The sequence below is a fragment of the Anopheles bellator genome, chromosome 1, assembly GCF_943735745.2.
Source record: "Anopheles bellator chromosome 1, idAnoBellAS_SP24_06.2, whole genome shotgun sequence".
Classification (NCBI taxonomy): Eukaryota; Metazoa; Arthropoda; class Insecta; order Diptera; family Culicidae; genus Anopheles; species Anopheles bellator.
The window spans coordinates 3,262,823-3,314,618 of NC_071285.1; the positions used below are offsets into that span (position 1 = coordinate 3,262,823).

The 51,796-nt window shown below is 48.6% G+C and overlaps 4 protein-coding genes and 3 non-coding genes across 7 annotated transcripts; 4 read left to right on the top strand and 3 right to left on the bottom strand.

Moving 5' to 3' along the window:
• Positions 1 to 7,599: 7,599 nt before the first annotated feature.
• LOC131206753 (U4 spliceosomal RNA) lies at positions 7,600 to 7,740 on the top strand. Its single transcript, XR_009156809.1, has one exon. It is a non-coding gene; the product is annotated as a U4 spliceosomal RNA (small nuclear RNA).
• A 574-nt stretch (positions 7,741 to 8,314) lies between these two features.
• Positions 8,315 to 8,478, bottom strand: LOC131206759 (U1 spliceosomal RNA). Its single transcript, XR_009156815.1, has one exon. It is a non-coding gene; the product is annotated as a U1 spliceosomal RNA (small nuclear RNA).
• An 853-nt stretch (positions 8,479 to 9,331) lies between these two features.
• Positions 9,332 to 9,495, top strand: LOC131206760 (U1 spliceosomal RNA). Its single transcript, XR_009156816.1, has one exon. It is a non-coding gene; the product is annotated as a U1 spliceosomal RNA (small nuclear RNA).
• A 245-nt stretch (positions 9,496 to 9,740) lies between these two features.
• LOC131206652 (uncharacterized) lies at positions 9,741 to 23,731 on the bottom strand. Its single transcript, XM_058199309.1, has 10 exons — positions 23,611 to 23,731; positions 20,977 to 22,702; positions 20,721 to 20,902; positions 18,035 to 20,657; positions 17,827 to 17,961; positions 16,251 to 16,313; positions 12,889 to 15,095; positions 12,697 to 12,814; positions 12,030 to 12,630; positions 9,741 to 11,964 (listed from the first exon to the last, which is right to left on the bottom strand). The coding sequence occupies exons 1-10, from the start codon at positions 23,643 to 23,645 to the stop codon at positions 11,237 to 11,239; spliced, it is 8,418 nt and encodes a 2,805-aa protein (XP_058055292.1). The 5' UTR covers positions 23,646 to 23,731; the 3' UTR covers positions 9,741 to 11,236.
• Positions 23,732 to 31,172: 7,441 nt separating this feature from the next.
• On the bottom strand, positions 31,173 to 31,821 carry LOC131215004 (uncharacterized). Its single transcript, XM_058209372.1, has 2 exons — positions 31,498 to 31,821; positions 31,173 to 31,427 (listed from the first exon to the last, which is right to left on the bottom strand). Exons 1-2 carry the CDS (start codon positions 31,810 to 31,812, stop codon positions 31,230 to 31,232), a joined length of 513 nt encoding a protein of 170 aa, XP_058065355.1. The 5' UTR covers positions 31,813 to 31,821; the 3' UTR covers positions 31,173 to 31,229.
• An 11-nt stretch (positions 31,822 to 31,832) lies between these two features.
• Positions 31,833 to 32,877, top strand: LOC131215005 (small nuclear ribonucleoprotein Sm D3). The gene has a single exon (XM_058209373.1). The coding sequence runs from the start codon at positions 32,083 to 32,085 to the stop codon at positions 32,512 to 32,514; it is 432 nt and encodes a 143-aa protein (XP_058065356.1). The 5' UTR covers positions 31,833 to 32,082; the 3' UTR covers positions 32,515 to 32,877.
• Positions 32,878 to 33,212: 335 nt separating this feature from the next.
• On the top strand, positions 33,213 to 35,023 carry LOC131216287 (nitrilase and fragile histidine triad fusion protein NitFhit). The gene is made up of 4 exons (XM_058210737.1): positions 33,213 to 33,531; positions 33,595 to 33,969; positions 34,043 to 34,553; positions 34,611 to 35,023. The coding sequence occupies exons 1-4, from the start codon at positions 33,328 to 33,330 to the stop codon at positions 34,958 to 34,960; spliced, it is 1,440 nt and encodes a 479-aa protein (XP_058066720.1). The 5' UTR covers positions 33,213 to 33,327; the 3' UTR covers positions 34,961 to 35,023.
• The last annotated feature ends 16,773 nt before the right edge of the window (positions 35,024 to 51,796 follow it).

Here is a 51,796-nt window from a genome sequence, read left to right on the forward strand (position 1 = left end):
TGTGTGTGTGGTCGAAAGATTGCCGTCGTCGGTTTGCGAAAAATCCTCTACCTGGGACCGAAAGGACACGAGAGAGAGAGAGAGAGAGACGGAAAGCCGGCGGCACCGGGAGCAAGAGTCAAAACACACGCCACACGATGAAGCGAGACAGACCGGACGGCACGCGAGTGGATGTGTGCGTGACCGGATGTTGAGGAAAACGTATCAGAACGTGTGCACCCGGCTGCAGCAGCAACGCCGGGTGTGGTGTGCTGCGCGTGCAAGAAGGGCCCGCTCCGCGCGCTCTCGTTCGAAGCCGGCGTCATTCGGCGCCCGAAAAGGCCGAGCGGCGCAGCGGCGATGTCAACGACCTCGAGGCAGTAGCACAACACCCCGACGCGCGCGCAACCTGTGCTCTCTCCGCTCGCTCCGCGTCGTCATCGCGATGCTCACAGCCAGCCAGCCAGCCAGCGCACGAGGAACCCGAACCTGGGGCTATCAATGAGCGCGTACGGCGACCGCCGCCGACGATGATTGGCGCATCCGAAGCGCAGGAGAGAGCGAGAGAGAGAGAGAGCACACGACCGGTGCGAGAGGAGAGAGCGACGAAGCATCGCCGCGAGTGAGTGAGAGCGATCGATAAAAGTGAGCGACTGCGGCATCGATTCTCGCGCTGAGTGCCTGCTAGTGTGAGTGGCTTCGGCGGGCTTGCTTCGATGTGTTCGGTGCGTAGAGAGCGTAACGACGACGATCCGATCTTTGTCGGGCGTTGAAATGGAATCCCATTTTCCATAAAAACAAATTATTTGTCAACGATTAGATAATGGCGGGGGACACAGAAGAAAAAGTATCGACCGTTAGGCAGTGGTAGAAGCATAATTAAGAGCGAATTTCGATTTTCGAACTCGGCACACTACACTTTCTGAGGTGTCTCATCGCCCCCCTCATCGGTGGTCAGCAGTGGTCAGCACACTTCACACGTCGGTGTTTCCGTTACGTTCGCAGGTTCGAATAATTGATTGCCCGCTCCAAAGGTCAGGGCAATTGAACGGCGGTGGCGGTGGACACGATCGCGCGGCCAAACGGAAGGTTCACAAACAACGTACAGCGCCGATTTACACTCCACCACTTCTTACTTGCCCGCCCCGCCCGTCTCGCGCGGTAAATTCCTCCGCCCAGGAGCGCGGCCCGTTCTATTGCGCAATGAGTCCGATCTTTATCTGCCGCCGCCAGGCGCCAGGCGCTAGGCGCTCAAGAAGTTGTTGTTTTCCTACTACACGCGCGACGACTGTGCTGATTGCTGGCCATGACACGCTAGGCATTCACAGACACACGCACGCACGCACACTCGGGACTCGGGGCGCCCGGTGGTTGTTGCCCAACCTGTTGTCGCAACGCCTCCCGGCCCGTTATTCGGCCACAGAATCTCGGTCTAGGAATCGGCCAAAGAACATGCGGATATCTTTCCCGGGCGATCGACGCCCTTCCGATTTGCTTCCGAGAATCACTACACGACGCGCTGCTCAGGAGTGTTGTTTTTCACTAGCGGCGCCGCGCACAGAGCCATTCCGCTCTTATCATTGTGGGAACGGCGATGGCGTCAACGGCGAAGGGCGCGGATTGATAACAAACCGAACCCAAATTCCTGTCTGCGGTCACAGGTGCCGGCGGAATGGGCGTTAAACAACACGAAGTTGGGGAGTTGCACACAGTCCCCACGCGGAACTTGATATGCGGAAGAAAAACAAATTCGTTTATCAGGAAAGGAAACACGGACACGGCGCCCGGCTACTAGAGAAGCACACAGTCATCGCGCGCCCGCGGAACGCGCGTCAACAATGATAGCCGGGATTCATGGTCCCCCCGCCGCCGCCCGACAGGAAGCTTACATCATACACAGAGAGAGAGAGGCCCCCCAAATAAGTGACGAAAGTCGGGCGTTTCGATCGAATCCCGATAGTTCCCCCCCGTCAGAGATCCCGATCTATTTTCGGGTCGCGTTCACGACGATGCCCCGGGCGGGAAGGGACATTGTGTCTGCCCGCCCGCCAGTCGGTGGTGAAAAACAATGAAAATCGCCCCAGACGCAAGTCCTATTTCTTGGAGCAGCCACAGACGGGAGCAAGAACCGAACGGTCTGTGCCGGCAGATCGGGAGCGTACGATACGAGAGGAGAGGTAAGCGATTCTAGCTTTTGACACCGACCGGCGGAAGAAGTTTACGGTGCCGTTTGGGGCGGGTCCGCCGGGGGGGGTTCCACTTTCACCAGACCGTGAGACCATTAGACTGGCTGGGCGTAGAACACGCTTTCTCGGCTTACTACGACCGCCACCGCCGGCTGGGTTCTTACTCTCACGAGACCGCTGCCAGACGGGTTCGTCCTCTCGTTCTCGCTCTCTAGGAACAACCATTTTAGGATAGGTCTTTGGGCGACCAACCAACAGATTATTAGAATCCTTCTTCGTGACGCGTTTGACAGCGCACAACTTATTTGGACCCGCCGCCTGCGTATACGCGTTTTGCGTATTACGTAAATAGTTCGCTACGCACGTCGTCCCTGATCGATCATTCCGGAATAGTTGGTTCCAGGGAAAGGAGAAACCAAATCGATCGCTCCGCCGCCGACGACGACGACCACGTTTTCCGTTGTTTTGATATTCTTAAAATAACAATATAAAAACACACACACATGCACGCACGCACGCAGTGGTCACTCATGTGATGAGTGTGTGTGCGCCGTTCCTCGGCTCTGCCAGGAGGAATTCAGTGGAAAATGTACTTCGCTGTGTGCGCCGTCACAAACACTACTACCACCACCCAACCCAACCCAACCCGGGCCCGGCCAGCGCTGCGGTGCGATGATGATGATGGCCAAACATAGGCTTCCCGACGGACGTGCGGCGCCGTGTCCCACGCACACATCCCGCCGGCGCGGCCCGGTACACGTTCACAGGCGCGCGCTAACGCGACACGTTTTCACGGGTACGCCGCGGCCGATAGCGATCTCGTTTAAAGGCACAGGACTAGGAGGAGAGAGGAGAGAGAGAGTGCGAGCGCCGCTCGGGGGTTTGTTTTGCTTTTCCCGCCCAAACATCATCTCCGCACAATAAAAACCCGTACGGCCCGCGGCACGAGCGATGTCTCTTTCGCACACGCAGCTTTTCTTCTTCGCTCTCATCGCCGGACGCTCGATCTCTCTCTCTCTCGCGTTTGCCCCGGGTTTGGTGGTTGTATTATTTTTACAGTCCGGTATTATCGGATTCGTACTACAAAATTCTACGCTCAAAACGGTGTCGTAGTGGTTCTTGCTTTGCGGATTTACTCATTCATGAGACTCAAGCGCAGAGAGAGAGAGAGAGAGCGAGAGAGACAAGTACGGAGCGATGAGAGCAAGTCAGATTACTAGACAGAGAGAGAGAGAGAGAGAGAACGAGGGCATTAGATAGACGAGCAGAGAACGGTGCTAGAGCAAAATAAAGAACACTGCTCAGACACCACTACCAACACCACCAAAGGCAGGGCACGGTACTTTGAGGGGGGGAGCCGTAGTGCGCCGTCTCGCGGGAGAGCACTATAAAAAAACAAACACAAGCTTCCGCTTCCCCAACACAGCAGTCATCAGAGTGTCCATTGATAAAAATACTCATCGTCGCGCGGCGCGCAATATTCACAACACGGTGCGGCGGCGACGACCAAGACACCACACCAAACCAATATCAAAGTGCCCCGCTCTGCTTGGCGCAATTCCAATCAACACACACCTCATCATCACGGTCTCTGCGCCCGATTGTGCATTAAAAATCGTGTGCCACAAGTTGCACCACTATTGGGAGAGACCTGAAAAGTAATAAAACGTTAGCTTCTCGATCAAAGGAGCCACTGAGCAGCACTTTTCAGGGTTTTTGTCGACAAAAGGTAATGTGGACCGTGGTGACAACAACCCTTTCACAGTCGTCAGCAATGGAATAATAGGAAATGAGTAACACCAGCACAAACATCGACTGCGATTAATAGCGAAAACTAGACACGTTCGAGTTACAGAGATATTTACACGACACATCCGCGAATATGCTCGACTTGTTTGCTACTTTGGTGTATGACGCATTTTCTTAGCCGGCCCCGGAGCCGGAGCGGGAGCGGGAGCGAGCGACAAGAGAGATGGGGCTACACAAAAACATAGGCAGGGCAGAGAGAGGGAGAGAGCGTAGGAAAAAAACCTTCCTTTGAATCACTTCCTTTCGCGTTTCACCAGCGCTTCTCTCTCTCTCTCTCTACACGCCCTTCGGACGGGCGACGTGTTTTCAAGAATCATTTTTTATCACTTCCCTCCGCCATCAAAACATGCTCGCTCACACGCACACACACGCATGTGGCACACTTGATGAACAAACAACACACTTCGCCTCGCATCTTTCTCTGGGCCCCGTTTTTGTGCCGTTTCATCTTTTCGCCGCCAACTACGAAAACAACATCGAAACACACGCTCTCGGCCGCTTTTTGAGTGCCATCAACACACACCACCAGAGGGCAGCAGTATGAAAGCGGCGGCGACGGCGGCGGCCTTCCGGGACACAACGAAATTCTCGCACGGCGATCACGCATTCCAGCGGAGTGTGTGCTGATCGATCGGAATCACCTTCAGCGGCAACAATGAGGGCTCTCGGCCGCCGCGATCGAGGATCCTTCAGCCGGTGTGACATTGCTTTGGTTCTGTTTTACATTCGACAAATGACGGCACCAGTGTTTCGTACACATACACTCACGCACGCACGCACGCGATCCTCTCTCTCTCTCTCTCTCTCTCTGGGGCAGGCATGCGACTTTTTGTCTACCCTTCCCTCTGTACGACAAACAAACATTCCACATCGCCCTCCAGAAGGACTCTCTCTTTCGTTGCGGCGCTCCCTCTCGCTCACTCGCTCGCTCTCGTTTACTCTCCACTTCAACAGATCACCGTTAGGGGATGATGAGGACGAGACTCGGCCGCTGCCACCACCACCACCACTGCCCTCTTGTTGGCCACAAAGCGCACGTTCACTCATTTCGCTCTAAATTCCATACACACCGTACGTGCGCTCGATCCCTCTCTCTGCGCACCCTTCTCGCTCGCTCCGCTTCCAATTATCTACCTAGCGGTCGCCGATGGCGACGGGTACGACGGCGACTAGGATGACGGGATGGTGCTCCGCCACCGGCCGACGGTTGACCAGCCAAGCGCCATAGCGGACCGCGGCATCCGGATCACGGAGCACGTTTTCTCGCGAGACGGTGGCGACACGCCCGCATAAACTATCTCCACTTTCCCCCAGACGCCTCTAGCATCACTCCACTTTCCTCCCCAGACCACGGGTCTCACCTTTGGATCGCTTTTCACAAGACCGGCGTACCGGATGGACCGCGCATTCACATCAGCGGTGAAACGAAAGAGTGACGAAGAAAGTAATGCACACGCGACGCGCACTCGGACATTCTTTCGAACGGAACACCGTGAACCGGAGTCGCCAGCACGGAATCTGCACGAATAACTAATACCGGAATACTTGAACGTTCGACGGGGAATTTATCAGTCTTTCACGCGCGCTCCGATGCGATGATTCGCCTGCTTGTTGTTGTTATTATCTTGATTACAGAGATTTTGAGCCGGAAGCCTCCTTCGTCTCTTTTGTTGGCTGGTTGGTTTGAAAAAGAGACGGGAGATTGCTTTTCACGTTCCTACCAGGTTCGCCAACAGAGACTAGGAACGCAGAGAGAGAGAAAAGTTTCTCTCACTCTCTTGCTTCGTGTTCGGGATTTTTGAGATGACGGCAAAAGTTGAAATATTATCCCTGAATAATAACTGAACGGAGTTAACTCAACTTTGAAACGAAATGAGTAAAACAAAAACGAGCGTTCGCTCGCATTTTGGTTCGAAGTTTGAGTCTCAGCCCTTTCGGACCGCCGGAAGATGTGGAAACTAATTTCGCGAAGGATTTGAACCTAAGGAGTGTGGCAATCGCACCGAAATAACACAAAACACAACGAACCTGCACTTCCGGTCACGACGACTTAACCGCAAAAGGGTTCTTCGATTTGTTCGACGGAAACAGTGAAAAGCGACCGAAATAATACGAATGACTTCGACGGGAAATTACCTACGAGCGCGCGTCCGTTCCCGGCAAAAGTTGGAATTTTTTTAACTCTTTTCTGGCTCTCTCTGTTTCTCTGAGAATCTCACCAAGGTTCAACGTAACTTTGAGCCTTCGAACCTGAACCTGATGACGAACAGATGACGAACCTAACCAAGTGCTCAAACGTCAAATTCAAATTGAATGAAATATAAATTTCGCAGTTATTTTTATATTTTGCGCCACGAAATATTTTGATCACCAGCAACACGAATTAGGATTACAGTTTTCCCGGTTTGGTTCGGAAATGGAGCCTTCCAATTCTACCAACGGATAATCTCCGGACTATCCGACAAACTAGGCCGAATAACTATCGTATATTAGGCCGAAAGCTTACAGCAGAAGCTGGTTTATATTAAGTGCATCAAAATGCCCCGAAAACGAACCCCATCATTTGAGCGGAAAGTGGACACTTGGCTCTGAGGAGCCACAAGATGTTTTAATCTCAACTCATTTGTTGCTCAAGTTGCGACGAAATTGATTGTTTTTGGATATTTATGTTACAACATAATTTGGCCATCACTTGGTACATCCATTTAATGAAAAACACCCAAGGTTCTTTTCGTAAATGGATTGCAAGTTACAAGTAATTAAAATATGTTCTTAGCAGAGTTGCCCGTTCTTACATTTTTAGTCAAAATCTTGCATTTCCAAAACGAAGAAAAAACAAAGAACTAGAAGAAAATTCTCTAGCGTTCCCGGTCTCTGGTTTTCTGTTTGTTACTCACGAGACGGCAGTGATGCCAGGCGAATCGAAAAGCACCGATCGTTGAACCAAATCAAATCAATCAAATGCAGCGGCAGCGGTCAAAAGTTTCACCAATCGGAGACCCCAAAGTTTGCTTAATTCAATTGAGAGCGTTCATTAGCCCAATTAGAGGCGATGGCATTGCTGGCAATTACCTATTGATTGAATGAACTGCGGTGCGGAGCATCGGCGCGGTGATTTGTGTTTCCATTGCAACGACTCATCGAAACAAACAATTCGTCGGGCGCGAAGGTTCGGGACTGATGTGAATATGTTTAAGTATATTATATTTATTCTGTTTTTTATGCTCATCCCGCCGATTTAAGATGCCGATTAAATTTGGTCACAGAATTATTTCATCTTCACGAAACTTTCTGCGAACCCGACTTTGTAGTGTTCTGTTCGGAAAACGAAACGCGTTTGGCGTCTCTTCATTGACACTGCGTGAGGACGCTTGACGCGTAGAATGTTTTGCCGAGGGAAAAACGAAAACACGTTCCGAAAATGGGTAAAAACTCGCGACCGGATGGAAAAAGGGGCTTCGCAGGACCAATAGGAGAGTCCTCGCACTGTGCTGGAGTTACGCCGGGTGCCATACGATTGCCGAGGCAAGCTACATAATGAGCAGAAACGGCGAGATTGTGTTATGAATCACCAACCGAACGTGACCCGAATCGGTCTGGTGCTGCCGGGCGGCGGCGAAATGGCAGCTTTGCGCAGTGGCGATATCGTAACCAATGAGGTACAACCGAGGTGCGATTATTGCTAGTTGAAAACTAATACCAATACCCCGCCTTGGGGACGTGAAATACCGTCCGCTATGGCAATTTTTGCAAGCTTCGAAAGAGGCGCCTAATCTCACGACAAGACGGCAGGCGAAGAAGGGATGCGGGAACGAGGACATTCTGCTCTTCGAGCCGGCGACACGGAATCGCACTTTTGCTCGTCGGGGCGGGGGTTAATAAACCAGTTAACTTCTCCGGTCTCTGGGCACGCAACACGAATTTATTGATTGAATTACCGTATCGACGGGCGGCACTTCCCGACGCTGTTTGTCACGACGACAACAAGCCTTGACCCGTGCATGCCGGCGCCTTCACCGGTAGATGAACCGATCCGGCCCGGCATTCAATTAAATCAATAACCGTGAGATAATTGCCTTCAATTGACTGCTTATAGAGCGACAGACAGAGGGCACGCACCCCGGGACTCTGCATCTCGCGAGTTTGCCGCTGTTGCCATCGCAGTCGCTCTGCCCTTCAAGACAGGACGCGAGAGAGCGAGTGGTTCGACGTTGCTGTCCCTTTCGTGCCTTCGTTCGCTTTGGGCACACGGGGCATACCGGCACAGAGTTATTCTGCACCCGCAGAACATTCCGACCGCTTGTGGCCATAGTTCCAACGCTTCTTTTGCTGAGTTAAGTTCGGGATGTGCGCGGACGCACTTCCCGGCTACCAAAAATTGCGCATACGAGTTATCCACATGAGGGATAATCGCAGGGGTCAACCCAACCGAAGTGCAATGGAAGAGCCTCGCCCTGGGGGAACCGCCTTTGTGATCACGGTAACCCCTATGCCAGGTAAGTATGCTTTTTCGCCGGCTCGCTCTGCCGGCCCATCGGCCCGCAGCATGTTGGTGTAGCGATTTTTAGCGAAGCATGAATACAGTTTTCTCATTTTCCGAAAAGCAACGCTTTGGAAAACATTATTCTGGCCAGTATCCCGGTTCGTACGTTGATTGGCCTTCCTAGCGAGCTGATAACCATTCCCAATACGCCTCCGTATTTCGCCAATTCGTTTCTAAAACAATCACGTAAAGCCGAGTAAAGTTGTGTTTTGGTCGATTCCCATCCTGGCTTTGGCTGTCATTTGGCATCATCACAATCGTTTGGTGAAAAGTTGCAACTCCAATGATGGGATGAAAAGTTTCATTCCTAAATTTAATCACCGAATCATAATTCATTTTTACTGTCCGTCCTCCCATCGCAACATTTACAGAACATTATTATAAAAATTGAAACAATTGATAATTGTTAAAAAGGAAACAGTTTCGGTAATACAATTAATTGTAATTTTTCTACAACTCTCCGGATCCCTACAACAGTCACTGGCTCGTCCAGTTTTCGATCACGCGAACTGAACGCAAAGTGACGTGCAGCAAACGCACACTCGGTCCGTGCAAATGAGGCCGGCAAACCAAGCGTCGTCTGAAACCATATGTGAAAAATGAGCTAAATTCGATACCGCGCGAAAGGAAAGGCTCGAACAAATACACCTTTTGGAACATGTTCTCGTGCGCCACAAAGTGAGTGGGAAAAATCGACACGTTTTGCATTGGAAAGGTGCATAAAATCCAAAAAACTGTATTCATGCTTCGCTAAAAATCGCTACACCAACATGCTGCGGGCCGATGGGCCGGCAGAGCGAGCCGGCGAAAAAGCATACTTACCTGGCATAGGGGTTACCGTGATCACAAAGGCGGTTCCCCCAGGGCGAGGCTCTTCCATTGCACTTCGGTTGGGTTGACCCCTGCGATTATCCCTCATGTGGATAACTCGTATGCGCAATTTTTGGTAGCCGGGAAGTGCGTCCGCGCACATCCCGAACTTAACGCAGCAAAATAATCGTCGACCTGTAGAGGTGGCATGCCACCACATACGGAGGAAGATATCCATGTGATGGTTGGTGTTCTGCATAGCATGCCCAACGCGTGCCTTTCGAATTCGATCCGGGTCGTCCTTTCTGACTGGAATGCCCAGCTGCAAGTTGACCGTCATTGCGGGGAGTTTAACAAACAAATGAAAGCAAACGCTCTGATGATAAAACTAAACTGGCTCGTTAAGTTGCAGTTTTTCGAATAGATATTTAATATCTTAATAGTATCGAATAGAATATAATACACAATAAATTTGAATGCCACCTTATCAGTTTTGGACTTTTGGCCGCCCAGCCACAGCGCATTTCGCGGTCTATTCGATCCTATTGTTCAATTGCCAGCATCACACGACGCCGTACTCTTGCCGCGTCGCTGTCCGCAACAGCTCTCATCGGTTACTATCTTTATTTTCCGTCTCGTCACAATACAACGCTGTCAAATCACGTTTAGTTTGCTCCGTTAACAAGGATCGTCATAACAAGCGGCTTACCATCATTCGGGGCGATTCATCGTCAATCTGTCTTTCTGTCGCGGCCAGGACGCCCTTTCTGCTCATGTTGTTTTGCGATTGATTCGTTTCTACGAAAATCGAGGTGATTAATTCACAGCTACTTCTCAAATAGAACGCACGTGTGACGGGGACCGACTGGAGAGCTCGCTCTAACCAATATTTCGTGTTCCTGAATTCCTTACCAGGCTGAGGGAGCAGATTTAAAAAGAACCAGAACATGCGACGAAGCGATCCAAAAGCCTCCGTCCGCGCACATTACTAGAATGTGCAACACAGCGACGAGTATCTCTGGGGGGGGTATTGTGTTTTGTGATAAACGGCCATTGGTGCGCGTTCTTGAATTTTGGTAATAGCACACTCACGCACGCACGCATACATACAAACTCGCACGCACATACACACCAGTCTTTTCTACGCGACAGCTAGCCTTTCCCTATGCGCATACTTTACTGTGTACTGCGAGCGACGGGGCCGTGGCGGGCGCCTGTCGTAAGAATGGAACGTTAGCCGTGAGTTGTAAAGGCCAATCCGCAGCAAAGCTACTCTAGCGTTATAGTATACGTTAAAACATATGCTCATATATGTGAAATTTATATACGTGTTCGACTATTCCCTTTGCTAAGGGGTCAACATTTAGTTTCCGTTTGCTCTTTTCCTCTGTTTTCGTTTTATTTGGCTCCTTCCGTCCCTTTTAGCCGTTCAAGAGTATCGATACTCGACCCGGTATAGTATTGGTGCCGTTTGGGCGCGCATTTCGGTTTTTAAACATCACACCCTTCACTGCCGACGGCTTCAAACTATGGTTTCTGTGCAGGATACGCTCCCGGAAGGATGGTGTGGTCAAGGTGGTTCACAAGGATGCTGTGGATCATAAGGTGCTCTTGGCATAAGGTTGTCGCTCAACCTCTGAAGACTACCGGCCGATTGTGGAACATGTGGAATGAGATCGTTGCTCGATGGAGAGTCCGCAGATTGCATCAACCCACAAAACTACAAAAGCTGACATCATCCTTAGGTGTCATCAGGTTACTGTGGATATTACATCATTAGTTGAAACGGCCAAATGGAAACATCCTACATCGCTGGCACGACAAAGGCGCGTGCGGCGGACTGCTTCCTCTGGTTGTTAACAAAATATATACACGCGAAGAAGATAGAGTCCATCAACACACCTTGTAATTACTGCTGTTGGTGATACTGTTGGTGCTGCTGAAGCTGCTGCTGCTGCTGCTGCTGCTGCTGCTGCTGTTGCTGCTGTATTATCACCATCGCTTCCATACTAGCGGCCGCGGTCAGATTCGCAACTTCCTGATCGGTTTCCGTTGCGCTACTGGTGTAGCTGCCGTACGACGAAACCCCGCCAGCTACTGGTGGTCCAACGGAGCTCATGTCGAAGCCCATTCCTCGATTTGGAGGTATCGTAGGAGAGGACAATTCTGTGATCATGCTGCCATTCGCCAGAATGGAGCAGGAAAGAGACGATGCGTGCTGACTGGCTGTGGGAGCAATTTGCGGTGGTGTGGAGATCATTTGCTGTGGCGCAGGCACCGTGGCAGCGGCTGCGGCGGCGGCAGCAGGAGCAGGAACAGCTGCTGGCGGTTTCATTTCTTCTTTCTGCTGCTTGAGAAACTTCTCCAGTTCGAGAAAATGGCGTAGTTTTAGTTCCTCGTGCTCAATGTGCTGCCGCTGCAGCAGCAGCTGCAGTTGCTGCCGAGCACTGGACATCAGCTGGAGCGCGCATAGATGATTCTGAATAGCAACCAAGTTCTGCCCAATGTCCGCGTTGTTGAACGATGGTTCCGGTAGGGGTTGCTGAGGCGCTTGTGTGTTGGGCTGTGGCGGCTGCTGCTGTGTGGGTAGCGTACCATACACGGCCGATCCCCCATCCATCGGAAGCTGCGATCCATCTGTGAATGGGATTAACGATTCATTCGACATCCGCAATCGCTTCAGCTGCACATGCTTTACTTACTGTTAGCATTGACTGGCATAGGAATTGGATTCGGCAGCTGAGTCTGCGGCATGTGCTGCACCGGAACCGACGGCAAACCGTACGCCGGCTGTGTTTGGGGCGGTAGTTGCTGCTGAATTGTTTGGGTTTGCTGAATAGGGGTGGTGATGTTAAAGCTTGGCGCTGCCAGTTCTAGGTTCGGTGTCTTTGGGATGACCTGGTTTAGCTTGGCTTCCAGGTCGTTGGTGGTGGGTACTTCACAAACCAACCCCCCACCACCACCAGCCGTTATGCCAGTTGCTAACTGCGGCCCCGGAAACGTTTGGCAAGACTTTTCATCCGTCGGTGAAGAGTAAGCCGCACGATGCTGAGTGTCAACGATTGGTTGTGCCAATGCAGCTAGTTGAGGTTCACCGCTGTTGTTGCTGACCGCAGCAACACTTCCTTGCTGTGGTTGCGAAGAAGCTTCCGGGAGTGGTTCTGTTGCACGAGGAGATTCTTGAACGGTTTGCACCTGAAACCGGGACACTTTGCGTATCAACGGTTTAGCATCGTTCGGAAACTTGGGTTCCGTTTGCTGTTCGACCGAGGGACTAGTGGCGACCGCGAGCTGATGCCTGGGCTGTTAATGGAAAGGAAATGAACATAAAGTACATGCTAAGCATTCCCGCGTCAGCCCACCACTTACCTGTACGTGCAGCGACTGTGGATCTACGATTGCAGTGAGCGGTTTGGACGAATCTGCGCTAACCGACAGTTGCGATAGTTTAAGCTGCAAACCAGTAAGCGACGCGTGTGCTCCGGAGCTATTGGCCAAACAATAGAGAGATCAGTTAGCGATCAGTGAAAGTTACGTGAAGAACACAATGCGAAAACATACCTATCGATGCGATCAACACTGCCTTGGTTTGAAAGCCGCTTGTCCTGCTCCCGGGGCTGCGTTATTGCATTTGGCGTACCAGCGTCGCTGCCGTTGCCACTACCAGTGTTCGTATTCGGTTGCAGTGGCGGTGCATCGGCCCCCGGTAGATCAACAACAGGTTCGATGCCATCGGTCATTACCGTAGCAGAAAGTTCTGCCGAAGTGCGCCTCGATGCGTACGTCGGTTGTACTCCACCAACGGTAGACTGTTGCTGTTGCTGTTGCTGAATTGCCTGCGTTTGGAAGTCCCCTGCCACCACCGCTGCATAGGTTGCCCCTTCGACCACGTATTCTTGTGGTCGGTTTTGTTCCATTAGCTGCTCCGCCGGAACTCCGCCACCGCTCGTCGGATCCGATATGATGTATTCTTGAGATTGATAAAACACAACCTGCTGCGGTGGCTGCTGCTGCTGCTGCAGCGCTTCGCCCATTCCTGGCTGCATCGGATACTGCGATGGATGTGGCGAAACCATTGCGGATAACGCCGTGGCGCTGGCCTGCGATGAGAGACTTGCGGAACCTCCACCGCTAGCACTCGATTTGTTTGTGTTTACGTGCACGTGCGTTATACTTTCGAGCCCGATTTTGAGTTGCTCTAACGTTTCCGGCATACGGCTTGGCAGTGAATCACGTGACCCTTGATCGATGGATGTCTGGGCGGACATGAAACCACTGCCGGGCGGAGGGTTGGCAGCGTTTGGTTGAGGGAATTGTAACGGTTGCTGTTGCTGCTGCTGTTGTAGTAACAGTTGCTGCTGCTGCTGCTGCTGGGCGTGTTGTTGCAAATGCTGTTGGTATTGCTGCTGCTGTTGAAATTGTTGCTGCTGTTGATAGTACTGTTGTTGAAGGTCATACTCAGCTTGTGCGACGGCTTCGCTGGCCGCCATCATGGTCAGACCAGGGGCCTGCTGTTGCTGAAATTGCAGGTGCTGCTGCTGCAGCAGGGCCTGTTGTATCGCCAGCTCTTGTTGATACTGTTGCTGCTGGAAAGCCACATCGATCGTGTGTTGTTGAAGATACTGTTGTTGCTGAAGTAAGGCCTCATTGTACGCATTGGCTTGCTGTTGTTGAAGAAGGGCTTCATTCAGTTGCTGTTGCTGCACAAGAAGGGAATCATTGAGGGCATTTGCCTGCACTAATTGCTGTTGCTGGAGGTCCATCGGTTGGAGGACAGAATCGGCAGTGTCCGTCGTGGTTGCTGCCTCTTGGTTCAACGTCTCTACTAAGCCGGCGTCAGCCGGGGGAGGCTTTGGAGAGTCCACCACCGACACTACTTCATTCTGCTGCTGCTCTTCAGCCAAGGTGACGGGCAGTACAACGGGCGTCACCGAGAAGCGGGACATTTTACGTTCCTTCAACAGCGGGGTTACGGGTGTTTTGCTCTGCTCCGTTGCTACCGTGTCCGATTTCGTTTCCATCGAGCCATCGCCGAGATTTAGCTGTTCCCGTGTGTTCGCGTCGGCCATCGGTTCATGTGTACTTTGACTAGAAGTTTCCACAAGTGGGTCCGTGGGGCAGACAGGCTGACTCGCTTCGTCGCTGCCACTTGCTGCTGATGGCACTGTAGTAGAAACACCTGATTGACGAAGCTGTTGATCGTCGGGCCCCAGTTGCCCGGTCGTAGTTTCCGGCTGTTGCTCGATGCTGCCGCAGCCTACACCCTGATCCTGTTCCGGACCAAAGTGTAGATGCTGCTGCAACAGGTTCATATTGTTTCCGGAGGTGATCGTGTTTTCCGGCGTATTCTCGTGCGAAGTATACTCTGTGCTGACCGTGCTGGCTTTGCGAGAGTTTTCATCACAGCTACTGTTGTTGTCGTTCGTACCGTCGTCCACCATGGTCGAAACGCCCGTGACGGTGGCCAGCAGCTCATCGCCTGTGTCCGCGTCGTTGCATTCGTAGCTTTGAATGGTTGCTTCCGAGAGCGATGGCGCATTATCGGCATTTTCCGTGGCATTGGTGGGCACTCCTCCTGACGGTGGTCCGACTTCGCCATTCGTCTGCAATGTGCTGATTGCGGACGATGGCTGCTGCTGGGACAATGGTGAGGAAGATGTGGACGACGTGGTCGTACTCGACACGCCCGTAGCCAGGGCTTGCCGATCGATGATGGTTGGGTCGAAGATGTGCGTAAAGTTCGCTGCTGTTGTTGATGTCTCATCACGCTGCAGATCAACCCCATCGGCCCAGAGCGAGTGGAAAGGCGAGTATGGCGAAAGAAAACGGTTAGCGAATCGTACGTTTCTCAGTTCCTTTGCGTTAATCTTTCTCGGAACTTACTAATTACATCAAACTATTTTGTTATTGTCGATAATCGATTACGAGAACTCGTCAATGTTCTACGGTAACACGGGAAAGTAACAAAGCAAACACACTGAGCACACACAAGACGTTTTTTTAAATGTAATATAAGATGGAAGCCCTGACAAGACTGGAAAAGATTCGTTTTTCCTGTGTTCATTCGATTTCTCTGTTAAAAACACCAAGTACCGATATCACGCAAACGTCGCCTAAGTAAAATAGTGCCGATTAGTGATCAAAATTAACAAAGGGAGTAATGTGAAGTAACGTAACAAATAATAATTAAAAATTTAGAAAAAATTCTACTATTTACTAAGCACGGTCACCTCATCATGTGCTTCCGCTGATCCTTTCTCTAACAAGAGGCTATCGATAGGGATCCTATACTAAAACCAATTTAAATTGCACAACAAACAGGAAAACAGGCCACGGGTACTTAGACAGTGAAGAAAAGGAGGGTGTCCGACGACTGGCGAAAACGTCAACAATCTACTAAACCAAAAACGATGCAAGAAGCAACTAACATTTGAAGCTGAAGCATTACAAACGTACAAAAACGACGAGGAACAACAACAAAGCGAAACAGCACTGGCAGGAAAAAACGGCACACGGCGTATCGATTGGTTAGTTACAAAACAAAGGGCAACAATTCAGACAGCGGAAGGTCGGATCGGATGGCTCGTATAGATCACGGCAAATTATAGTTGGGAATTAAAGAAAAACCTAGGACTTGATCCACTGTCCACTGATCCACTCTATTACCGGGCAGCTGACTGGTTCCATAATGGTGAAAAAGAATTTAACACATAACACGGAGCATGAGCACAATAAAGAAAAATAAATAACCAAATCGTAGCACGAACAAGGAAACAAGGAGCGAGTGGGTTTTTGGGGACGGTGGCAACACGACGAGAAAACGGAATTAGCCGGGTTGGTGGTGGTGGCAAAAATAGGGAATTTATATTAAAACAGGAGAGATAGGCAAAAGTAGGTAAAATAGTTCATTATCCTTCACTTACAGATCTGTGTCTCTGGTGTGTTTTAAAGTTCGAACGTTGACGTGTTAGAGACGCGTGGCGCACCTGGTGGCGGATTCGTTGCGGAAATTTACAGTTACATATTTGGTTAGAGAACGTTGTTTGGAAGAGGTATGCGGCGGCGTTGTCCCCATGTATAGAGTGCATGTGCGTGTGTTTGTTTGCGTGGGACATATTTTGTGTGTTGGTGTGCGCATGGTTTCATGTTTGATTGTTTTTTATGTTTTTTTTTGACGAGAGAACGAGAATAAAGAGCGATATAAAACGGTATCATTGTTTGGCGGAACATGTAATCATTGGCGCGCATTGTGGTAACTGTTGGGTCAAAATCATTTATGCTTTCTGGCACAGTCCATATTTGTGTGTGAATGTGTGCATAAGAACGCAGGTTGGAAGGTGTGGAACAAAACGATTGGAATACGGCACGGCGGTGGGCAGTCAGTAAAATAAATTGGAAAATAAGAAAAGGCGACTTTCCATAATCCGCCGCACATTGTTCTGTACAGTTCTGTGCTTCATTGTGCATGGACCATATATTCTTGCCCATTGAGGCCAGCTTGTAGCTAACCGTAAGCCATTTTGAGTGTCGCAACCTTCACAGCAACAAAAATGTATGTCCAAAAGCGTGTTTCTGAAATATGGACCGTTTCATTATGTCTAAGCACGATTTTAAATGAACGCCAAAAATTCAAATTTGAAGTAAACTCAATTTTCTTTTCAGTTTTCTCTCAATCTTTTTCGAATATTTCAATGGTGTTGGTTGGCTTTACATGTTTTCTCAAGTATGCCTTGGTAAGTGCCTAAAAAGTTTCGATGAAAAGCGTCGATTCAGACATTCGCGGATGTAAATTTCGGCTTTTATCGTCTCCGTGGTCACGAACGGTTCGGAATGCATGCCACACTCGCAAATGGCTTGCCAAACCATTGCCATTTTCTCAAAAGCTCAAGGAAATCTGTGTGTATGATACACCATTTTTTAAGTTAAAGTGTGTACTAAAAGAAGCTGTCGAAATTGATACTTTTAACGTCATGTGGAGAGAGAAGTGATCTGTCAAAATCGTGCTTAGACATAATGAAACGGTGAATTAAACCATACACACCAACCAATAAACCATTGTCAGCCTAATTTTGTTTAGTGTAGCGAATGAAAAACAACGAAATGCACGTACACACGCCCAGTGGATTGCTTTTTCGTACATGGCATGTGCCGAATAAGGAAAATAAAAACGGACCAGCAATAAAGCTCGTGCGCTCGCGTGTAGCACTAGGGCCTAGGGAGGTAGGTACGACAACAGCTGATGGCTCAATATAGAAAAAAAAACATACAGAAACGGGAACATAAGAGCTTGGCAAAATGTGTTTAGTTTCGTTTGCATTGCTCAAATCACGGATCAAACTCCCGGTGCTGCCAAGTAGCGCCCTCCTTGTTGCGAGTGTGTTGGCGACCAGCCCCCATTGTCAAATTACACACATATACACACAAATAATACGACTTTAATTGAGGCATGGTATGGCATTAAATCATAATGGACACACTCCGCCCGGCTTGTTTGCCTACCTTTTCCGTTGACCGCCGGTAGCACTGCGATGCGACTGGCAGCTGGTTCGGGTTTTCTTTCAACTGTCGCTGTATGTCGCGCACCATTTCGATAAATATCATTGTTTGTGACTCGCTGAGAAGATCTTTCGAGACCTGCAACAAAGGAGTGGTGTCCAGATAAAACGTTCAGCATCACACACCAGCCCAGCGGGCACGTCCTACTTACAAGATCCTGCGCCACCTCGACCGGGTTTACGTTATTCGGGTCGAACTTGAATTTGATCGTTTTCGGGCGGTTTTCCATCTCGCACTCAATGATGTTGTTTTCGTAGCCGAGCACGTGTAGCTTCGGACTGCGCTCGGTTGAACGATGGTTACGCCGCTTCTTCATTTCATTTGTGAGCCGCTTCGGAAGGGCGGTCTGTGCGGACGGAACGGCAACGGGAGTTGCCTGATCCTGCTGTGCTGTTGCCTGGTTCGGCGTTGCGATCGTTGATGGAGCTGCCGCCGTACTTGCTGCCAAAGATCCGTTTCCGATGGCCGGAATCGACGGATTCATTACGGTAGCTATCGGAGGCGGCTGCTGTTGGGCGTCTTGTATTGGCTGCGGCTGCGGTTGCGGTTGTTGTTGCGATTGTTGTTGCGGTTGCTGCTGAAGTTGAATGCTCTCATTCGAAAGCGCCATCGCGATGGAGTTGCTTACGGACATAACTTCTTGTGGCACTTGGGTCACCGGTTGGACTGCAGTAGGTTGCTGGGATGCCAGGGTGCCCGGGGAAGCCTGCGACCCCACCTGCATCGGCATTGTCTGCGTTGTCTGAGTGGTTTGTGTAGGCTGCGGGGTGGATTGGAGATGGTGTGCTGGTAGCACCATCGGTGGCGTTTGTTGCTTAACGAACGGTTGCTGCTGCAAAGCCGGCTGGGATTGAGGAAGTGGCGTGGCGACTGGTTGTGGTTGCTGATGAGGCATGGTCAAAGAAGATCCTGGTTGCGGTTGGGGTGCGGGCATCGACTGGTGCAGTTGTATCAAAGGATCGGAATTATTGTGCTGCGCAGGCATGTACATTGGTTGCGACGATGCAGCTTGCAGGGATTGTCCCTGCATTAAATTCACTTGCGGCTGGGGTTGTTGCTGCACATAAATTTGTTGCTGCTGCTGTTGCTGTTGCTGTTGCTGCTGCTGCTGCTGCTGCTGCTGCTGTTGTTGCTGCTGCTGCTGCTGCTGCTGCAGCTGTTGTTGCTGCATGGCCTGAATTTGATTATGTATGGGTATAATACCCTGCAATTGTTGCTCAAGTGTAGCAATCTGCTCTTGCAGTTCTGCTTGTTGTTGATGTTGCTGTTGTTGCATCATCGCAAAGTGTTGTTGCTGCAGCTGGAAAAACTGGTGCACCAGTTGCTGCTGAGTCCCGATCTGGTTCATGTACTGCACGTTCGTTCCTTGCGATTGACCTTGAGTAGGTTGATTTTGTTGTTGCTGTTGCAGCTGCTGCTGAAGCTGCTGAATCGACTGCAGATACTGTTGCTGTTGTCCATCAAGAAATACTTGTTGTTGTAAGAAGTTTTGTTGCTGTTGTGGAGCTGCAGCCATTTGATTAAGGAACTGTTGCTGCTGTGATTGCTGCTGCTGCTGCTGTTGGGGTTGTTGCAGGGGAATCTGTTGGCCCATGACGTACTGTCCCGCTATTTGCTGTGGTTGTGGCTGGTGGTAGCCCGCTTGTAGCTGTTCATTACCCACCGGTGCCGATATTTGTTGTTGGTATATGATTTGCTGTGCTTGGGATGCGGGAAGCGATGCAGGTTGGTAGTATGCCTGTGGAACCTGCTGCTGCTGCTGTGGGTGCGGTTGCGGTTGCGGTTGCGATTGCGGTGGTTGTTGAGCGCTCGCCGGAACGGCAGCCTGCTGGTTCGGGAACTGCGGTACCTGAAGCTCGGTCACCTGCAGATCGTTCTCCATTTGCTGCTGCAGCTGCTGCTGCATATAGAGTTGCTGCGCCAGAAACGCTTGCTTCTGCAGTGCTTCCTTTTCCTGTTCCACTTGCAACTGCCGGGCGCGTTCTTCGCGCTCCTTCAGGAGCGTCTGAATCTGCACCTTGAGGATTTTGGCAACCGTCTTCGAGTCGTCTTCCATCAGAATGCCAGACTTGTACATTTCGTTGGCAATTTCGTCCGCATCGTCCACTCGAATATCGAAATCGAACTGAATTGCCTCGTTTTCCTTGTGCTTGTTGACACGCTTCTTCGGGTCCATGATGCGCAATCGAAACTCCATCCTCACATTGTCAGGGTTCGCCAGAAACGATTCCTTCGACATCGGTTCCAACCGAATGCCGATGTCTTCGCAGAAAAATTCAAAATTCAGCAGCTCCTTGCACGTCGGACGCCCTTCTTTCTTGTCGTGAATGCAGCGTTCGATGATCTCGCGGACCTCCGGATTCTCCACCTTCTCCAGACTTTGCGGTTTCACGCCGGACGTAACCTTTTTGTAGATCTGCGCTGGCGTATTGCACTCGTTGTAGGGATACTCAGAAGTGGCCATCTCCAGCATACACATACCGAAAGCGTACACATCGACCGCCTCGTCATAGTGCTCCTCGTACATTTCCGGGGCCATAAACTCCGGCGTGCCAATGACCGACTTTGCGAAGCTGCGGTTCTTTAACGTGGCTAACCCTAGATCACCTATCTTAACACTCCCTGTCGTTCCGGTTATAAAAATATTATCACATTTCAGATCACGATGAATGATTGGCGGTGTGCGCGAGTGCAGGAAATGCAATCCCTTCAAAATCTGCCGGCACCAGGATTTCAGTACTTTGGGATTAATTTTCTTAAATCGTCGCAAATAACTGAAACAGAAAAGCGGACGTTACAAGCGTAAGCACCAGCCGGAACACGGGATCGACACTCACGATTTTAACGTGCCGGACAGCATCAGCTCGGTGACCAGTACAATGTTTTTCTTTTTATTGCCCGCTGTCGGCGCCGATTCCCAGTAGTTGTAAAATCGCACAATGTTTGGATGCTGTAGCTTTTTCAGCATTTCCGCCTCTTCCCGAAACCGAGCCCGTTCCACACGGTTCACCTTTTTCTCCTGCAGAAGGACAAACAGAGGACAAAGCAATGAAGGAAGGATGTGAACCAAAACCAAGTCTGCTCGATACCTACCAGCAACTCACACCAAGCCACGGCCACACCAGTCTGCGTGTCCAGGCCACGGTACACGGTTTTGAAGGATCCCCTGCCAACCTCCTTGTCGTACTTCAGGAAGCGTCCACACGGTGAGATGCCTATCGCTTCGTCCTCGTCGTCTTCCTTTTTCTGCTGCTTGCGTTGCTCTTCGAACTTCTCCAGATCAAAGATTGGCCCATACTGCACCAACTTTTCCTCGGATGGTTTAAACTGCATAGCCAGATTTTCGGCCTCCCGGCTCAGTATTTCGATGTTGTCATCTAAATTCCGAGGGTACTCCGTCTCGATCGTTTCATTTTCGATAAAGTTTTTCGAATACATCACCGACATGCCGGTATTCTCGAGGCTTTTGCGGACGAAGCGCAAAATGGTGCGATTTTGTGACCCGTCCGTCTCGCACGAGCTGCCGTCATCGTGCTTTCGTCGCTCCTGCACCTCTGCTCCGTCCTCTGCGATGGCATTTTCATCCGCCGGCCCCTGGTCAAACGCACCATTTTCCTCCAAGTGATGGTTGGAAAGGGTCTCCGTCTGCTGCTCGCCATCAATCCCGGAATCATTGGTAAGGGCCTGTGATCTACGTGCCTCTTTGGTGTCCATCTCTTCCTTGCCGCTAATGGCTTCGATGTCGGTCTTCTTCTCGGTTGATGACGCATCTAGTGCAACTTCTTCGCCACTCTCCTTCGTAGGCGACGTAATGATGGCCGATTGAGGATCATGATCTTCGATTATGCCCTTATCTTCCACGCAAGCCGAATGCTCTGTTTCGCACTCGCCTACAGGATCTTCCATCGTGACGGTGGTGGTGGAGGCTGTTGATTGTGACACTTCTTCCATAGCTAATTTCTGCGCAACTTGCGCCACTTGTGCTGCTTGCTGGACACTGGCAGCAGTCATCGATCGACGTTGCTGCGACAGGTTACGTTTCTTTGGTGACGATTCAATGGCAGACGGTTCAGCTTCTTTCCGATTCTTTCTACTGGTCGGCGTTGTATCGCGCTGCTGATCGCGAGGGTGTTGCTGCTTCCCCGTGGTTTTATGTTGCGATTGTTTTCTCTCATCCATTTTATCATCGTTTTTGCTCTGTGTCTGCGATTTTTTATCGCCGGGCGACGCACGCCGATGTTGACTTCCGGGTCTGCTGCCTCCAGCGGTGGCAATGGTTGCAGTGCTTGCGACAGTAATGGCTCCTTCCGTTCCAGAGGCCGGCGTTATAGCTGAAGTGGCGTTGGTAGTAGTGAGGCTGCCGGCGGTACCACTGCTGTTGCTGTGATCAAACACTCTTGAAATTAAAGCCCCCGTCGTGACTGCCGTTGAGCTTGTACCGGAAGTACTCGACCGTGTATTATTAATATGGTGGTGATGCTGCTGCTGCTGATGATGATGCCGTTGGTGCCGCAATGTGCTGCAGTTGTTGTGGTTATACGTGATAGTGTTGTTGTTGAAAAAGTTACTGTTGTGGCCACTGCTGTAGGCTGGCGATACTATATTACCACCACCAGTGCAGGAGCTTCCGGCAACGTTGCTGCTACCACCGCCACTTCCACTACCGTTGTTATTGATACTGTTCAAATTGGACGTCGATGTCGATTGACTAGCAGAGCGCAACCTTCTTGTGCGATAGCTGATCTGTTGGCTGTTGGTTCTCGTACTCTGCTGTACGTCTTGATTGCTACTGTTGTTTACAGGTGCTTGGACCGAATTGCTGAAACAAGACAGAAAAGGGAAGTTAATTCGCGTCCAAATTCGAACAGTTAGTCACGAGAACGGATAACCCAACAACACGTACACACACCTTAAGCATGTGCAGCCGTTCATGTGCAAGTGCAGTTTGGGGAGCAACTCCCACAAACTGCGAAAAACGGTGCACATTTTAACGATCCCGAGAATAACGTGGGGTTACAGAAACGGTAGCTCGTTTGCAGGACAAACGTGAACGTGCTTCAACCGTTCTCCAAAGACTGCTGTACGCATTCCGCACATCGGGCAGTAACAGCCAGGAGGTATGCCCGATGCGATAGTAGAACTTCGCAAGGTTTTACGAACCAGAAACAGAGAAGAAAAAAACGGGCACCACAAAAAAGGTGCACTCACTTGCGCTATGGAGTATTGACATCAAATGATGGACCATCGTGGAGACGCGTCCTTTCACTTTTCTGGGCACGAATCAAAACGAAACGAATCGATTTCAAAAACCATTGAAAAACTGGCACAATCTAGTATCGGTTTATAATGATTTTTTGAAGCGGAAAATGTTACCGACAAACTGCGATTTTAAGGTATGGCTACTATGTTTGCAGTTGGTCAAACAAAAAAATTCTGTCAAAGTTGTGCCCAAATAGTGTATTTTGTTGTTGTTTTCTTTGTATCTTTAAGACACGGGCGCCCATCCACGGGCATCTTTTTCAGACCACAAAAAACCATCCAGCAGTTAAAGCTGTGCCATAAAACCCAAAACAACATTCCAGTTTTCATAAAAAGCGGCCTATGGCGAGGGGTCTCACGTTGGTTTTTGGCTACCTTTTTGTGAAACAAAACTTATTCAAAAATTGTGACCAACAAACGAGGGAACAGTGTTCTGAGTTGATATATCTTGGCATTGCCATACCTTACCTTCTTCCAAAACATGATCTTTTTGATGCTCCCATTTGTACGGCATTATTGCAACATACTCTCTTCTCTAAGGTACTAGATGTTACCGCGGCAAACGCTGCTGACTACTGGCTTTTGATGATGGTGGCCCGATCGGCACCGTTGTTGACTTGGAAGTGTGTCTTTAGAAAATTCGTACAGCCTTCAAGATGACTGTTGGTTTCAGCCGGTCCAAGAACATTTATATTCGCAACACTAGAACTTAGTAGGCATGTGATTTGTCTGTTGTCCTCTTGCTCAGCCGACTAGTGAACGGCGAATACGTGCGCTTTTAAAGACAACGTACGACTCTTTTTGTCTATTCTGCTATCCGAATTTTACAAAATCCTCCAAAGCATCTTTACTATCTTTCTAAGCATTCGTCAGGACTAGGATGAGTTGTAGGATATTTTTTCTTTGGGAATTTTAGTTTAGATAGCAAAAGCATACATAAATTAAATCATAAAAGTTGAACTGAAAAAAAAAATTATTAAAAAAAACGACTAACGATCTAAGCTACAGGGCAATGAAATCAAAATCCTGAAAATTAGCCCTGGAAATAGGAAACTTCAATAGGACAGGACAGAAACAAATAACGCTAACACGGGTTGACTATTGACGCTTGATTAAACACACGTTAGCTATTAACATATAAACAGATCTCAAAACGCGTTTTGCTTCTATTTCTAACTCGAGAAGAAGAAAACAATACACTATACCCTAAAGTATGGAAGAAGCTACTGTAAATTCTACCAGCATGCTCAAATTTGGCTATTTAGTATACGATATTCAAGCGATGGGTTCAGCGGGAATATTTAATTGAAAAACTGATAAAATATTTGTTGGTGGGTTATTATTCCACGCTTAAGTACAATGTTTGCAACCGTTGTTATGAAACTGAAGTTTGAAGATTAACGACAGTGGCGGAGCAATGCGATAAATTTCAGTTCCACCGAATTTTCCCGTGCTTCAAATCGTGTAAATAAGATTTCAAATACGTTCGTTACGCACGTGGCATCAAACAATGTGATCGATGTTCGAGGCTCCTAACGGTTTTAGCTTCACTTTGCAATCCCGCGCATCGCACGGTGTACTTTTGATCAACTTGTGTGTAAATACCTCTATATTGTGTATATAACTTTTTAAGCTCCTTTCTTAATTTTGTTCGTTAATTTTAAGCGATATATCTTCAACCAAAGGACCATCTGTGAGCTGCATGGTGGTGCCACAGTTTCGCTAAGTTTGTCGCCTTACTTCAGGGCAGTAACCACACAATGCAAAATCTGCTTCGAATTTATTTGCATTCTTTCAACAAGCATCTTCTTTAGCAAATCACGCCGCAAATCTTGCCGGAAACTTCCAGCCTTCGAGAAAAGGGTTGCTTCCCTCTAGGATAGTTTTAGTGGCGGCACAGCAAACAATTGTCATGCAATACTGACGTATGTTTCTTGATTTGCCGTCTTTGTTGGCCCGTCCGATAGAAGCTGTAGTTGGTACGCTTCCGTGATGCTGTCGTTTAGTGGGCCTCTCTTCGTGTGGTGTCATCACACAGAGAGAAAAAAGGTCCCTGATGCTGGAGAGTCGATCAACATCTAACTGTATTGATCAGGCGCAGTATGTCTTCCCGCAACACTGAATCTAACGCACTATTAGATAACCTTCAGTATTAGAAGATTCGTATAAAAGAACGTAATTGGCTTAATAGACAGAAACAAAACAAACAAATACACACGAAAAATGCTTAGCGAGAAACTGATGTTAGCCGTACGTAAATGATACCCAAAAGAAAGAGGGATAGGGTTGAATAAGTAGAAAATTTGGAAATTACGAGCAATGTGTTCTGAGTATGATGTGTTCACAGCCGCTGATGAGTGAGGGACTTGACAAGTTTTCGCTCGTTGCAAATGAATAGTTCTTCTGACTATTGGGGATTTTGCTAGTATGCTTCGCTGTTGGCCGATGGTAAGAGCATTATGTTCTTCGATCCTTCGCAATCCTTTGACTCGTCTCGTTCACTTCACGTTGGTTGTTCCGTTGTGTATGTGCCGTTCTTCAATCGTTTTGTATCATCGCCAATGCTGCTGAGCGATTCGTTAAAATGGTTCGGTACACCATAGTGTTAGTTCACAGTTGGTCGGAGGCGGCACTCGGTGACATCTACACTCATAGTTGCGGCTTGTAGACTACCATGCTGTGAAACAGCAAAAACAAGTCCCTCGTGCAACTTATGTCAACCTGAAAAGACAATGCAGTAAAGTCGGTTAGTTCTTCAACGATTTCATTCACAAAACAGGCTAAATCGATTTCATTTTCCATTAAAATTACGATGTGTATGGCGCAGTAGCGATTAAAGCAACGTCCAAACTACGGAACCTCACTAACAAAGCCAACGACAAAGACAGAGGAAATGCGTAGGAAGGCTAGTGTCTTCCAAGTGTTGCAATCATTTCAAGCGGCACCATAAATTGGGACGGGCAAGGTCATGTAGCTATCCATCAAGACAACTAATTTGGTCAAACGTATTCTATTTATTTCTTAAAGATGTGCCATTACTGATTCAATTGATGCCTTTGGACACAACTTTAAATTGTTTCACACGATTCGCTGTGCCAAAGCGGATTTTGACTCTAACCCGTTTCTAACCCGCCAGCCTCGGGTTGGGCAAGGAGTCGCCAGACTACGAGTCAGCTACAATGGGGAAGGAAATACTAATAAACACGTGCAGTGTTACCGGTGCACGGTTCGACACGGTACGGCGTTTCTAATTACGCTTGGATACGTACACGTGTTTTAAATTTCTTGTCCATTCTAACGATCGGATTACACTTGTTTTGCAACGACACTTATTTGTTCTGCTTAACGGAAGATTTGTGCAACATTTGGTCCGTCTGCCTCAGTCCTGGCTGACGGATTTAATGCGAGTATTGGCTACAGTGCCATAATGTTGCAAAATTTGCTGTTATCGATTACGGAAATGATAACGAGAGCTGTTTCGACAGTCATATCCCATTGCGACAGAGAGTGCATTTGGCCGAGAGTCGGGGCAGCATGAAATCGGCAAAAGAAGTTGAATACAGAAGAAACATTTAGGAAAGTTACGACACTTTGATTATATAGAATTGGTTTCATGAAGTGGTTTCAAAGACTAGGAAATGTTTCTTTAATGCGAAGTGTTCACTGTAGCGGATCTCGCATTCGACAACCCCCTGAATGAACCTCGAAAAGATCGGTGCAGCACGAGTAACTTTAAAGACGATGCTCATAAGCGGAACCAAGTGCCCATGCGAGGGCGCCCGTATTGCGGTTTAGTTTCAACGTCCGATCCGAATCCGTTACTTGAACTAGTGAGCACCCCAGAACCGAATTGCCACTCCACTATTTCAATCGAATTGTGATCGAGGAGCTGCAAGAATGGATGGAATCGGCCTAATTTTGAAGACCAATATAAATGCCAAAGAGGGAGTATGATTGAGTGAGGAACAGCCACAGAGTGAAGGGACAATATTTCGAGAGGATTCTATAGTACACAACCCTTTCTATCTGACGATCATACACGAAAAATAAAAGATGAATGATCAGTTAGAACGAAATATTTCGTGACGTACGGTTAGGGCGATCCGCGCGATCGCTAGCATCTTCTCCGCCGAATGGCGACAAAAAATCGCGACCACACACCGCAAATCGTTTCATTTTTCAGTGCGGTGAACCGCCTTGAGACACTCGACTACTATCTGCGGCGCGTATAACCCCACCGATGCTCCCTCATTTTGGCTGGTTTACGGCCCCCCGTCGACTGTATCATTACTCCTGTTTCTTTTTTATTCTTATAGCATTTTTAATACGCAGTAGAGCAATGGTAACGGCGCCCCGACCGCCAAACATTATGAGGTTCAAGAGGCCGCGAGAGCTGATCGACGTTAGAGGAATGCATACGCGCGCGCGGAGGCAACAGGTCAGTAGTTGAGCAATGTGCGCGCCTCGGTTTAGATGTATGGGTGTGTTTTCGACCGTTTCGTCGGTCGCTGCTCGTGTTGATGTTATGTTGTCGATTGGCGCCGGCACCGGGTGCTGCGAGTTGACCATGACATGCCGGACGAGAGAGGAAGCATGGTTTACTTATGTATCGCTCCTGCTGATTGTGGGTTTCGTTTGTTGTTTTACCTACGACAAGTGCCACACTAAACACTATTTTGCGGAAGATTCTATGCCTTTGGCCGAATGCGGAGCCATAACGAGACAAACAAGTGCCATTATGCAGGGAAAGCATCTTGAAGGTTGTCCATGAACCGATTGGACGGTACTGGATTGTAACTTCCGTTATGTTTCTTCTGTGACTTCCGTAGATAACATTTGTTGTGGCGTGGAACTAAGCTGATGATTCCGCCGAGCACGGGAGTTCACATGAGGAACCACTTTGTTCCTCACAAACACAGTCGTGCACTCGTGCTCAGCAGGGTGTAACAACGATCCGACACCAACAATCCACTATGGAGGATACGATGACGGTTTGCGCATTTCGGCCACGACTTGGCCACGATCGGATCCGTGCAGAGCCTGTAATGTAGAGCCGTTCTGATGAATATTCTGGCGCAGTGAAAAAACTCTTATCTTCCACTATTCAAATTTGCTGCTTTAGAAGAGAACGTTTCCATCGCTATGGCAACAGGGCTATGTAGACTTTGTTGCCGTGAAGCAACAAATATAGAACCAGGTATACAAAGTATTATCAGCACGCGTGTAGGAGAAGATGGCCCACTGCAACACGTTGCGAGCATGCGACCCTTTTTTTCTCCTTGCTGCCCCCAAACATGCTCAAAAGGAACGTGAACGCTGCCGTATTATGATCGATTAGAAGATATTCATCGAAACAGAGAAAAAGTCGACCGACGACGCACTAGGGGATTTGTGAGATTGCATTTCGCGGACGATTGGCTATGGTTCCATACGATATGTAAACATTATTTTTAACTCGGCTACGCCTGTCTGAAAAACGCCCGACGGATAACTGTAAAAACAATATGCAGGCTAGCACTTGCACCAGCATCGAACGTGTATGGGTGCGGCCATTTCCTATTTCGGGGACTTTGTTGGCATTTCTTTCGCTTTCCCTCATTGCATCAACATGACACATTCGCCGTACGGAATAAGAACAGGGTGGGGGACAATCAAATATTTTTTCTTACGATTTTATCCGGAAGGAAGCAAATTTGGGGCAAAGAACGCCCAATAAGTTTTTGTGTTGTGCAACAGCGTTTCCAATGCATGTATACCGATAACTGGGTTAATCGTAGCTAATCTTTATCTATGCATCTTCTGCAAGATAACTTGAAAAAGATGCAGAGGATAAACATCTTTGTTCCACGAGACGATCTCTGGCGGACAGTAAATTGGCAACGTTTGCGTTGTGACGTGGTGAGACATTTTTTCGACTGCGAAATAACACATTACGCCCTCTTTCGACGTCACAGTTGCTCGACAATCGTTAAGAATAATAAAGCGACCGGCAAAAATAACCACTGCGATGAATTTTCTCTGCCCTAACATATGCGAATATCTGAGCCGGTAGTCTCCGAGTTGGATGGGTTGTCCTTTAACGGCGAAAAAAGAAAGAGAGAGAGAGAGAGAGCGCGAGAGACCGAAAAAGAGATATATATGAGATAAAGTAATAGTGGAGAGAGCAATAGAAATGAACGTAGCTGTAATGTGCAAAGCCAGCATGAACCTTTCAATTTTCAACGTTGCGACGCAGCCTCTAAGATGTCCATCTAATGCCTATGTGTTTGGTTTGCATTCATTGTTGCTGTTCAGTTGCCAGCTTGAAATTTGCATCCGTCCCGATGTTCCGAAACATTTCCAATAGACGAACCGGCTAGCGAGCGATGGTCATGCTCTGCATAAAGAAACACACTAATCTGAAGTAGCGTTGAGTCATTCAGTCATTCTAACTTTCATTAGCTTTAATAGACCGCGAATGAGTGGTCGTCAATAAATAAACTGACCGGCCAAAATTAACGTGTGGGCCCAGCGACGGTATGGGGAAATGTAACAGTCGATTCCCGTTGGGTGACTCGTTCTGGTTGGACATATCAAGCAATGAATCAAACAGCATGAATCAGATGGGCGTAGGCATTGTGTAGCCACGGGCTCCGGCAATCTCGCAAGCGATCCTCTCACAATTTCTCCATCACCGAACAATAGTTTGCTTTGCTTGACACAATAACCTAATGGAAAGAAGAACCATTTGGAGCTACTGTCGATCATCGTGCTCTAGTGAAAAGATTCGAAAAGGGCACCCGTAAACTGCACCATGTTCATTAGCTAATACAAACAGGATCCGCTACCGAATTATCCTGATTCTTTTAATAAGGTGTTGAGTGTAGAAATGACAGCGCCTGTCAACCCCACCAATTCGACAGCAGAGTTCGGAACGTCAGAATCTAGAAGGCTAAGGACAAAAAAATGCTTTCTTCACCGCATGCCCGCGCACTGCCACTTTCCTTCACAACCATCTGGCACACACACTTACACGCTGCCACCACTATTAGCACAGAAATATTTGTACGTTGTTGGCATCGTTTTTTTCGGCCTCATCCCGAATCCGCTTAGGTGGCGGTGACGGTGGCGGTAGCGGCGGCGGAGGTAGTACTGTAAAGAACTTTTTTCTCTAGCCCGAACGTGCGACTTGCGGAGAGGGCCGAAACCGAGATTAGGGAGACAGATTTCGTCACATGCACTTTTGGCTTACACTAGCAACAACGACGGAAAACCGTGCCCATACACGGCAACGCGGCAGCAGGACGAGGGCGGTGGCAGCAGTGTGCAATGCAGCAGATATCGATCTAGAATGCGATTGAAAATATTCTTGGCTTCTTGCTCTTTGTTGTCACTTTTTCCAATCACCGTCAGCCTTCTTCGTTATCTCTCGCAACGTTGCAACCGACAGCACAAAAGAAAATGTGCGAGGAAAAAAGGGAACAAACATTTTCACTTCGCGTTTCGTGCACGCACCTTTTTTCTCTTATCACACATGGAAGATGACGGTAGCGCAGACGATGAGCGGTGATGATGATGATAATGGGGAACTACACCCGTTCCGAACGGCATACATAAATTTTATTTACACACCGTTCCGTCCTCCACCAGCACTCGAGATGGCCGCGGCAGTTGTGAAACAATCGATATCGGAACGGAATGAGCAGTCGAAATCCAGTATCGCGGAATCGCACACGCCTAGTCTGAGTGCTCCTAATTCCTGGCGAAACGTTCGATCCCTTTGCTTTTGCTCACTACGTCTCGACACACACGAACTACGAACTGATCACGGCGAAGATTCTTTCGTTTTGCGCTGTCTACTTGTTTGCCTTCCTCTTTGCCTTGGCAGTTGCGGTGGCGTAAGTTCAGCGACACAACGGTTACACCGCCGTCGATGGCGTAAGTTGCGGCTGTCATTTGGACGGCGTAGTTGATTGACCATTTCGAGACGGATGCACAAATATTCTGCGATTAATTCCCACCCAGTACTGTACTTCACATGATTGTTTTTTATTTGGTACATTCGTCTTAGAGCAAACATTTTCATTCATGGAAGCAATTTCCGGCCTTCAACTTATGTCATCGTCATCTGTGCTATCCTCACATGTTCCGAATGGTTCCGACCGACCGTTGAATATACGCAGAATAGTTTCCATGCAAAACTCGATGTCTTGCTCATTGCGGCACGGTGCTATGGCATACAGGAGTGACTTCAACACTGTCGGCTCGTGGTAAATGGGAAGGGTCAAAATACCGAAGAATGTGGCCTGAAAGACACAGTATAGAAGCAAGATGGTCAATTAAGGCAGAGAGGCTTTGCGTGCAAAATAAACTTACTCGTAAGATGGCTCTCATGCCACAAAAAGAACTATTTTGTGAAGCCAGTCTTAAGCCCTTCATGAATTTATCCCAGTCGTGGTTGGTAACAGTTGCTCGGAAGAACTCGAACCATTTCATTGGGCTAAATTCACGCTGAAAGTGCATGGTAGAGTTGAGTTGATCCAGCATGCTCGAGCTGCAGTTAATGTGACGTATTGTTGGTCGAGGCTCCTGTGGTTGCTCCAGGATGTTTAGAGCGTGTTTAAGCTTCTTTCGAGATACTTTGAACTTTAATTTTGGTTGTGGTTTGCGGCCTCTTTTCCTCGGAGCCATTTCAACGTTTGGTAGGTAAACAAACAGAAGAGCGTGAAATGACAGCGAGCAAAAGGTGGAACCATTACTCCACAGCGCAGGTGCGACGTAGTATAGCATTTTCCATTGGCGCCGCTGTCACTTTGGCAGACAGATTGTTTTGAAGCCATTTGCCGCTCGCAGCATCGTGAAGAAGCAAGTTCCAAGAAAGTTTAGCGAAAGATCAGCGTGAAGCCAGCGTGAAGCCAGCGTGAAGCCAGCGTAAGCAATCGTAAGCAATCGTACTGAATCATGTCTATTGGTGTGCCAATCAAAGTTTTGCACGAGGCTGAAGGCCACATAGTTACGTGCGAAACCATTACGGGCGAAGTGTACCGCGGGAAGCTGATTGAAGCCGAAGACAACATGAACTGCCAGATGACACAGGTTACCGTAACCTATCGCGATGGCCGGGTGGCTAATCTGGAGAATGTGTACATCCGAGGCTCGAAGATACGTTTCCTCATACTTCCGGACATGCTGAAGAATGCGCCAATGTTTAAAAAGCAAGGTGCCAAAACGGGCACTGCCGGCCGGGGCAAGTCGGCGATCCTTCGAGCGCAAGCGGCCCGTGGGAGAGGGCGTGGAGCGGGCGGAGGAGGGGGCGGAGGCCGTGGCGGCAACAAAGGAGGCTGGCAGGGCCAAGGACAACAATCTTCTGGCCGTGGACGTGGTGGACTATAGAAGCTATCTTGATCGCGTAATTTTAAGTGCGAAATCTGTATTTTAAGGATACGTGCAGGATGTTTCTCAGGTCTGGCTTCTTGTTTGGAACCAGCTGTCCATACACTACGTTTATGGAAAATTCAGCGAACCGTAGGCCGAAGTGTAGTATCCAGATCAAACGAAGAGCAAAACATGTATAAAAATACACAACCAACAAGAAACATAGAAATAATAACCACATCCGCATCAAAAGAACATTCTCCTCTCTAATGTATTCACATGCTATCTTACAACTGCGGTTGTAGGTAACTTCTAACATCTTTCTACAATACAAAAATCAATTATAATAATGAAAAATCATGAGTGGAATAAAAATGGATTCTTTAATCAATCATTAATCGATTTGTATCTTTCTGTAAGTGAACATGAGGAGGGAAACTTGTATTTCTAGGTGTAGGATAAGAAAGGTTACAATGTTGTGGAAGCTTACTTTTGTAGGAAATATGTGTATTACCCCCGTACTTCCCCCCTACTTTCCCCCCTACTTCTAAACTTCTAATGTTTCGAAGTAATCCAAGCAGCCAGGAAATTCGTTTTCTTGAGATAAAAGCGTCGGAGAACTGGAGCCGATGTATAAACCTGCGAAATGCCACTGGGAACTGGACGCACTTTTTGGTTCAAAACATCACTGGTGGAGATTAGAAAATAATATTTTTATTAGATAAGGGCAGCAAACCGGAACGTTTGTATTTTCAGAGCATTACAATTATCGTAGCACACCTAAACGAGTGGAATCTCTCACTGTTGGGGAATACACGGTACAGTAGATCCATGTTTTCATCAATACGACAATCCCTTCTGCGACTCAACGTTCAAGCGGTGCGGATATCAGTAAATAACCTACGAGGGATGGCGCTAGAATCGAGCCGGGTGCCCCGAATTGCCGTGGCACAGATGCGAGCCACCAATGATAAGCAACACAACCTGATGCAAGTGCAAACAATAGTGGAGCGTGCCAAAGCGAAAGATGTTCAGGTGAGATGGTTTTGGGGGGACCCTCTCCAGTTAATATCTCTCTTCACTGACCACGTCGCTCAGTTTATATTCTTTCCAGAATGCTGCGATTACGTTGGGACACACCGTGCGGAAACTTTACAGCTCTCGGAACCTTTGACCGGTTCAACGGTGCAGCAATACCAGCAGTTGGCACAGAAGAACAATATCTGGTTGTCGTTCGGTGGGGTCCACGAGAGCATAATTGACCCAGCGGATCCGCAACGAAAGGTTGAAAGTATTTTCAACACTCACATAGTCATCAACAACGAGGGAGTGCTAGTAGCAAGCTATCGCAAGCTGCACTTGTTCAACGTGGTCACGCCGGAATTTAAATTCCGTGAATCGGAAACAGTTAAAGGCGGTCCAGAACTGGTGACGCCAGTTGAATCTCCTGTCGGAAGGATAGGGCTGCAAATTGTACGTTCAAATAGTCTTCCCCTACAATAACTACAGCTGACACGATCTCTTTTTCTCAATATGCCGATTTTAGTGTTACGATATGCGGTTTGCAGAGGCGAGCACGATCCTCCGGAAGCAGGGAGCGGAAATACTGACCTATCCTTCCGCCTTCGCCGTTTCTACGGGACGTGCACACTGGGAGGTGCTTCTGCGCGCCCGGGCAATCGAAAATCAGTGCTTTGTCGTGGCCGCTGCTCAGATTGGATTTCACAACAAGAAACGCGAAAGCTACGGTCACGCTATGGTGGTTAATCCGTGGGGAGAAATCCTGGCGGAAGCGGGGAACCACGACTTAGATGTTGTCGTTGCAGAGCTCGATTTTAACAAACTACGCAGTGTGCGCTCAAATATGCCCTGTTTCGACCATCGCCGAGATGACGTGTACAACCTATCCATCCTCAAGCAGCAGCTTTCGCGAACGAGCGGGGCGTCGACAAAAGAGGAATTTAAGTTTGGCAAAATCTCGATACAGCCTGATACGATATTTTATGTGTCTGAACATTGTTTCGCCTTCACAAACATTCGCTGTGTGGTTCCAGGACGTAAGTTACTACAGCATTTCAGTGTAACGATTGATGTAACGGTTCCTGCTTTTGCAGATGTGTTGGTAACGACGAGAAGGCCAGCCGCTCGGTTGCCGGATCTTACTCCGCCAGAAATTAGTGACTTTTTTCAAGTGGTATGCAAGGTGCAGAAAGTAGCGGAACGTTTATACGATGCCACCTCCTCGACTGTCACCGTCCAAGATGGACCGGAAGCAGGGCAAACCGTTTTCCATGTACACTGCCATGTAATGCCACGGCATGTCGGAGATTTTCCGGAAAACGATCAAATCTACGGCGAACTGAATCGGCACGATAAGGAACCAGAACGCCCAAAGCGGCCGATTGAGGAAATGATTGCCGAAGCGAAACTATTCTCCGATCAGCTTTCCCGAATGGGACTATAGGGGGACCGTTTGAGTTGCCTTCTTGTTATATTTGGCACTTCTGTTGATATTTTTCTGTTATTTGAGTCGAATAAAGTTGAATTTACTTACATTACTTGATTTGGTGTTAATTCATCTCGGCTGCCCCGAACAAATAGCAAACTGTTTAACTGGGCAGATTTATTCTGCCTATGCCGAGCCGCATTAGACATTCTATGTTTGTTCAAGGTGGCAATTCGATACACAAAACAAAACTAACACCGCAAGTGAGTTCTACCAAGACGAACGTTGAACCAAGCCACGACTCCGATTACTGGTGTTCAGCACTAAACTTGCTCCTGGACATATTTTCTATTCTGATGGCGTTTGTCTCAGTCCTTAGTTTGATTCTCCCTTCCATTACAACTTCAGCTCGCTGTTGCCTGTTTCGCTCTTCGTTGAGGCCAGTCGAGGCTTTTGACAAATATTTTTCTATTCCGTGTTTCTTCCCGAAGTACTGAAGCGCTGAAACTTTTGGATCGATGGCCTTCACCGTCTAGGCTATGCCGTCCAAAGTTGGATGTTACTATTCCACCGAATTTTGGTAGCCTTGTGAAAGTTTGTTTGCTTACCCTATAGTTTACCGTATGGCCGCCCCACAAGCTACCTACCTAATGGCTTCCAGTGGTTTTGTTTTGTGAAATGTCACGAAACAACGAAACACACCGTAGGTCTTGTCTCGGGAAGGAGAAGAACTTACCCAATAATGATTTGGCACGTCTCATCGATCGGTGAGTTTAGTCGTAATGATCAAGCGGCCCTGCATAGAGTAATGTTGTCCAAAATACTACGACACAATTTGCGATGTTAGCTTTTAGGACACATGGCTACGACACGTCTGATACCACAGTGCGGAAGAACGGACATTGGCAGGATTCGCCAAGAATTATGATACCGTACTGCGGAACCTTTGCTGCTTTGGATTTAGTTAAATCTTTAGCATCCTGTTGGTTCCCGACCCTGTGTGGTCCGATTAGTATGGCTCCTACTATAGTTGAATTCGTCATCCATTTAGCAGAACAAAGAGACCGATGATTAAGTTATGAAGGGCCGTAATTAAAACGTCTTCCGGGAATGGTACTCATATTTATGGCTTCCACGCTGCAGTGCTCCGTGTGGTAAAATGCTGGTTTCCGTAACCTTATATGTCCTATCGTTGGAGGCAGTGAGTAAACGAAAAACCGGAATAAAATATGTTTAGGTTGTTTCGGTCCACTCAGTAACCCAGGGTTCGAAGGCACGGGACAGCACCGGTGCTAAAGCGCGTACACTTTTTTAGTGAGTTTAATAACCATAAATTTGCTTTGTGAAATTTACTGACTGATAACAAATCCTGAACGACCAAAGGATTTACCGCACAGATCGGAAAGAAAGAGTTATGAGCGTGTTCCGTGTGACCGTATTCCTTCGGATGCTATCGCAGTATTTCACCGCAGGATCAATGCGGGGACATAGTAAGGACATGTGCTCACACACCGCAGCCATGTCGTCGATACAGGACATAGTTCCGTCGTACTTGTTTCAAGTCGCTTTTCCCTCGTGGGATTTTTTGCGTGATGTAATGTTTCTATTTGTTTCCTTCGAAGAATTTCCATCGCTTGGAAATATAAATTGTTTAACACAAACATTGACTAAACAGGCGAATTTCGTGCCTTTTCAGAAATTTCGTTTCCGAGAAATTCCGTTCCAAAAATGGGATGGATCAGAATTACGCTTTAAACGTACCAAGCGAACAGAAGTGAGCGGAATCTCGTTGAATGTTGAACGATCGGAATACTGTTGGACTTTTCTTAAAATCGTCTATGCTCCAAGATTTTATTTTGTCCCCAAGGTTGTAGGATGTGCGAAACCGGCAAGACATTTATCGGCCAACATCCGAATCACAGTATGCTGCAATGAACCGGCAGCAAACCGCAGATCGGTTGGACAAATGAGTGGACCAGCGGGCAACACGCTGTGAGGATTAGTTTATTGGAATAAATTGTATTAGAGATTCACTTGCATATATCAATTACTTTCAGCGCAACGGAGCCGGTGGTCGCCAGGACCACTTGCCGTTTGCCTACCCGGGATGGGTGGAATATGGCTGTCGTTACAGAAGGCTTACGGTTTAATTTTGCCATCCAACTTTAATTTCCATTCCTTGTTATAGCTGTTGATCTCAATTTGAGAACGATTGTTAGTCCAGCACGATCGTTCGGGGTACCAGCAACAGGGTTAGTCTTTATTGAATTGTGCCCCTTAAGTAAACACAGACAGCAGACAGTGCACCGGCTAGTGCCGAGCATGCTTTTTAATTGTGATCATTTACATTGACCTTCTCTGCACATAGTTTGAAGCGTCAACCAGGAGCGGTTAAGTTATTCAATTTGAGTTTGCGTTTGCAGTTCACATTATTCAACGTGCTGCCGTGGTGATGTAATTGTAGAAATTACCATAAATTCCCTGAACATTAGTCCAGCGTCGGACGGATCGTGCTGTGCATCCGTTAATGGGCAAGTGTTCAATTACAAAAGTAAACAAGTATTTCATGGTGCTGTGGCACAAACATTACAGAAACAATTGTTTTTTTTCCCAATCCTACCAGGGAGCTTGATGAATAGCTAGCCAATCAATATTTACAAGTGAGATAAGAAGTTTAAAAAGGTATTATTGGGAAATGAAGGGTATGTGCAAATAAAGGTGCACAACCATTAATAGGAGCAAAGGAAGAATCGATAATTGCGTGTAATTACTGTTCGTTACAAATCAACTGAACCATGGCACATTGTTGCCTTTGAATAAAAGTACACAATTTTCGAAAACCATCATTTAAGGCAAAGCGTGTCGTTTTGTGTATGCGTAGTCCTTGTTAGCAATAAATATGCCAACTGATACAGACGAAACTCGATTCGATAACTTTAATTAGGCTATTATTCATCCCATATGTAGGTTTTCTATGCCCTCAAAGTCCATATTTTCCTGCAAAGTCTGCGTTTGGAATACTGCTAATTTTTGCACTTCCACGGTGCGCTACTCTATCAATATTGATGATTTATTTCAATGATAACCCAATACTGCTTTTCAGCTAGTTTTACAACAATTAGTCAACAGCAACTACCAATAAATAATCGTCGGACAAACTTGGTTTCACAATAACCAGAGCTCTCTGATCCTTGTTACGTGAAAGCTTCACAGTAAATCGTTGCAAAAGTGAATCCACGTTAATTAGATCGGATGAGCTAAATAGGATATTGAAAGTTAAATATGAATGTACAAAACCATCCATCGGAAGCCGTAGATCTGTGGCTTCCAATAAGAATCCTTTGCCAACAGCCTGTGTAAATGACCTTTAAAAACAGGCTGATTGTGACGATGATACGTAAGCAATTTATAATTTCTCGGTAATTGACACATGGGAAAGCTTGATAATTCATTTGTTTTAATTAATCAAAATACCCCGGAGAACCAGTACGTGCTAGAAATGGAGGCGCATGGTCCATCATCTCTTATTTCGGTTCGTGTTCAAAAACAACTGAAGAGTTTTGAGAATAAGAGTTGCTATGCAGGTTTAAAACCAACCAATAACAACCGAATTCCGAAACTAATCCTCTCTGCTAGGAACAGTGTCCTGTTGCCTGCCGAATCGGGCAGTCCGCTCGCTCGTCCGCGAACAGGATGCGTTACTTAGGGCAAATAGTTCCCCGTGGATGACGTTTCCGCCGACACACTGGCGTCTGTGCGTGACGGTGAGCAGGGAGGGTGATCAGAGTGTGCGGTGAAACAGCCACAGCGACTAGCGAGCAGCGATATCTCTACATCTCGGAGAGGAAGGTCCTAGTCGTCGGTGCCTCTCTTCGACACCGTTACGCCTTTTGCTGTACTCTGTGTGTGGCCGCTGCAGCGCATGAAAAAGGTTTAAAAAGACGTTGCAAAAAGTTGTGTATCATCTTTAGCGTCAAACACGTGTTCGCTGGATGGCCGCTTCTTGGAAGGAAGCCACGGAGAAGGGTGCGCTCGGTAGGTTGTACTTTTTTCCCTCCCCTTTTTACCATTATACAAATGAGTGTGCAAGATTTATGTAGTCCAATAAAAAACGAAACATAAGAAAAAAAAACTCGAAGCATCGCACAAAGAGCGTTTTGCAGTCCTCCCCTGGCCAACCGCGGGGAGTGTATCTCTTGCAAGTTAAAACACTTGTTGAATGTTTTTAGCCCACTATCAACAGCTTGCAGGAGCCTGGCTGAAAAAAAACCCGATCCGTTCGGGAGAAAAGCAACTGCGAGCGTCTGTCTCTCTGATGCTATTTTCCTCTCCATCTCTGTCCCTCTCTTTCGCTCTTTCGGGTCTTGATCGGATCGTCTCTCTGTCGTTCAATCCTTCTCCTGCGGTGTGTCTTCGTTTTTAGTATACAATCCGATTCATTCATGCACCGTGCTCGGGCGACGTTTTAGTACAAGCGGTTTACACAGCTCCTATCAGCCAGTATCAGCGTGTCGCGCCGAACTCAGTTGCGTTTCGATGCTGGCTGCGTGTGGTCGAGGAGTTTTCGCGCGTAGTCCGTACGGGTCGCGAAGTCTCGGAAGCCGGACGATTCCTGATAGCGGAGAGTTCGTTCCTCAGCGTTCGTTGGAAGTGAATTGGGGTTCTGTTTAACGAGTGCATATTTTTGCGGAAGTGTTATGAAAGTGATCGACGTAAAATCAACCCCCCTTTTTCCGAGGGACGTGTTGCATGTTCCGTAACGGTCATTAAGAAAACATTCGTGCATTGAGTGCGTATCCATCTGGTTGACAGAGATACATATTTTTGTGATGAAAGATTTTAGTTCCGCTAAAAATATGTACCATAAATCGTGATGCGTTTGTTCGTCAGGCTGTGCTAGGTGAGTAATGACTGTGGCATTCGATGAGACTTGGTTTCGACTCAGCACGTTCGGTTCGGGCACGAGGGTTTTTCCAAACCTGCCCTGGTTCGTGCGAACCCCCAGGGGAATTCTTTGCCATGGCGTACTCGCCTTTGGGGCTTACTCTTTTGCTTGATACTCTTACATCACACCGGTTTTCGGAAACCGTGGCAACGTGCTGAAAGCGTTGCTAGCGACTGCTTAGAGCCGTCGCCATGTTATGTTCGTCGACCATAGTTTTCGCTTCCGGCTCGGCAAACCCGTATGGTCAACCGGTGAGCCGGTTCCGTGTGCTCAGCCACCCATCACAGTGTTACCACTGGAAACGACCGACGACGCATCCAGCAAAAAGTTGGCGCATTAAAAATTAGTTTTTGAAAACAAGAGCGCTACGCTTACTTTTCCTCCGTCGGTTCGAGGTGGTGCATGCTGAAGGATGATGTGTTTTTGAAAGCCACTCATTCATCGCTACCCGGCACGGCACATCGCAGTAGCTCAGTTTTATGGCCCCATCCATAGGGTCGGCATTTTAAAGGTATTTTAATGAAGCGTAAAGCGAATAAATCTACCGCAGGAGTGGCGAGTTGTGGCCAGACCTGTTACGGCACTTAAACCGTGAGATGACCTGATAATGGGACACGTTAAGGATATTGAACAGCTCGGGGGAATTATTTTTCAAATACAGAACTGAATAAAAAAGGATATTTTTATCATTCTTCACTATTCGCATGTGATTCTAGTGTAACAAAACTTACTTACACTCGCTTTACGATACCCGCGCAGTGGGGTGCAGAACAATATGGGAACGAAGGGTGTATGGCCACTCCGCTCGGCTCGGGGGGGGCGATGGAAGGATGAGTGAAAATCAAGTGGCCGTCATGGCTGAACAGTCAGGCATTGTTTGTTACCTGATCGAGTTTTTCCGGATGTTTTTCTCCACGTGGCAATCTGGCGGGGTCGGCGCTCATGTGCGCAGTGCCGGCAGTGTGGCACGGAAAAGTTAACCTAAAACTTGATGATGTATTGTTCCGCTTCCATTTTCACTCCTAGGGCGACCAACAACGTGCAGAGCGTTCAATTAAAGAACATCATCAGACCCGACCCCCGGCAAGCAGCGTGCGCGCGTGTCGGTTTACCTCTTTCCTTGCGATAAGGACGCGTACGGAAACTGGAATGGACCACCCGTGAAGTGGCATATGTTGACGACGTGAGCTTAATTGAAATTGATTTTTCTTAGCACCAATAACCAACCGACCAAATGACCCGTCTTCCGTGTGTAGGTGGTGTATTATTGACTGCCCCGCGTTGTTGTTGTGTTGGTTGGGTGGGTCGTATAGTAAGATAAAAACCGAGATGGGATTGCACTGCGGCTTCCGGTGTAATCCGGTGATATCATATCCCTTAAATATCGCACCGAGTGGGGCCGGAACCGTTCTTGGACCATGCCTATGCAGGCCCATCCCTCGTTTGCACTGTATTTGCTAAATAACTCGCACACACCAGTCGGTCGAGTGTGTCACGCCACGGTCCACGAAGCGTAAGCCTCAAGGTTAATGGATTTCAAAGTATGTTTGGACAGTAATTTTCATCCCACAGGTCATCCGCTGTTCCGGCGTTTCCTTCTTTATGGCGCTCCTTCCGGTGCAGATTAAGAGAACGACATTTGATGTCCTGCTGCCATGCTGTTGGTGACTACTATTTGGCCGGCACGGCAAGAAGACAGTTGACGAAAGTCGGACCGGACACAATTTCACGAAACAATTTAAGTCTGTGAATTTTAAATTGTTTTTTGCGGAGCTCCTTGCCGCTTGAGATAGGCAAAGATAATAAGAGATGCGGGAGAATATGGCCCAGTTTGTGGTGGGACCGTGTATCAATAGACTGGCCCGGGGAGAGTAAGATATCAAGAAAAAGCAAGAAGAATAGGGTTACACTAATGCATCCTCCGTCCCAAGGGCCCACACACCCGGGAGCCCGTGTCCAGTGTCTCGAGGACCGCCGAGCACGCGGGTTGAGTAAAGTTGATTTGATAGAGTGTGGCAATCAATTTAATTTTCCCTAATTGAGTGCATGTGTCACCAGTGTGCTGTGCAACGTCGGGGCAAATAATTGATAGAAAAAGATCCGTCCCAGAGTTCGTGCGGTCGTACTACCGACGGTAATCCGCGGGACAAGCGGGTGACTGGAAAACACCGACCGACTTCGCGGTCCGTTCGGGATCCGTGTTTTGCACGATCGTTTCGTTTCCGCTTCCGCACGGTCGGTCTCTCAATTGTGTCCAACAATAAACTCAAGATGTGCTACGATGTTGCCGAGATAAATTATACACTGCTGGGCGTCTTGCGTCGAATCGGTACAATCGATTGCGACCCACCCGGGGAGTTGCGCTCCGGATGCGAGTTTATGGACGCAACGGTGGTCACGTTTAGCTGCTTTCCAAGGTGGAAGTTGATGGAAAAATGGCACTCCAATCAATAACACAAATACACGGTAGACACATATACGCGATTATGCAAGTTCTCCCGAGCAGCACAAAAATTTATCGCAATATATTCAATCATCATCTGGTCTGCTATTTCGTCTGTCCCGGGCGGATGGTGGAAACTTTTTCAAACCTATATGCTCCGACCTGCGATCGATCGGTCACCCGGTGTACAACAAAGGAACTGGGCCGGAAATGAGATTCTATGAATATCCCGGACTACCGATAGCCGGACAAGTCGGAATGTAGTGTACGTGGAACACCGGCAACACCGTTGCACTAAAAGCTTCGTAAATTTTCATCAAAAGACCCCGATGTGGATGGAAGATTCGGCTCGATGGCCCCCCGCGGAGTAAAATGAGCGATGTTATGCTAAAACCGCGAATCAATCCTTATGTTCGGTCGTGGCGAAATAGGAACTTTGTGAAAGGCAACGTTGAATTATTGAGAAACGCCCGTGAGGTGTGTCCCACAGTCGCCGTTGTCTCAGCCGTCGTTTCAATTATTCACCTACCCAGGAATGCGGGCGGGAAGCATGAATAGAGCCTGGTTTCGATTCGAATTTCGGTTTGATGGCACAAGGTTTTCCAAGAACGCCAGTCAGCCAGCTGCTGCGGGATGAAATGTAAACCTCCTCATTGCCGAACCGGTGATCGATTGAGTGTGGCCGTTATCTTCATGTTCCCGGCGAAATGATGGGTCGAAAAATGTTGCCAAACTAACAGGTTCGATGAGTGTCGACACGAGTATCATCATTCTAGGTGGGCGAAACGCCGAACGGTGATCATCCGTTGGCCTTTTTCTACAGACCACCCCAGTTTGTTCTAGTGCGATAAAAAAATTGGGATGGGATGGATTTCATCGGTTCCAAGTGGCAGTGTTACGAGTGCCGTCGAGTTGTAAGCCAATTAATTCGATGGAGCTGCCAATAAAAAGCGCCCCTCTTCACTCATCGGAACCATAGCAAAACAATCGGGCCCCGGGACCTGGGGGTTTCGATTAGTTTTCTGAGGGATCATAAAACATCCTCTCTTTGACACTTCGTGGTCGAAGAGTACCCCTGTCAGTCGATGATACTCGGGTGTCTAGGGCCCGCCCCCGAATGGACGCTACTTTCATCCTTTGAAACGGGATCATCGTGATGGTTTTTTCTGTCACTAGAGCGGTCCCTTATAAGCGGTGGTGTAAATAAATAATCGGTAGAACTGAAAGTGTCGATATGAAAGAAGGCACGTCTGACCGGAGACCAAACTCGGAACTGGCAAAAAGACCAAAAATGAGAGCATTTTAAATTGAAATCACAAATTAGTTTGATGGTGCGAAACGAACGTCGCGGCTTTCGGACTACGAGCTGCGATCGAGTGCGATCGATCGCCACGCCGTTTTGCACGATGACAGTACTAATAAAAACGGAAACACGTTTCCCGACGCTGGATTCGTTGCCTGCGAAGCGCTGGCTGCGAAAATAATAAGTGAAAGCGCAGAAAAACGAATGGCCAAAGCCAACGAATGCTGGTGGCCGGCTGTGAAGTGTCGAAAGAACCTTTCTGGGAGCGATCGACGCCGAGCGCATTGGATCGGAACGAAGTCTGCCAAGACACGTGAAGAAAGAGTTATGCGTCTTTTGCAATCCGGACGTCATTTCCGGACGAGCGCGAAACGGATTTCGCTGATGATCTCAGAGCCGTCATAACTTTTCTTTGTTTGACTATCTTTTAGCAACCGTCTCTGGTGCTCCAAAGCGCTTCAGTTCCAAGCGAATTAGTGCCACATTGGAACCATCCCGGAACCGGATTTATTTTTAGCGTCAAAGAGCCGTCAGCTGGCAAGAAAAACCGACCGACAGCATAATTCTGCGGGGAGCCTTTTTGGGCAACACACAAGAAACCCGCCGCGCGCTGCACTCTTCCGGGCAAGTTATTGGGATGCAGCACAGAGTCCTGCCGGTCCCGGAAATGTGGTTCGTGCAGCGAATGTATGAAACCGTTAAACCTCGCTGCAGATGATGCCTGTCGGTGTCAAAAGAACAGACGGGATGATCAATCTTTCGCGTCCGGTCCCTGTGCCACAGCCTGTGTGTGCAGCGAACAAGAAAGGCAGCAAATTGCAGAGCAATAGATATCTCGTATCTTAGCCGGCTTCTTCCTAGTTCGCATTCGATGCCACGGAATGAATTACGGAGAAAGCTTACGAAGGTCGCCAAATTTTACGATTGAGATTTTATGCTCCATGAGACCAGGCCGGTTGCCAACTGGTTCGCCAACGCAGGATTAACACCGCGGCCAGCAAGCCGGAACGACGAACATTTACCCAATCAGAATCGGTAAACAGAGCGAGTTTGGCCAATGTTTGGCCAATCCGTGTGGCGGTGCGAAGCGGTGTTTGCAGTACTGTTTAAGGACCATCAGCAGCGAAGCTTATGGGGCCGCGACACGGGGGCTATTTTCGGTAACGGCCAATCATTAAGCGAGCATCACACGATCGGATATCAATCGGACCGGACCGTGTCGGGAGAGGGTGCCCGTCTCGAATGTGTCGTCCCCGTTTAAGAAGCGAACTTTTTCCGTGTCCCCCGGAAAACTGCGCTTAGCCACCAGCGGCCAGCGATGAAGAGTGCCGTTGGCGTTGAAATCAATAACGGCTTAGCTCACTCGGAGACGACAAGCTCCACCAAGCTCCACCAGGACCACCGAGCTGGGAGCCCGTGCCTTGGGCGTCGGGTGCCGGAAAAGTTTTCGGTTAATCCGACTGTTTGCTCAGGAAGGACTTTAGTCAACGGACTGGAAAACAATGCAACGGCAAACCCCGGGGGGCGGTGGTGGTGAAATTAGGAGAAGGCGTTGGACCGGGTCCTTCTGAGCTATTGAATGACAAACACTTGGCCGCCCCAAACCGAAGGTGGATCGGAGTTTTTGTTTTGTTTTATCGTAATGAGAGTTAAACAATAAGTAACTTAAGGGGGATAAGGCTACGGACCCGGGCTACAGGTACGGAAGCGTGAAGGTGTGTTCCTATGTTTGGTGTGCGTAAACTTCTTTTGGGCTTTTTGGCCGGCGGGTCGGATTCTATGCCCTTGGGCTGATGGGAATTGTAACGTAAGCGGTTAACTACCTTCTACTGCTGTTGCTGAGCACACGAATCCCCGGGCTGAATTTACATAACAGCACCGGCAAAAGGAAGTGGTTTGAAGTAACCCCAAAAATGTTGGAAAATTTCTCCGATCCGTTCCGCTCATGGGTTTGGCGTGAATAAATTACTGGAGGAGTGTACACTCCGGGGATCAGTTTGCCCACATCCGCCATTCGTAAGAGTAAACCAAATTACGCCTCAACTCGATATCCTCATCAACCTCAGCCCTGGGACCTCCGTCCCAAAATCTAATTCTTCCAACAAACTGTCATTCACATGGCAAAATGCAATTTTTGTTGTCAAATCAATACCAGCCAGCCCACAGGAAGGATGCTGCTGCCTGCCCGGTAAATGAGATCAGTGTTCGTATATTCTTCCTATCGAACGGTAAATCCCACGCTTGATTTGCGGCTGCCATTCAGCAGGGCTCAATGGTGGCCGTTTAGTCGGAACAGCCGGAACAATCCCCTGGCAGAGTCCCCTGGAGGGGCCTTTTCCCGGACAGAAATAACATCATTACATACCCTCACAGTACCTGGATTCTGGCGCACCGAGCAACACGTGGCGCGATTGTACCAGATGGTCCGACATATCTGATCGCTCCGGGACTCGGTGTCTCGCCCACTAAAGATCCCATGCGGATCTCAGGAAGGCAGAATAAATCAATTTCATTGCTCGGTAAAACTCGGTAAAAATCAAGTTCCGGACCGGCGGGGCAAGCTGTTCCTGCGCTCGCCCGGGGCTGCTTCCCTTGGGCGTCGTTCCGAACTTCGTTTCGGGCCCATCATTCTGATGGAGCCACCCGAAAGGGTACCTCATCATTGTGCCATTTAGTGGCCAATGGAATACAGGGAAATGGGGAAGCTTCTCAAGCATTCAACCAGCAGCATTGTGGGGCGCATATAAAGCCCGACTTCTTGTTTGTTGAGCCAGCGCAATACAAGCGCATTGCTAAGAATCCATACACCCCGATCCAACGGCATGTCGAAGTGTCCGTAAGTGGCAGTCCCCTGGAACCTAATCCACCCCCCGAAAAAAAAACAACAATCAAGCAACGAACGGCGGGCGGGTGGGCAAACACAATACGATTGTTTAGGTACTTTTCCGGTTAAAACGGCTTAAAACAAGAGAGGGCCATTGAAATGGTCCCGACGAGTGCCGACAGAATTGCGACAGCAAATATAATAAAATGGCGCGTTCGGCTTCGGGATGTTTGTTTCGTTCCGCGAAACGGATACGGGATGGGATCAGCCACCGCCGTCGCCGCCAAGCCGAGCAGCATCCAGCCGTGCCATTGGCGACATCAAGGGCTTCGTTACTGGCAAACCAGCCGGAAAACGGCCTACGCATGGGTGTGTGCGTTCGTGGATTGTAAACAAGTTCCTTCCTGTGGCAACGTGGCAGCACTTTGAATTCATGCCCTCGCGTGATTGATCTATCAAATCGAGAGATTCGCGGAAAGCTCGCGATGAAACTGTCATCTTCCGTCGTCGTCGTCGTGTCAGATTTTCTTTTCCACTTTTGTGGGCTCGCGGGCAAAAGAGAAAATTGACAGTGATTTATTTGCTGTTTCGATCGGAACAACATGATTGCTTTATTACGCTGCCACGCAAGGCTGCCATTGGCATCTTCCCCGGGCCGCACATCACTTTGAAGGAGCATAATTTTTGCTCCGTTTTCAACACCGTGCAGCCCTTGGGGATGCGAGGATGTGATTAATCTGGTTTATTTTTTGCCAAGAAGGTGTCCCATCCCGTCCTGTCCCGGCGGTGGTGGTGACAGGCGGCCGTTTAGTCAAGTCAGTCCAATCAGACTTCGCGGGGTGGGAGCTGTCAGTGGATTTGGCCGATTACGGGGAGACGATACGAAATCAAATTAAACTGGGTCTCCATGGGCCAAAAAACCATGGACTACCATGCTTTATGGGTCCCAATAAACGGCTTACAAAACGCTTTCGTTAGCGCTAATTTTAACCGCTTTACGGACATGGTTAATGCTTCAGATGGAAGAGTTCGGCGTGGCATATGGTGGTGACCGTTTCGCTATCCTCTGGATCCACAGAAACCGAAGGCAAGTCGTGGTGCAACGATGTAACCGAATATCCTTCGGGGCTTCGGGTTCGGTTTGGGGCTCTTCCGAGCCGGGCAAGGGGACTATCTTTTGTGTCCCCTCCACAGACACAGTCACAGTCGGCGCGTGGGGCCGGTAAAACAATACGCGATCTATAAATAGTCACCGGGGGATTTTTCTCCCCTTCCGCGGGGACCTGAAAGCTTTTGTCGCACCGAGCGACCATGGAAACAATAGAAACAGGGCGGGCTCCGGGCTCGGGTGTACCTAATGGATCGATTGTCGGTTGCGTCGTCCCGGTTTCTAATGCTACAAGAAAACGGAGCAAACCGGCATCTCCGTGAACGGGGAAGCTGGTGTTGCATTTTAGCTTAGTGAAATTGGCTAAATAGCACTTTCCTTCCCGATCGATCCCGCTTACTTGCTTCGCTCTGCACCAAACTCGGATTGCACCGGATGCGTGATCCCCGTGTTAAGGTCCCCCGACAAAAGCTTTCTTTTGTGGCGCGTTGGTCGGGCTTCCTCTTGTACAGGTCTTCCCGAAAGAGCAAACATCCGCGCACAAAGCGTATTTGGTCCTCCTGGTGGGCTTCCGGCTTGTGTAAGATCTGTAAAAGCAGAAAAAGTAAATCATGTGACAATGTGTTTCGCCGTCGACTGCGATGTTCGCCTACGGCGTAAAACGCTTTGACGTTTGACATTTGACAGATGAAGAAAAACAAAAACAAATTGTTTCATGTTTTTGCTCCACCGATCTCGGGATGCGTTGGAAAATTTGCCGAGCGTTTCAATCGCTTCCTCTGCGGTCACCGCAAACATGACGGACGGGTGAGCTGACAGCGCGTATCCTTTTTTACCTCTCTTGACGGGCTCTTCGGGCGTCACCAAACAGAAAATAAATGTTTGCCGCATCGCATCACGGGCGCAAAGGTAAACGGGCAGGATTTTGAAGAGAGGCCACTGGGCCAATCGATTGGAAAAAGGGCACCAAAGCAAGTTTGTTATGCTAACACTGGCCCTTTTTTTGGTCGCACAAACACGATCCGTACATTTTCCGAGCCTGGAAATTAATAACTAAACCAAACATTGCCACCAATTTATGGTAAATGATTTCGATGTTTGATTGGCCCCTGGCAGAGGCGGGTGTGAACGTTATCGCATTGAGAGTGGGCGCCGAAAAGTGAAAATATATCACCGAAGCCAGCATCGGAGTGGGATTCGGAGTATGGCACCGGCTTTTCAATGTTTTCCTGGACCAAAGATGGCACTCGATGATAAATGGTTCCAAGGTGTGTTGCGTTGCGTTGTTGTTGTTGCAAAATGGAAGTGAAAGTTTTGTTGCCTGTCCCTTTTTCAGCTACGCTGCCAAGCTGGGAGAGTGCTCCGTGGTTTGAAGTGGCCGACGACGACGACGACGCGTGAGATGTTGCAAAATTGGCCACCAAGTGATGGGCCAGTCGTGAATTATGAGCATCGTTTATCATCGTACGCCGTGTACGGAGTACGTCCACGGGGCCTCGATGTTTGAATACCGACAGTTTAACCGATTCGGAACTTGAATACATCAGGCGGCGATAAACATTGCGCTTGTGCCACATGCCGTAAGCCATCTGCCTATGCTTCCGAGGAGTGCTCTAGGGAAAGATTTAATGGTCTCCGATTTCGAGGTTGAGCAACGGATCTTTTATTATGCTCATGCCTCAAACCCACAAAAATTTCGTTAAACAGGATGGCCCGAAGGATAACGATGAAACAACATTGGCAGAGCGCACCCAATGACCCTCAGCTTCTTGGGAACCGAACAGGTGTGACACCATATTTGTTGTTGGGAAGAACCGATAAGCATTAGGCACTCCCCACCGTTCCCACCCCACACACACCCTTCTCACACTTGATGTCGGTCGTTATTGCGCGCCTGGAGTGCTTTGCGGCCAACCCGCGTACGTGACATCGGCAGGATAATGAGACGGTATCTTTTTCTCACGGGCACACGATGCTCGTTAACAATTCAGTAAACGTTTCCTTGAAAAGTGACCAAACATGCACACACAGGCCGTACCTTGGCCGACCGTAATCAACCGGGCCGAGGACGATGCGTGACTAAAGCAATCCAATCTTTTCATCATTTGCAAAAAGGGATGAAATGAACATTGCGCAGCCCTCGGGCGTTAGTTTTGGTGCGAAGGTTGGTGCTTCGGAGGGCCGAAATTAGGGGGCCAAAAAAACGTCAAACGCACAGCACTCGTATTCGCCGAAAGGTCGGTTTCCAGACTTTCGTTATCCCGTATTCTATTTAACCGGCAAAATAAGTGTTAAGCGCTTCGATGAGCTGCACAAAGGTTGGCGTAATGTAATGAATTCTTTAGCTGGCAATTCCGGCGACCGCTGATTAACCACAGTGGCTAAAATATTAACCAGCCGAAGGGGTCAGTCAGAAACAGCGGCATCAGTGGAAGTTTAATTAAAAATTCTCAGCCGAACAGTTCCGTGGGCCCCTCGTTAGCCTCCCGCCCCGGTTCTGCGTAATTCAAAGCTATTGGGTCCTTCTGGGAAATGTTGCAGTTTCTTTTTTTTAAATTTCGGATCTTAAAAACGTTCCAAACCCCGTTCAAAACCCGGGCGGTTGTCAGACTGGCGCTCCAGGGAGAATTCGCCGCGGGAAACGCGGTCAAATAGTTCCAACAGTCACGATGGTCCCGAAGGACGTGGTGGCAGCGGCATCCGGAATTTATGTTACGCCAGCGGTCCCCGGAAATGGCAACCGGAATTGATATTTATTGACTGCGGCCGATTCCGGGGGTGTTGAAACTTCTCGTCTGGTCGGTGCGCTTTCCTGGCCACCGGTTGGCAGTGACCGCAATCGATCCACAAAAAGAAGCCAAAGAATTGAAGACGCAAAAAAGTGGTTGCCATCAATTTCCAATTGCCGTTGGTTTTAGCATGGGCAGCTAGGACCGGGATCCGGCGCCCCGGGTGTTTGTGGTCTCTCGCCGCGCGCGTAAGTGGAATGAAAAATGGTTTGGTTGCTTTTTTCGATTTTCAGAGCAACGTCCCGGAACCGTCACGGGACGCTTCTACTTGATTGTCGCTTCTTCGCCGGGTGTGGTGGGTCCGGCATGACAGGTAAATGTTGCCTCCGGGAGCCCAACGATAGGGTTCAATCTTAAATTTGAGAGAAAAATAAAACATTCATCGCCCTGCGGCCTCTGCGGGAAGTGGGTTGGCCATCAATTCTTGATGATTTCCGATTGATGGGTTGCCGAGTGCCACGGCCACAGAGGGCACCGCTATGGATCGATCAACCGAGCCGATGCCGCGTCATGCTACCGGTGGCAGCCTCGTATTTGCTGCTAGCTCCTTTGCGGGGCGAGTCACCGAGTGATGGCTTAATTTACAGGTCTGCTGCGTGCAAAACGTGGCCGTTAAGGGAAAATAGAAAATGGAAATCAAAACAAGTTACGAGATGATTGAGACAAATTATGCGTTTCAAAGTCTCCACAAAGCGAATTAATCTTTGCGCCAATCCAATTTGGCGTCTCTGTGAGTGACAGAGCGTGTGCGGCACCGGCTCCGCTGGTATTGATTTAAATTGCTCCCGGGATTGACATGCTAAAGCGGCATTTTACTGCCCTGAGACGGGGTTTGCTGCTGAATTAATTTGATGGACAAATAAAAAGTATAAAGGAAATAGATAAAAAAGGCGGCGGCATCCGTTCACCAGTTCCGGGCCGTGCCGTGGCCCTTCGCCATCCATTTTCTCCTCAGTCACGGTCACGATAAGAAGGCCGACCGGTCTAAAGCCCGGCGGGCCGGGAACGGAACCCGTGAAAGGGGCCATAAAAATGCATTAAACGATGCTTAATACGACTGATGATGTGGAAGGTACGGCATTTGCCATGCTTCACCGGCATTCTGATGAATTATGTCCCCGTCCGGTGACCGGGCGGGAAGAATCGGCTTCTTAGCATCGTTAACTGATTACACGCGACTGGCCCCAAATCGATCGGCCGTAAAAAAGAAGGTGAAAACGAAATGGTTATTCCGAGACGGCCCAATGTTTCCTCCTCAATGTCCGGCGGCGACTTTATCGAAAGGCCATTGCGTAGGTCGGCCCGTGGGAGCTTTTTGGGGTGTTAACAAAAAAAAACTCGGACCCAAAAACTCGCTTGACCATAACGAGCTGTGCGATTGCAATCGAAAATCGGTGGCCGAGTTCGACACGAAATGACACTGAAACCGAAAAGAAAAACGG

Bases quoted from the DNA above. Each gene is read 5' to 3' on its own strand.
- LOC131215005 (XM_058209373.1), top strand. From the start codon at position 32,083: ATGTCTATTGGTGTGCCAATCAAAGTTTTGCACGAGGCTGAAGGCCAC.
- LOC131216287 (XM_058210737.1), top strand. From the start codon at position 33,328: ATGTTTTCATCAATACGACAATCCCTTCTGCGACTCAACGTTCAAGCG. The intron at 33,970-34,042 runs GTACGTTCAAAT...TGCCGATTTTAG, and splicing joins GAAGGATAGGGCTGCAAATT to TGTTACGATATGCGGTTTGC. The intron at 34,554-34,610 runs GTAAGTTACTAC...CTGCTTTTGCAG, and splicing joins TCGCTGTGTGGTTCCAGGAC to ATGTGTTGGTAACGACGAGA.
- LOC131215004 (XM_058209372.1), bottom strand. From the start codon at position 31,812: ATGGCTCCGAGGAAAAGAGGCCGCAAACCACAACCAAAATTAAAGTTC. The intron at 31,428-31,497 runs GTAAGTTTATTT...TGTGTCTTTCAG, and splicing joins GCATGAGAGCCATCTTACGA to GCCACATTCTTCGGTATTTT.
- LOC131206652 (XM_058199309.1), bottom strand. From the start codon at position 23,645: ATGGGAGCATCAAAAAGATCATGTTTTGGAAGAAG. The intron at 20,903-20,976 runs GTAGGTATCGAG...GTCCTTCTGCAG, and splicing joins TGGCTTGGTGTGAGTTGCTG to GAGAAAAAGGTGAACCGTGT. The intron at 17,962-18,034 runs GTAAGTAGGACG...CCTTTGTTGCAG, and splicing joins TCGAGGTGGCGCAGGATCTT to GTCTCGAAAGATCTTCTCAG.